Genomic DNA, 72,089 nt, shown 5'->3' on the forward strand with positions numbered 1-72,089 from the left:
ACTGGACAGACTGAATAAAGGAATTGTCTCCACAAAGAGGAGAAGGAAAAATCAGAAGAGTCGCCACCAAATTTTATTTATGTGCCTCTATCGAAGAGGCAAGGGGAAATAGTTGATAAAACCCTCAAAAATATATACGCACGGGAAGCTCTAAAAAGGGATAAAGAATCGGTCTCGCAACCGAGATTTGGGTCCGAAAGTCGATTACGCAAGGGGAAGGTATTAACACCCCTCAGGTCCATGGTACCCCATGGGAACCATTTAGGTTGTTTACGTACGCGAGGATTTATCTCGTTATTGCTTTATTTTCAAAAGAATGTGTTTGTGAAATAGAGGGATTTTGGGTCTTTTATTATGGTTCTCGCCATGGATTGTGGCCCTTGTGCCTACCTATCACTCATCGGGGATGAGGAATCAAAGCTCCGTAGTTCATAGTAGATAATGTTTATGTGTTAGTTGATTTTACCTTTGAGAAAAGGGTTTTCGGTGTGGGTGCCTTAAGGCACAAAAAATTAGGTTTGATGAGTTATGTTGATTTTACCTTAAACAAGGGTTTATGAAAAGAATGTTTGTGATTAGATTGCACTAAAGTCTAGGGGCGGAGGTGAATATTCTAGACAGCAAGTCAAGCGTCTTGCGTCCAAAATAATCAGAGTGAGGGTAGGAATGCTACATTCTCACTCATTCTCCACCACTTAAGGCTCGTGGCGCACAACACTAATCATAGTTACTAAGTGTTTTAAATTTGATTAAGAAAATGCCACTTGACGTTGGATCAAGGGTTTGTTTTTTTAATTGAGAAACTTGGCTTATGCAACATGAATGCAAAGTAACCAACAAGAAAATAAAGGGGCTCATTGTAAGGTAGCCCAAGAGAAAGCCTTGTGTGTGTGAAAAGTGATCTAAGCTAAACAAAGGATAATTGTCTTACAAAAATGTTCCCCTAAGGTGGTGCCATGATGCCATTCTTACAACATGTATGTAAATACAGATGAAATCGAAAGTTTGAAACAAAGCATCACAAAGAAGTAATGGGAAAGTGTAACACCTCAAAATTTGCCCTCCTCTTCTTGAGACTAGTTTGGGGAATTGCATTTCATGTTTTAGGGCATTAGGCATTGCATTTTGCATCTCATATCAAAATGAGAAGGTCATCCTCCAAAGTCTTTTCAAAATATGGGGAAGTTAGGTGATTCAAGCCTAAGGGTCTCTATGAATTGATCATCAACCATTTGAGGGTATGGGCTCCAATTAGGGTTTCTTGATTCTTCAAAGGTTTTGAGCATCATATTATCTGCAAGGATATATCACCACCATCATGGTTCGGTCATCATCAAGGGTTTCAAAGTTCATCTTCAAGTTCCTCTGGATTAGGGTTGTGACCTCTGGTCAACCCTAATCAATGCAGTTCTTCTAACTAGGGTTTCTCAAAGAGATGAGGTATTTTCTTGGGATGAGGATCATATGATTATTATAAGGAGCTTACATGAGCTAGGGTTTCATTCTGAAGCAATTTCACCAAGTGGTAGAGGCTCAAGTTGATCAAGACATTTCAAGGTCATCTGAGGACCAAAAGTCAACTGTGCAGTCAACTGAGGGCTATGAGGTGGGGAAATGAGTTGAGACACCTCAATCATGTTCAAATGGGGTCTATTCATCATTCTAAACATCCATCTTGAAGATTCAAGAGTCATGGCAAAAGTTACTAAAAATGGAAAATGACCTATAATTCAAAGTTTCCAAATTTGGCAAGTTTTTGGTCCACTTTCAACTTGACTTTTCAATATCAAAGATGTTTCAAATGGATTTTTTGTGAACATGAAAGTTGTATATCTTTGTCTCCCCTTTGCAAAAAGTCCTAATTCATGAACATATGATGAATGGTTGAGGAGTTATGGTCATTTGATCACAAGGGGTGCATGGAAATTCAAAATGACATAATTTTTGATATGATGCTTCAAATTGGTTCATTCTTTTTGCAAAGTGCTTCTCATGTTCAAGGCATCTTAAAATGACATCATTTGACTCAATTGTGCAAGCTAAGTCTCAAGGGATCATGGTCAAAAGTCATATTATTTCACATTTGTTCTAAGGATGATATCATGCTACAAATCAAAATTCACAAAGAACCAAAGCAAGGCTTCAGTTCAGCTTTCTTCATAGACCATATTTGAGTAAAAATGAACCCTTGCCATGCATGAAAGAGGCGTGTATGTTCCTTGTTTCACACATGTTCAAAATGAAGCAAATCTTCACCATTCATTCTTGGCTTGAGATGTAAGCAAAACAACCTTCAAATCCTGACCCTTGGTTGCTCTTGAGTGGATTAAGATCCTAGCATGGGGCTGAGCACGTGCATTATGGCCATGGGAACTCAATTTGCATTTTTTGCAATTTGCATAATAACTCACTAATCATGATTAGTAGATGGATAAAATGATTATCAGTGTCATTAGCAAGGAGTATAAGTAGTGAAACCCTAATCACAAGCCTCATAACTGCCATTTCAGATCTAGAATTCAAGAAACTCTCTCAAAATCTCTCTTCGAATTTGCATTTTCTCCACACAAACCTCAAAGATTATTGCAGATTCTTGATCCTCATACTTCACTGAGCAAGAATCATCCATCGTTTGGTGTAATTCCTCAAGAAATCAAGCAGTTCAAGTGCATTATCATGATGATCGGATTTGGAAATTGAGGCGCATTCAAGAGGTTTCAGCCATTTCTTTTTGCATAAAGCTTCAAAAGAAGTTTACAGGAGTTGATCTGGAGCAGCTGAGCTCATGAGATTGCGATTTCAGAGATCTCCATTTCCAGGTGACTCCATTTTCACTCTCTCCTTTTGCTGATGTTAGGTTATAGAATTGAAGATCTTGTTATGTAGGTCATGAATATATGATTAGAATTGAGATTGAGTGAGTATTAAGGATTTCATTGTGACTGGAAGTTTGGATCTGAAAACTTATTCTCTTCGAATTGCAAAACCTAGGAAGAATTAGGAGAATCTAAGGTGATATTTGGAATCAGAATGGAAAAATGAGTGGAATGGTGGTGGTCTGGTGAATTTCTGGAAATTTTTAGGGTGGCGCCGCCGTGGGAGCCATCGGGGACTCGCCGGGGAAGACGACCGGAGTGGAGCTCCGGCGTTTGTGTTGTAATTAGGGTTTGGCTGAGTGTGCGCCATGTGGCTCAACGCGTGGAAGAGTGATTGGAGGAGATTCGTTTGACCAAGGCCACGCGAGCGTTGAACGCTGACTGGGTGGATGACTAGATTAATGAAACGGTGTGTTTCATTAGTTTAAACGTGGACCGTTGATTTCAGATGCATGCCAGATCCAATGGTCTTTGTTTTTTCCTGATTAATTCAAATAATTCATTTCCCTCCTTTTTCTATTTGATATTTCCATTATTTTGGTCATTTTGTTTAATTCATAAAAAATCCAAAAATTGTCCAATTGAGTCCCAATTTTTTTTCCTAGTTTTGTATTCATGTCTACTTTTTTATGGTGTTAAATTCAAGAAATTTTTATGTCTAGATATTTATGTGGGAATTTTTGAATCAATTATGTGCCAAATTGACCTAGTGCATTCAATGTATTGTGAAATCCTCAACTTTGAACCTTTTGATCCAATCTTTTGCATACATGACATTCATACATGACATGAATTATTGGTCACTGGTTTGGATTTTTTCTCACATGTTATCATCATTTTTGACACATAGAGAAAAATGTGACAATTTGTGTCACATTTTTGACATTGAATTGGTGCATTTTTGTTCACATAGCATTTGCATCATTCTGGACTTGATCTTTTGCATTTTGAGCATTCATGGCATAAGGAACGTATACAAAAAATACCAAAGTCATTGCATGCATTTCTGATTTGATATGAATTTTCTAAGTTGGAAGTTCATTTTGTGCATATTTTTGGTCATTACATTACATAGGCAAGATGAGGCACTTGATCATGGATTTGATGTTGGTCATTTTGAGGGCATTAGAGGGAGTGCTTGAATGTGTGATGTGCAAAAGGATGGGTCCTGGATTGGTCATTTGGTTAGGTTTTGAAGCTTGTCTTTGTACTAGGGTTTTGACCCAATTTTAGGGTTTGCTCTTGGTCCATTCTTTGACTTGGTTTGGTGTCTTCTTTGTAGTTTGAGCCTTTGCCTCTTTTGCATTGGTTTGATCCCTGATTTGTGAGTCTTGAGTCATTTGATTGGTGTGTTCATTCAAATCATGCTTTATTTGGTACTTATTTGAAGGTTGGGAACACAGGTGAATTCTCAAGGAGACTTCTAAAGAATTGAGGGAGTGGAGGTTCTTATTGGTATGAGATGAATTGATGGGCTTATAAATTGGATTTGTGACTCATTAGAGATGATTTTAGAAGCATGATCCTACTGACTTATGAACTTTGGAATGGTTTGAGGCTTGTGGTGACTTGTTGAAGTGATTTAGGCTTAGTTTGGAGCTTTTAAAGTAATTGAATGGTATTAGAAGTATGGTGGATCTTTGGCCTTGGTGATTGATGTTTAGGGATTCATATGGTTCTGTTTGGGGCTTGTGATCATTGGTTGGAGTTTATTTGGGGTTCTCACATCTTTTGGAGGCTTTAAGAAGTGTTTGAAGAGGTATGAAACCATTGTGAGCAAGTTTTGAGTGCAAGTTTGTTCTACTTGAGTTTTCAGGGGGTTTATGGTTGATTTTGGATCATTGGAGTATGCATTATTGGATGGTCATTTGAAGGACCCTACTTCTGACTTGGAGTGATCTTGATTCAGTTCATCTCATGCCATTGTTTGCTTATGTTTTGTTGTGTTGATTGGATATACATAAACTAACTTTGTCTCTTGTTTCAGGTTTGGATACTCATCATTGATGATTGGGTTTGTTCTCACCTTGTGAGATACAAAATGCATTGAGTTCTGACCTATGGTATTTATGGATGTTTATTTCCGACACGCCGGAGTTCTATTCGTGGTATTTATTAGCGGATTCCGTTTATTTCGGATCCCCTGGGTTAGATTTGGGGTTACTTGTTCAGATGATCTTGTTGCTATCCGTTCAGTGACTTTCCTGTGATGATGGTGATGTATCCTCCGGTTCCGTTTATTTCGGAACCCCCGAGTTGGATTTGTGGTTACTTAATCCCTTAGATGGTTGTGATCAGTTCTGAGACCGGAATCCAGTACAATTGGTGTTCAGATGTCTTGGAGGATGGCACTATGAATTGTATTCATGCATCTGCATCATTCCTATTTTGCATTTATCCGCATCTAACTCATGTCTATCCATATGCAGGGTACATTCTTGATTGAGATTCTGGTTGAGAGACATCCTTGTTCCAGGTATGAGGACCGACTTAAAAGATGATGTTGTCTACAGTTTCTTTGATCCAGAGATTAGCGTGTTGAAGGGTATGATAGCATTGATCATGCCTGACCATGTGGGGATGTTCCGTGAGGCTTATGACAGTATTACGAAGATGGTTTTCAGGCTCACAGATGGGGATATGAGTGCCATCCATACTCTTCTCCAGTTTTATGATCCGGGTTTGAGATGTTTTGTCTTCCCAGACTATTTGTTGGGACCTTTGATGGAGGATTATGCCGGTATTTTGGGCATTCGGGTCAGAAACCAGATTCCTTTTTATGTTACTAAGTAAGAACCTGATATTGTTGAGATTTCTCGTGCTCTTTATTTGAGCCCGGAAGTGACTAAGAAAGGTTTGAAGGAGAAAGGAAAGTTGCCCGGTTTTCATCTGAGTTTCTTGGAGGCCAAAGCCAAGGAACATGTTGTTTTGGGTAATTGGAAGACTGTTTGTGCTTTGCTTGCCGTAAGCATTTATGGAATTATTCTGTTCCCTAACCAGAAGAATTTTGTGGATATTAATGCCATCCGGGTGTTTGCTCAGAAGAATCCCATTCCTACCTTGATTGGGGATGTTTATTATTCGGTCCATAATCGGAACGAGAAGTGGCGTGGAGGATTGGTCAGATGTTGTGCTCAATTGTTATATAAGTGGTTCATGGGATATTTGCCTTCCAAGGGTGCCTTCGTCTTTCTTGACCATGCTGTATATTGGGCAACCAAGTTGATGGGTTTGCGAGCCAAGGACATAGCTTGGACTCACATTGATGTGGTTGGACGAGATTTCATTTACAGCTGCGGGAGTTTCCCCAATGTGCCCCTTATAGGAGTTCAAGGGTGTATTAATTATAACCCGACGCTTCTTAAGAGACAAATGGGATTTGCTATGGAGGTTCCTCCCCTCGAGCGTGAGATTCAGGAGTCTTTCTACTTCCCGGTTGAGGGTAATCAGTCATTGTTGGAGCAAGTGTTTGATGCATGGCGCAACATTCAAAGGAAAGGCAAGATTCCTTTTGGTAGAGCTAATAACAGGTCTTTTCCTCCATTTGATGATTGGCTCAGAAAGAGGGTTGAGCTCACTCGTCTGCCATTTCCTGTGGGTGATCTTTGGTATCCGTTGATTGACGAGCCACGCTCTTCTGTTAGCATGGAAGAATTTCTTGAGATGAGGAGGTCAAGAGATCAACTGCAAGCAAAGAAGACTGAGTTAGAAATGAGTGTTTCTGGAATTCACCTGGCTAATCAGGAAGTCAAGGGGAAAGCAGAAGACCAGGCTAAGAGACATGCTCTGGAGGTGAAGCATTTTGAGAAAGACACCGCCTATTACTGCAAGATCAACCAAGATTTAGAGTCATCTACGAATGAGCACGACCGTACCAAAGAGCAGTTGGCTAGAGCTTTGAAGGTCATTGAAGATGAAAAGAAGAGACAAGTCCTTGTGAAGACTCAGAGGGAAGCTAGAGCCAAAGCCCTTACCATAGAGTGGGAAGCGAAGCTGAGGGTTAAGGAAGAAGAGAAAGCGAAGATTATGGCCGAGAGAGATCATTATCTTGCTGAGAGGGACCATTATTTCCGTCAGATGAAGACTCATCAGAAGGAGGTGGGAAGACTTCAGCAGGAGAACACTGAGCTCAGGTTCACTATGGAGTTTACCGGGATGGTTGATGATGCAGAGCCTTCTGTGGGACCTTCTTCGGATTAGACTTTTATTCCAGTTGTTATCATGTGTTGGATTACCGTCAGGCATGTTGATGGAATTCACTTGCTCGTAGTTCTTTCCGATTCTGGAAGATTGTAAGTATGATTTGTATTAGATATGATATATGATTCTCGCACGTGTTGCACACTTTTGCTATACAGTGGTTATTATCATTCAGTGATTGATCTCAAAGCTTTATTTTCTTTTCCGTGTTACACTTACTTAACACACACATGGTCGGGTGATATCTTTGCTAAAGCACAATTTTCTGTTCCGCACGGCAAAGCCAGATGATTGATGTCAGAATGTTGCTGTCGAATTATTATTCGTCTCAATGAAGCCAGGATCGAAGGACAAAATGTTCCTCATACGGATAGACATTGCATTCATGCACGAATCATAATAACTTGTCCTCTATTTTGCAGGTGTCGGTTCCTAACATGTTTGATTGTTACAGGAATCATTGCTCGTGCACGCAGAGTCATCCCTCTGCACGTAGCTCGTCCGCACAAATACTTTACCAGATGCAACAAACCCAGACTGATGGATCCATCCAACGCTGACATGCTCGAGCTGAAAGAGAAGATGAGTGAGTTGATCAACGCCATGCAAGGGTTCGCCCTGGGGCAGAAAGCACTCGCCGAGAAAGTGGAGAAGCTTGAGCTGGCTTCGATTTCCAATAATGGCAATAATCAAGAGGGTAACTCCAATAATGGTCCTGGGTGTTCTAGGGGTGGTGGCGATCCCAGAAAGAAGACAACTAATGGTGGTGTAGTCATCAACAATGGTGGTGGTCTTGGTTTTGCTGCAGGCAGTGGCCGAGGTCATGTTGGCAACACTCAGAAGGAAACTCAGTTTTCTCCTTTCTTTGGGGCTGTGGAGGATAAAGAAGAGGATCCGTTCTCTATGCTGAATGAGCAGTTCGGTCAGTATGGTGTTCAACCGCCGAACAAAGAGATTCAGGTACTAGCAGAAAAGATCAGGGCTCTGGAAAGCCATACCACTCCTGGGACTATTAACATGACAAATATGGGGCTGGTTGGGGGGATTGTGATCCCACAGAAGTTCAAGGTGCCCACGTTTGATAAGTACAATGGAAGTTCTTGCCCGGAAACTCATATTTAGGCCTTTGTTCGAAAGATATCTGCCTACACCATGGATCAGAAGCTCTGGATGTACTTTTTCCAGGATAGCTTATCTGGCGGGTCTCTTGAGTGGTACACCAAGCTGAGATCGTCAGATATAAAGAGCTGGCAGGATTTGGGGAGGCTTTCTTCAAACAATACCAATTTAACGCTGACATGGCACCAAGCCGTACCCAGTTGCAGGGTATGTCTCAAAAGCTGAACGAGGGATTTAAAGAGTATACACAAAGGTGGAGAGAGTTGGTTGCCAGGGTTCAACCCCCATTAGTGGATCGGGAGATGTCAGACTTGTTCATGGGTACTCTTCAGGGGACTTTTGCTGAGAGGATGGTGGGATGTCCAGTTACTGGTTTTGCAGATATAGTAGTGGCTGGTGAGAGGATTGAAAGCTGGTTGAAAATGGGAAAAATACAAGGAAATGCTCCGTCGTCTGGAGTGAAGAAACCCTTCGGAAATGGTCAGCGCAAGAAAGAGGGTGACTCGAGTGCTGTGTATGCCCAAAGAGGACACGGTAGGGATTATTACTACCAGCATACTGCTGCAGTAACAATTCCCGCTGGTAATCAACCCGCACAACAGCAACAGCAACAGCAGCCACCTCAGCAGAGAACACAAAGGGCGGGGTACCAAGTTAGGGGAAGGATGGCAGATCGCCAGTTTGATAGGCCACCCATAACGTATGCACTTCTGTTGAAGAAGTTGAAGGATCTCGGGTTGGTACAGTTGAGGACGTTAGCTCCGTTAAGACCAGATCAGAGGCCTGCAAGTTATGATGAGAACGTCAAGTGTGAGTTCCATTCTGGTGCTCCCGGGCACAATATTGAGGGTTGTAAAGCCTTTAAGCATGTTGTTCAATACTTGGTGGATTCCAAAGCCATCAATTTTGCACCAACGCCGAATGTTAATGCTAATCCCATACCGACGCATGGTCAGATGATGGTGAATGTAATTTCTGAGGATAAAAGTAAAATCGGGGTGACGGATGTGGATCAGTTGAGGACCCCAATGTCTGTGGTTAAGAGTCATTTGTTAAAGAATGGAGTTTTTCCTGGTTGTGATGATTACTGTGCTGCTTGTACTGTAACTGCAAATGGGTGTGTAATGTTGAGGGAGACGGTTCAGAAAATGGTGGATGAGGGAAGTCTCCGATTCGAGAAAGTTGCTTTGGAGAATGAGGATATTTCAACTATAACCATTTATTTCGATCCCGTCCACTTGTCAGTGCCGGTAGATGAGGTTCCAATTACCATCACGGTACCTGGACCTATTCCGTATGAAAGTGATGGTGCTGTGCCATGGGACTTTGGTGGTGATGTGTATTGCAATGGGAAAAAGAAGGAAGATCAGGCTGCGGTTGATACCACCGTTTCAAAGGTGGACAATGCCGGGCTTAGTGGTTTCACTCGCAGCGGGAGGTTGTTTGCGCCTAACACGTTGAGAGGTGGTGATGTAGAAAAAGAACAGAGAGATAAGGCCGAGGCTTTAGCCAGGGCAAAAGGAAAGCAGGTGGTGAATGAGGCTACTCCTAGATCGGCACAGGCGCCTGTTGAGCCGGAAAGTGAGTTTGACGCTGAAGCCGAGGAGTTTTTGAGAATTATTAAGAAGTCTGAGTACAAACTTATTGATCATTTGCAGCAGACTCCATCCAAAATTTCGATCTTATCTTTGCTGTTGAGTTCGGAAGGTCATAGAGATGCTTTGCTGAAGATCTTGAAGAGGGCCTACGTCCCGCAGGAGATTACAGTCAATCAATTAGAGACGGTGGTATCAAGTGTTAATGCCAGCCATGGGTTGGGTTTCACTGATCTCGATCTTACTATGGATGGGCGCAATCACAATAAGGCACTACACATTTCGAAGGAGTGTAAAGGAGCGGTGCTTTCACATGTTTTGGTTGATACGGGCTCGTCGCTCAATGTGTTGCCTAAGAAGGCCTTGGCTAAATTGGACTGCGAGGGATTGATTTTAAGGCCTACTGATCTGGTGGTTAGAGCGTTTGATGGCTCCAAGAGGGCTGTGTTCGGGGAAGTTGAGCTCCTCGTAAAGATTGGTCCTGAGGTGTTCAAATCTGTGTTTTGTGTCATGGATATTCAGTCGATGTACAACTGTTTGTTGGGCCGTCCATGGATACATGCTGTTGGGGCAGTAACATCTACTCTACATCAGAAGTTAAAGTATATCTTGGATGGGCAAGTCGTGACAGTTTGCGGTGAGGAGGATATTTTTATCAGCCAGTTGTCATCATTTAAGTATGTGGAAATGGACTGTGAAATATTCGAAACACCAAGCCAGGCGTTTGAAACCGTCAAGGTGGAGAATTCCGTTTTTGCCGAAAGAGAGAAGAAGTCGTCCATTGCTTCTTATAAACAGGCTGTGGAGGTGGTGAAAAGTGGAGAGGCCCCAAGTTCGGGAAGAGTGATAGATGTTGCGGTGAAGGAGGATAAGTTTGGGATTGGTTATCAGTCAGGCCAAGGCTCGTCTGGACAGAATAAAGGTCGTCGCCAACCATTCATATTCACCAGTGCTGGAATGCTAGATCCAGGCCATATCTGTGCTGTGGGTGAAGAGACTGATAGTGACTGCGAGCTCGACGCATGGATTAAACCGTGCATACCAGGAATGGAGATCCAGAACTGGAAAGCCGAAAAGATCATCACCGTCACTCTGCGTGAAGAGTAATATTTCTGTTTGTTAATTCTGTTTGCATGAAAGCCATACGTTTTGCCCGAAACGTAATGGTCCATTGTAAGGGCCACCTCATGTGTTTCATTTTGCAGTATTTGCATCATTAATAAACAGATGTTTTTCGCATTAAAAGCATTGTTCTCTGTTTTTCATTTATTTTTGCAGTTTAAAAAAAATAGTATGATAAAAATGGCAATGTTTATTTTCATCTTCCTTCCTTTTAATTTGTCTCGTTCCGACCCTAAAGCAATGCATGAATCAACATTCATGCAGATGCGATTATTCTCCGAATCTCATTGATGACAATTCTGTTACACCCGTATATGACTTCGACAACCCGATCTGTCATGCCGAAGAAGAAGGCAAAGAAGATTGTGAACTGCCAGAAGAGTTAGCCAGGTTGTTGAAACAAGAGGAGAAGGTGATTCAACCGCACGAGGAGCAAGTTGAGATTCTTAATCTGGGCACCGATGAGGTCAGAAAGGAAGTAAAAATTGGGGCCGCTTTGGAGATGAATGTCAAGAGCAGAATGGTAGCACTGTTGAAAGAGTATGTTGATATCTTCGCCTGGTCTTATCAAGATATGCCAGGGTTGGATACCAATATTGTTGTACACAGGTTGCCATTAAGAGAAGATTGTCCTCTAGTAAAGCAGAAGTTGCGCAGAACTCGACCCGAGATGGCCATGAAAATCAAAGAGGAGGTACAAAAGCAGTTGGATGCTGGTTTCCTAGCTGTCACTAATTATCCGCCTTGGGTCGCGAACATTGTGTCGGTACCGAAGAAGGATGGAAAGGTGAGGATGTGTGTGGACTATCGGGATTTGAACAGAGCTAACCCGAAAGATGATTTCCCATTGCCTCACATCGATGTGTTGATAGATAATACAACTCAATTCTCGGTGTTTTCCTTCATGGATGGCTTCTCTGGCTATAATCAAATTAAAATGTCGCCAGATGATATGGAGAAAACAACGTTCATCACACCGTGGGGCACTTTTTGTTATAAGGTGATGCCATTCGGTCTCAAGAACGCTGGTGCCACATATCAAAGAGCTATGGTGACTTTGTTTCATGATATGATTCATCATGAGATCGAATGCTATGTTGATGACATGATAGCGAAGTCACAAACAGAAGAGGGGCATCTGGTAGACTTGGCCAAGTTGTTTGACCGGTTGAGACAATTCAAATTGAGGTTGAATCTGAATAAGTGCACTTTTGGAGTGCGGTCCAGCAAGTTGCTGGGGTTTATTGTAAGTGAAAGAGGAATCGAGGTTGATCCTGCTAAAGCAAAAGCGATACAAGAAATGCCTGAACTGAGGACAGAAAAAGCGGTTCGTGGTTTCTTAGGTAGATTGAACTACATTTCACGGTTCATATCTCATCTAACAGCCACGTGTGAACCCATATTCAAGTTGTTGAGAAAAGATCAAACGGTCAGGTGGAATGATGATTGCCAGGCGGCATTTAAAAAAATAAAATAATATTTGCAGGAGCCTCCGATTCTGATGCCTCCTGTGGAGGGGCGACCGTTAATCATGTACTTGACAGTCCTTGAGGGGTCTATAGGGTGTGTACTGGGGCAGCATGACGAGTCTGGTCGAAAAGAGCATGCAATTTACTACCTTAGCAAAAAGTTTACCGACTGTGAAACAAGATATTTACTGCTCGAGAAAACTTGATGCGCTTTGGCATGGGCTGCTCGCCGACTGAGACAGTATATGCTGGTTCATACCACTTTGTTGATTTCCAAGATGGATCCGATCAAGTATATATTTGAGAAGCCAGCATTGACCGGACGGGTTGCGAGATGGAAAATGATTTTGACTGAATACGATATCCAGTACACTTCTCAAAAAGCAATAAAGGGGAGTGTATTGTCTAATTACCTCGCCCAGCAACCCATTGAGGATTATCAACCGATGAAGTTTGAGTTCCCCGATGAGGACATCATGTTTCTCAAATCGAAAGATTGTGAGGAACCTATCCCGGAGGAGGGGCCTGACCCTGAGTCCGAATGGATTCTGATGTTTGATGGGGCCGTTAACGTGAATGGTAGTGGAGTTGGTGCTGTTTTGGTCACGCCGAAAGGATCCCACATTCCTTTTACTGCCCGACTAACATTTGAATGCACCAATAATGTGGCTGAATACGAAGCTTGTATCTTGGGTGTCGAAGAGGCGATTGATCTGCAAATCAAGAACCTTGTTATTTATGGAGATTCAGCTTTGGTTGTGAACCAGGTTAACAGGAAATGGCATACGCATCAATCCCACTTAATTCCATACCGGGATTATACGAGGAGATTGTTGATGTTCTTCACCAAGGTGGAGTTACACCATGTGCCGAGGGAAGAAAATCCTTTAGCAGATGCCTTGGCTACTCTGGCCGCTTTGGTTAAAGTGCCGTGGTGGAGTCAAGTTCCTAGTGTTGAGGTGGGACGGCTGGATAGACCGGCTTATGTGTTTGTTGTCGAAGCAGTGCCTGATGATGAAAAGCCGTGGTATTATGACATCAAGCGTTATCTGGAGACCCATTAGTATCCCGAGGGAGCGTCTAAGAAGAACCGAAAGACTCTGAGGAGGTTGACCATGGCGTTCTATCTGAATAAAGATGGGGTTTTGTACAAGAGGAATTTTGATTGGGTTTTGCTCAGATGTGTCGATGACAAAGAAGCAAGCCAATTGATGAAAGAGGTGCACGAGGGATTGTTTGGTACCCACGCCAGCGGGAATGCGATGGTGAAAAGGTTACTAAGGGCTGGATATTACTGGATGACAATGGAGGCTCAGTGTTTCAACTTCGTGCGGAAATGTCATAAATGCCAGATTTATGCTGACAAAGTGCATGTGCCTCCAAATCCGTTGAGTTTGATATCGTCTCCGTGGTCGTCTACTATGTGGGGCATTGATATGATCGGAAAGATCGAGCCTACGACTTCGAATGGGCACCAGTTCATATTAGTGGCTATTGATTACTTCACCAAGTGGGTGGAAGCAGCGTCTTATGCAAATGTGACGAAACAGGTCGTGGCCAGGTTCCTGAAAAGAGACATCATTTGCAGATACGGGGTTCCCGAAAGAATCATCACTGATAATGGTTCTAATCTCAACAACAAGATGATGGTAGAACTGTGTCGGGAGTTCAAGATCGAGCATCACAATTCTTCTCCTTATCGTCCAAAGATGAATGGGGCGATCGAGGCGGCTAATAAGAATATTAAGAAGATTGTGCAAAAGATGGTCGTAACCTATAAGGATTGGCACGAGATGTTGTCGTTTGCATTGCATGGGTATCGAACCTCAGTGCGTACATCTACTGGGGCAACGCCTTTCTCGCTTGTGTATGGGATGAAAGCTGTGCTACCAGTTGAGGTCCAGATTCCGTCATTGAGAGTCCTGATGGATGTGAAATTGGAAGAGGCTGAATGGGTAAGGACTCGGTATGAAGAGTTGAGCCTGATTGAGGAAAAGAGGCTGGCGGCCATTTGTCATGGGCAGTTGTACCAACAGAGAATGAAGCGTGCTTTTGACCGTAGGGTGCGACCTCGTGTGTACCATGTGGGAGATATGGTGTTGAAAAGGATCCTTCCTCCTCAGAACGATCGTCGGGGAAAGTGGACACCCAATTATGAAGGTCCATTCGTGGTCAAGAAGGTTTTCTCTGGTGGAGCCTTGTTGTTGACGACCATGGATGGTGAGGATTTTCCATCCCCTGTAAATGCGGACGCAGTTAAAAAATACTTCGTATAAGAGACCCGTTGGACGGAAAGAATAAAATAGTCCAGGCAAAAATGGGCATCCCGGCGAACCAAAAAAATAAAAATAAAAAAATGATAAAAAATGAAAAGGGTTCGGGCAAAAATTAGGGATAAAAAGAAAAACTGTACACCCGGCAGGTCGAAAACCCCACAAGGGCGGCTTGGGCAAAAAAGGGTATCCCGGTGGACTGAAAACCCGAAAGGGCGGTCCAGGCAAAAGAGGGAGTGAAACGAACAACTGCGTCTAGCATGGTCGTTTGTACTTTGGATATGACACATGGATAATCTAAAAGCGGAGATCGGTCAAAGCGTCTTGTTTCGGAAGGCAGAAAGCGCGGAGAGTCTTGAGGACATATGGGTTGTAACCGGGTTGGGACTTGATGAGATCACGGGTTCACATTGCCATTAGGATAGATTTTCCTTTTGTGCGCAATTACCTCTTTTCAGGGATTGCTTCCTGTGTACTGCTCAGTTACGAGCCACCTTTTTCAGTCAATAAAATGCATATTCAGTCAAATAATTTTGTTTTTGTTTTCATTACCGCTCTGATTGCAAAAACATCCGTTTATTTTGATCAGAATCTTTGCATTTTGAGATGAAGGGGTCTCTTCCAATGCATGTTTAGAGGATTGAAACTTGAAATCTTATTCGGAAGGTTGAGTGACCTGGGTGTTGAAATTTTGGCGCGCCTGGGGCACGTTTTATCTGACGATCTCTTTTGCAGGTGCTGTTGGTTATTTTCACTCACTTGCAGGTTGTGGTGCAAAGCGTTTCTTTTTTACGAGAGATTCCTTTGAGGTCCAATCAGGGACGAGGAATTGAAGAATGGTGTAGAGACGAAAGAATTGTGGCGATCCTAGAGGGTTAATCAAGAAGACTCTTCAAAGTCTGAAGACTGGAGAGTTGGCACGAATCTAAGGAGGTCGATTTTCTTGAAGTAGGGAGAAGTCGAGAATACAAGGTGATGAATCAGAAAAGACCGGATGAGTCTGGGAGCTCTCAAAAGTGGAAAATTGACACTGTGGTTAGATGGTGAATACCAGTGTTCGACGAGTCGACGGATGTTTCGTGTCAAATATTCCGTATCTCCCCAGCGGGTTCGAGGTCGAGGTTTCCTCAGCAGCCAGGCCTGAAGGTTGCTGTTCCCCCGGCAGGGGTGTGCGTTGGTAGATTTTCTTCCCCCCAAGCAGATCGAGTTCAGTGGAGGTCATCCTCAGTGAGGGTTACTCTTTCCTCGGCATTAGTGTTATCCCAAGCAGGGTTGGAGATGGGAGCAATATCGAGTTCCTCAACAGAGTTGCTCGTGCCGTCCCCTGAGGGGGATACTGATTATGCATTCATCATTTAGAGAAGCATAGCATATTGCATAACTAATTGCGTGTCATTTCCATGGTTATGGAGCATTACGCTGTAAAACTCATGCATCGGCATTGCAAGCATAAGTTAGTCTCGAGCCGTGGTTACCGTTTGAGAGTTGGTTTAGCTGGTTGGTGAAGATGTTACTCTGAGGAGTTTGGCATCATGATTTTGAATCAACAGTATTCCCTAGTAGCGCGATATTGGAGGAAGAGATTCCGTCGTTCGGAGATGGAAAGGAAGATTGGAGCACGTTACGCGATCAGCGCGAAGATTGGGGTCCACCAGGAGAAAAGGAAGTGCTGGGCATTTTCTGAAGAACGGGGTTCAACTGGAGATGGAGATTGGAATTGAAGATTGTATCCGGGATGAGGTCCTCAGGATTGTCTTCTGATCATGTGTCACCTTAGACTTTGGCGAGGCCAAGAGAAGTCGTTATGGGTGTCTTCAAGGGAAGAAATGCACATGTTACCTTCCTTTTGTGAAGGTGTACCCTCTGGTATGTCGCCATCAGAGTGGTGGTTGGTGTTATTTCCGACGTTGCCAACGGAATTATCACAAGAGAATGGAGAACTGGGTTCAAATGGAGAAAAGGAGACACAGGGCGTCTTCTGGAGAATGGGGTTCACAACGATGATTGGTAGTTATCGTCAGGCGACTGGGGGTTCAAATGGAGAATGGGGTTCATTGTTTGGCAGCAAGAGTGACATGAAGTTGTCGGGGTTCAAATGCGGTGATCAGGGATCATCCGCGTGAAAGAAAAATATTTGTGTAGGGGTCCAAGAAAAAAATCAAAGAAGTTTTTTTGGGGTTCAAGAAAAGCAAAAAAATAATAACAAAAAGAAAATTTCCAGTGGAGCACAAATTGTTCGTTTGTTCTTGGTATTCAACCACTCTTCACCCTCATCATCTGAAAGCCGAGGTTGTTCATATCGACAGGTTCATAGTGAATTGAATAGGGGTAGCTGTAACACCTCAAAATTTGCCCTCCTCTTCTTGAGACTAGTTTGGGGAATTGCATTTCATGTTTTAGGGCATTAGGCATTGCATTTTGCATCTCATATGAAAATGAGAAGGTCATCCTCCAAAGTCTTTTCAAAAGATGGGGAAGTTAGGTGATTCAAGCCTGAGGGTCTCTATGAATTAATCATCAACCATCTGAGGGTATGGGCTCCAATTAGGGTTTCTTGATTCTTCAAAGGTTTTGAGCATCATCTTATCTGCAAGGATATATCACCATCATCATGGTTCTGTCATCATCAAGGGTTTCAGAGTTCATCCTCAAGTTCCTCTGGATTAGGGTTGTGACCTCTGGTCAACCCTAATCAATGCAGTTCTTCCAACTAGGGTTTCTCAAAGAGATGAGGTATTTTCTTGGGATGAGGATCATATGATTATTATAAGGATCTTACATGAGCTAGGGTTTCATTCTGAAGCAATTTCACCAAGTGGTAGAGGCTCAAGTTGATCAAGACATTTCAAGGTCATCTGAGGACCAAAAGTCAACTGTGCAGTCAACTGAGGGCTATGAGATGGGGAAATGAGTTGAGAAACCTCAATAATGTTCAAATGGGGTCTATTCATCATTATAAACATCCATCTTGAAGATTCAAGAGTCATGGCAAAAGTTACTAAAAATGGAAAATGACCTATAATTCAAAGTTTCCAAATTTGGCAAGTTTTTGGTCCACTTTCAACTTGACTTTTCAATATCAAAGAAGTTTCAAATGGATTTTGGGTGAACATGAAAGTTGTAGATATTTATCTCCCCTTTCCAAAAAGTCCTAATTCATGTCTATATGATGAATGGTTGAGGCGTTATGGTCATTTGATCACAAGGGGTGCATGGAAATTTGAAATGGCATAACTTTTGATATAATGCTTCAAATTGGTTCATTCTTTTTGCAAAGTGCTTCTCATGTTCAAGGCATCTTAAAATGACATCATTTGACTCAATTGTGCAAGCTAAGTCTCAAGGGATCATGGTCAAAAGTCACATTATTTCACATTTGTTCTAAGGATGATATCATGCTACAAATCAAAATTCACAAAGAAGCAAAGCAAGGCTTCAGTTCAGCTTTCTTCATAGACCATATTTGAGTAAAAATGAACCCTTGCCATGCATGAAAGAGGCGTGTATGTTCCTTGTTTCACACATGTTCAAAATGAAGCAAATCTTCACCATTCATTCTTGGCTTGAGATGTAAGCAAAACAACCTTCAAATCCTGACCCTTGGTTGCTCTTGAGTGGATTAAGATCCTAGCATGGGGCTAAGCACGTGCATTATGGCCATGGGAATTCAATTTGCATTTTTTGCAATTTGTATAATAACTCACTAATCATGATTAGTAGATGGTTAAAATGATTATCAATGTCATTAGCAAGGAGTATAAGTAGTGAAACCCTAATCACAAGCCTCATAACTGCCATTTCAGATCTAGAATTCAAGAAACTCTCTCAAAATCTCTCTCTTCAAATTTGCATTTTCTCCACACAAACCTCAAAGATTATTGTAGATTCTTGATCCTCATACTTCACTGAGCAAGAATCATCCATCGTTTGGTGTAATTCCTCAAGAAATCAAGCAGTTCAAGTGCATTATCATGATGATCAGATTTGGAAATTGAGGCGCATTCAAGAGGTTTCAGCCATTTCTTTTTGCATAAAGCTTCAAAAGAAGTTTACAGGAGTTGATCTGGAGCAGCTGAGCTCATGAGATCGCGATTTCAGAGATCTCCATTTCCAGGTGACTCCATTTTCACTCTCTCCTTTTGCTGATTTTAGGTTATAGAATTGAAGATCTTGTTGTGTAGGTCATGAATATATGATTAGAATTGAGATTGAGTGAGTATTAAGGATTTCATTGTGACTGGAAGTTTGGATCTGAAAACTTATTCTCTTCGAATTGCAAAACCTAGGAAGAATTAGGAGAATCTAAGGTGATATTTGGAATTAGCATGGAAAAATGAGTAGAATGGTGGTGGTCTGGTGAATTTCTGGAAATTTTTAGGGTGGCGCCGCCGTGGGAGCCACCGGGGACTCGCCGGGGAAGACGACCGAAGTGGAGCTCCGGCGTCTGTGTTGTAATTAGGGTTTGGCTGAGTGTGCGCCATGTGGCTCAACGCGTGGAAGAGTGATTGGAGGAGATTCGTTTGACCAAGGCCACGCGAGCGTTGAATGCTGACTGGGTGGATGACTAGATTAATGAAATAGTGCGTTTCATTAGTTTAAACGTGGACCGTTGATTTCAGATGCGCGCCAGAGCCAATGGTCTCTGTTTTTTCCTGATTAATTCAAATAATTCATTTCCCTCCTTTTTCTATTTGATATTTCCATTATTTTGGTCATTTTGTTTAATTCATAAAAAATCCAAAAATTGTCCAATTGAGTCCGAATTTTTTTTCGTAGTTTTGTATTCGTGTCTACTTTTTTATGGCGTTAAATTCAAGAATTTTTGATGTCTGGATATTTATGTGGGAATTTTTGAATCAATATTGTGCCAAATTGACCTAGTGCATTCAATGTATTGTGAAATCCTCAACTTTGAACCTTTTGATCCACTCTTTTGCATACATGACATTCATACATGACATGAATTATTGGTCACTAGTTTGGATTTTTTTCTCACATGTTACCATCATTTTTGACACATAGAGAAAAATGTGACGATTTGTGTCACATTTTTGACATTGAATTGGCACATTTTTGTTCACATAGCATTTGCATCATTCTGGAATTGATCTTTTGCATATTGAGCATTCATGGCATAAGGAACCTATACAAAAAATTCCAAAGTCATTGCATGCATTTCTGATTTGATATGAATTTTCTAAGTTGGAAGTTCATTTTGTGCATATTTTTGGTCATTACATTACATAGGCAAGGTGAGGCACTTGATCATGGATTTGATGTTGGTCCTTTTGAGGGCATTAGAGGGAGTGTTTGAATGTGTGATGTGCAAAAGGATGGGTCCTGGATTGGTCATTTGGTTAGGTTTTGAAGCTTATCTTTGTACTAGGGTTTGGACCCAATTTTAGGGTTTGCTCTTGGTCCATTCTTTGACTTGGTTTGGTGTCTTCTTTGTAGTGTGAGCCTTTGCCTCTTTTGCATTGGTTTGATCCCTGACTTGTGAGTCTTGAGTCATTTGATTGGTTTATTCATTCAAATCATGCTTTATTTGGTACTTATTTGAAGCTTGGGAACACAGGTGAATTCTCAAAGAGACTTCTAAGAATTGAGGGATTGGAGGTTCTTATTTGTATGAGATGAATTTATGGGCTTATAAATTGGATTTGTGACTCATTAGAGATGATTTTAGAAGCATGATCCTACTGACTTGTGAACTTTGGAATGGTTTGAGGCTTGTGGTGACTTGTTGAAGTGATTTAGGCTTAGTTTGGAGCTTTTGAAGTAATTGAATGGTATTAGAAGTATGGTGGATCTTTGGCCTTGGTGATTGATGTTAAGGGATTCATATGGTTCTGTTTGGGGCTTGTGATCATTGGTTGGAGTTTATTTGGGGTTCTCACATCTTTTGGAGGCTTTAAGAAGTGTTTGAAGAGGTATGAAACCATTGTGAGCAAGTTTTGAGTGCAAGTTTGTTCTACTTGAGTTTTCAGGGGGTTTATGGTTGATTTTGGATCATTGGAGTATGGATTATTGGGTGGTCATTTGAAGGATCCTACTTCTGACTTGGAGTGATCTTGATTCAATTCATCTCATGCCATTGTTTGCTTATGTTTTGTTGTGTTGATTGGATGTACATAAACTAACTTTTTCTCTTGTTTCAGGTTTGGATACTCATCATTGATGATTGGGTTTGTTCTCACCTTGTGAGATACAAAATGCATTGAGTTCTGACCTATTTTGTTTTGTAGGGTTTTAATTGATGTGGTGAGCTCATGAGCTCATTTGAGTGCTAGGGCACTTATGCATTGAATTGTGTAACTGTTAGAGGGTTTCACTGCTTGTCTTCTGGTTTTATGACTGAAGTATTAACTGCTTAGTCTTTGTACAGGTACCTTAGTTGCTTACTTGCTTTAGCTCTTGCTTGAGCATTGGATCATGGTTGACACACCACTCAGGTAGTTAGCTTCTTACTTCATGTAGTCTGGAGTCCTGTCACCTTTTTGGCAGGCATTTTGCTGGCAAATCCTCCTTCAGAGGCTCTGTTTGTGTTTGTTTAAAATTGTGCCCAAAGACCTCCAAGGAGAGGCATGTGTTATATTTGATAAGACCTCCAAGAGAAGAGGCAATTGACGGAAGGTAGGGATCTGTAACCGATTCCCCGTTATTCAGTGCGTCGTTCTTTATGCTCGCACTACGTGCTGATGCTTCTGAACATGTGCCCCATATCTTTTGTCCAGAGTTTGTCAAGTGGAAAAGGATCCCACTTTCTGGATCCCCACGCCTTCTGTGTCATGAGCTCACCCTGGCCAGGGTTAAGAGCATGAGGTCTCATCCTCATTTACACTTTGATCAGCTTCACCCTGACGTTCAATGTTAGTGGTTAAGAGCTACAGATTACCCCTTACAGTTTGGCTTGTTTGTCGAGGTTGATATGACCCCTCTTGACTAAAGCCCACCCATTGTTTGAGCCTCTTGTATGGATATAGTGTGTGATGTTTGTTTACTTGTGTTAGTGTGTTCCTCTTCTCATCTCCATTTTTGTAGGGGTCGTACGATTAACTTCTGAGGAAGTTGAACGTATGTAGAGTTTAGACTTGAGTTAACTCGCTTCCAGGATGAGTTAAGTTCTTGTTAGAGACCTCAACTTAGGGATATTGATCGCATGACAACTATTAGGCTCGAGTCTTAGTCTCCCTAGTAGTTTGTTGTTTCCCCGGTCTTTGGTTAGGAGAGTGTTTTACCCCTGGTAAGGGGAACTACGTCGCCCTGATTCTCATACCAGATGAGATACGTAGGCAGGAGGTTGGGGGCAATCTCTCAGGGCACCCTTTTCTTTGTTTTCGCGTGTGTTCTCCCTTATTCTCAACTTGTGTCTACCGTTTCGTGTTTTGGTTTCTGGCATTTGTTTTCTTTGGAGTAAGTACCCGTTTGTTCAGCGTGTGTGTGTTGCATGTTCATACCTTGGGGGATTTATTCTGGTATTATTCGGGGTTCACTAGTTGGGGTTCATCTTCGGGGTTCATTTGTGATGATAGTTATTCATATTGGGGTTCATATTGGGGTTCATCTTCGGGGTTCATTTATGATGATTGTTATTCACTTGGGGGTTCATCCTCGGGGTTCATTTGTGACGATTGTTATTCTTTGGGGTTCATCTCGGGGTTCACTTGTGATGATTGTTATCCATATTGGGGTCCATCTCGGGGTTCATTTGTGACGATTGTTATTCATATTGGGGTTCATCTTTGGTGTTCATTTGTGACGATTGTTATTCATATTGGGGTTCATCTTCGGGGTTCATTTGTGACGATTGTTATTCATATTGGGGTTCACCTTTGGGGTTCATTTGTGGTGACTGGATATTTGGTTACTTTGTTGGGGTTCGTTCTGATAACCTTTTTCTTTGGTGTTCGCTGGTTAGCGTTTGTTATTGTTGGGAGTCGGGTGTAAGTCCATGTATTGGCATTCTGTTTCCTTTTGGGTGTTTCCTTTGACGTCTCAGCGTCCCTTTTTGGTGGCTTGTTCACCGTGCGTTAGCCGAGCTACGAGTGCTCTGATTCTCCTCTGGATAGAGAAGATACGTAGGCATAAGATGCGATGTCTTAGCGAGCATGTCTCCCTTTCCCGAACTACATTGACTCTGATGTTTGTTTCTGACAAACTACGTAGGCCCAAGATGCAACATCTTGCCGAGTCCACTTCCTCCGTCTTCTTTCTCTCCCCCACCTTTTTATCGTTCCAATTTGTGCAGTTTCTTTGAGCAGTTTTTTTAGCAGCCCTTTCCTTTTCTTTGAGCTATCTTTTGAGCGTGGATCCCGTCGAGTACGGCGGACGTGAGGGGGTGATAATCCTTCTCCTTGCGTAACCGACTCCCGTACCTTGTAATCTCTGGTCGTAAGACCGTTCCCTTCCCTTTCTTAGGTGAGTCCTGCGCTCCCTTTCCGTCATAGGATGAATAGCGTCGGTGAAGGCTCTGTATTTTCCCCGCCGGTTGTTTTTCGCGTTACGACAGAAAGGCCTCCAAGCAAAGGTCCTAGGATGGGATCCTCTAAGTCCAAGTGGATTAAGTGAAATGGATTGTTTTTGGTCTTATAATTTTATAATGTTTTTGTTGTTTTTAAATATAATGATAACAATAAAGTAAAGACAAATGATAAAGTATGCATGATGAGTTTGTACAATGAATATGGTAATGATAAGTACTTAAATGTAAAGGAAATAAAAGTAAATAAAAAGGAAGTATAACAATGATAATAACAATAACAAGAGGTTAGTGATAATCAAAAGTTAGTAGAGTTAGGTCAAGTTAGGTCAAGTTAGGACTATGAGCAATGGACCAACACTTGAGGATTATATGTCCTTAGGTAAATAGATTCAAAATATGGCACGTCAAAGGAGAACTTATCAATTGATGCAAAGTTAGGAAGATGATCAACGAATCAACTTACCATATATTTGTAACAATGAAAGTTGTTCAACCTCAAGTCCATCTATCAATAGATTGACAAAAGGAAGACTATGCAACCCAAATTTAAAATATTATGATTGATTGAGTTGTTAAGTTAACAAGTTATGAGAACAAAGTATACTATTAACAAGTTAGTAAAGGTTTAGTGGGTTAGTATAAACCAAGAGGAATGATTGTGTATCAGATGAAACCACAAGTTAATATATGTATAAGTAAGGCTTAATCTACATGTAAATGACCCAAGTGGATTGATATAGGGGAAACCTATCCATGATCCAAAGTACCATAGATAATCACTTGATCACCCATTAGTAGGTTTGAAACAAGGACGATTCAAGCAACCCTAAACAAATCCATATCATGACCAAAGTAGATTTCATTAGGCCATGGATTAAAGACTTCATTAGTCCCTCAAAAAATATCTAAATGACTTGAAATAAAATAAAATCAAATAATAGAGACAAAAACAACATGGGTCTATGTTGAACATTTTTTTAGAATAATAAAAATAAATGGGTTGAAAAATAAATCAAAAAGGGAAATAAGATGATCAAATAAATGACTAAAAATAAAACAAGTAAAAAATAAATAAGGATTTGCACATGCCATGGGTTGAACCCCTTACCTTGGGGGTCATGAGGGGATCGAACCCCTCTCCCACTAGGCCAATGGCTCAGTGGTGTCAACAAACAAACCAAAGTGAATAAATAATAAAAATAAAGTTGATATGGGACGTGCACGCTGAATGTCTAATCAGAACACGATACGACTTGGTTTCAAATTCAAAATCTCGTGCGAAGCAACGACTTCAGTGTCGTCTTCAACCTTGGAATTTTTGAAAATAGAAACTTGGAAATACGCAATTTCAATCAGATTTTTATGTGGAATCACATTACATGATCATAAACAAACCATCCTCTACACTCATGAGCCGTTAATTGGCTCCGAGTGTGAAGTTTTTCACCACGAACCAAAAGAATGAATTTAATCTAATACAAAAATTAAATCCTAAACATTGGGTAATCATAGATGGAAACTTAGGGGAAATGATCAGAAGATCATTTAGAGGGGAATAGTAACTTGCTTGGAAAATGGTGGTAAAGGAACCTACCTGATCAGAAACAACTCAGGGAGGTTTTTCGATGACACAACTCAGGTCAGGTGGGGATTGAAGAAGATACATTAGGGCTTTGGAAATTTTGAATGGATGTTAGTGAAGGTTTCTGGGTGGTTACTTGGGATTGAAACACTTTGAAACTTAACACGATGTTCTATTTTTGAAGCTCTAGGTGGAAACTTCAGTAGAGGTTTGAGGGGATTTCAAGCTTGGAAAATGAAGGGTAAAACTTCCCCTATTTATAGGGAAGGTATGTGGATGGTTTTGGAGGGAGAACGTGAAGGTTTGCTCAAAAAAGGGAAGTGGCTCGAAGCATGGTTGAGGTTGGATCATGGGGGACAAATGTGGCTATTGGCTGAGCCTCTTTACACCTCACACAAATTTTCTTTGGTCCTTAGCATCGATTTGGAACAAACAAGAGCAAAGAGAAGGTCGGCTATGAATTTTGCTTTTTTCAATTTTAGGCAAAATCTGATTTTGCACATGGGATCGATTTTGGCATTGTGAGGAATTTTAGCACCCAAGCTGACTTGAATTTAGGCCTTGCAATGTTGTGTAACGTGTTAGAGATCAAAAGGAATCATATTAGAATGATTTGGAAGCTTGGTGAGTGCATTTTCAAAATGTGACTGGTGTGATCTAGTCTTGCACATCAGGATGAACCTCCATGTTTGAACCAAGGCCAAATAAAATTGGCTCGTGCATTTTGTCTTAATTTTGGGCTATTTGTTCCTTGCCATGAACTTGATTTAATGCAAAAGGAACCAGGTTAAAAGGGTTTGTGGTTTGTAAATGGAAATATGTCAAAATAATGGTCATGACATGATTTTAGGGCATGGTGGGCATGGTGGACCAGCTTGGCCAATAGCAAAATTGAACCCCTTCCTCAATGAATTAGGTCTTGGACCTTGAAACAAAGTTCGAGAGGAAGTTATTTAGGACATTTGGCTCAAAAAGGAATTTAGATATATTGAAAAATGAGAAAGTTATGGTCTTTGGAACTTCTCCTAGGCCGTTCTTGCCAAAATGCAACCAACTAACATGACCTAAAAATGCGATTTTGTGATTTCTTGATTTCCAAGGCATAATGGTGGTTTTTTTAAGCTCATATGATCATACCATGATGGGAAATAAGATTTGGACCTTTGTGGGATAATTTTAGGTCAAATTGAGGCGTGGATCAAAGCATTGAAAGTTGAAAAATCATGAGAAAATCAACTACTAGTAACATGGACTGTATGTATGTTTAAATGGTGGATTTTGATTTCAATGGACACGAAATGATGTTTAATTAATGGTAGGGTAATTGGGTGATCAAAATGAAGCAAGGTCAATGGTCAAGGAATCCTCAGATTAGGGTTTCTTGAGCTACAAGTTTCATCAAGAACTAAGGTCAGATGAATTAGGATTTGAGGTGAAAGGATCAAATTGAGATTTTAAAGGGTATGAGGCATGAAAAAACTTTGGATTTGAGGGATACTCAATGGCATGGTCAATATCCATGGTGAATCAATACTTGTACAAGCCAAATGAGGGTTAAGAACTAGGGTTTAGTCCTTTGGTGACCAGATGAATCTTGAAAATTCCTCAAAGGGGACTCACCACCCAAATTGGGTTTGGGGAATGAGTGAGATGTCTTGAGTGATCCTCCAAGATTTGTAGGATGCTTAAGGATGATATTAGGGTTAAGGTGGCTTGGGCATACCTCAACATGGCTTGAGGAACTTGATTCTTCATTGATGGATCCCATGCCTTGAGCTTGTGGATTATTGTGGTCATTAAGCAAAAATGCATATGAGATGATATGTATGAGATGTATGCTTAGGGTTTAGGGCTTAGGAAGATGATATGGGGTAGGGAAAATTTGAGGATATGACAACTGCCCCTATTTAATCTTCTTGGAGATGAAGGTATGGGTAGCAACAACTTCCAATACATTCATGGTAGGAAGGGATTAAATATTATTAGGAGTAACCGAAATTTTTCCCTGTAGGGGATAATGGTGATATGAATTGATTTGTTGGGGATTATGCAAGGTTATGATGATTATGCATGCAATGCAAGGTATGCTACATAAGTATCTTTTGATCTTAAATTATCAAGGAGATGGAGAGAAGGAACTCCGCTGGGGAATGAACATCTTAGTAAAAGAGAAAAGGCGACTGTCCATAGCAACGGCCGTGGAGAAAAAGAAGGTAATTCCTAACAACGGCTGAAAAGCCTAACTCTGATGGGAAAAAGAAAAGATTTAGTGATAATTCCTAGCAACGGCTGGAATACCTGACATCTATTGGGAGTCGACCAAGTGTATTCAACGATGATTATTAGCGATGGCTAGAATACCTGATTCAATGGGGAAAATAGACTAGTTTCAGTGACGATTCCTAGCAACGGCTAGAATACCCAATTTGCTAGAGACAAATAAGGCACAGTGACGATTCTTAGCGACGACTATAATACTCGACTTTGTGGGAAAAGAAGTCGTTCGGCGACGATTCTCGACGACGGCTAGAATACCTGACTCGACTAGGGATAAACTTCTCAAGAAGGTACAATGACGATTCTTAGCAACGGCTAGAATACATGACTCTGCTGATGAAAATACAAAAGTTCAGTGATGATTCCTAGCAACGGTTGGAATACCTGACATCTGTTGGGGAAGAGAGCATATCAGTGACGATTCCTTATTAAGATTAGAATGCCTGACTAATGGTGGGGGAGGAAATTCAAAGATGATTTCTAGCTACAACTATGAATATCAGCTTCGGGGAATGAACCCAAAATACCTCGTGTTTAATAAAAGGGGAAAGTTCAATGACTATTCTTAACAACGACTAATAATACCTAAATCTATGGGGATGAATGAAAATATGGTGATGACTCTCTAGGGATAGAAGAAGTACACTGACGATTCTTAACAACGACTAAGAATACCTGACTCTTCTAGGGAAACTTGAAACAAAAACAGTTCAGTGACGATTCCTAGCAACGACTGGAATACCTGACTCTACTTGGGGAAATATTTTGAGATTGAATGTTGCCTCTATTGGGGCAAATCCCTAACAACGGTTGGAAATTCTGGATTTCGGTGAATCAAATGAGTATAAGTTTTCAGAAGATACTTATGATGTGATGTCATGTATGCAAGATGTTGATGGTTGGACTTTTGTAGGGGAATGTAAGGCTTGTAAGTTGTGCCAAGTATGATCGGGCTTTGCGGGGGAATATATCTGAGGAGTGCCAATGGTGATTGGGCTTGAAAAGAAGATTAGGGAAGGTGTATTGACATTCCGGTAACGGAAAATTGGAATTTTTGATATCCAAGAAAACATTAGGTGCAATGGCTGAGGATTTTTGCCGGAGAAGAATTTGATTTGGCCAAGTCCACGGGACTGCATGGCGCTTTCAGGAAAGGGATACCAAACATGTTTTTGGTTACCTTTAGCAATTTTTGAAAGAGAAGTAAGTCGATGTTTTTGCCCTTTAAAGTTTCTTATTTGAAAAATGTTGTTTTTATCAAGAAATTTCCGATGTGATATCATTTTTTTAAGAAAAAGTCATATTTTACAGACAAAACGGGAAAAGTAAAATGTTGAGCATATATGAGGGAGCTGATTTTATTGATAAATAGTCCCAAAATGGGTGATTTTGTATAGAGGATGCAACTTCTAAAAGACACGATTGCGAAAAGAAATTGAAAAACTATAACGGCAATGAGATATCTCGGATTTCCACCAAATTCAAACTCTACTATAGTCTTTATGCCTTTGGTCTTCCTTTGATCTCGCTTAAAAAGGTGAGTGATTGGATTGACTTCCTGGGGAGCCTCATGGATTGACTCGCTGAGGAGTGAAGAAAGATTCTTTGCGGGATGTAGCCTCTCGCTTTCTTCAAATCCCTAATTTTTTCCTAGACCGCCCTTTCAGGTTTTCAGTTCTACCAGGATACCCATTTTTGCATAAGTCGCCCTTTCATGTTTTCAACTTATCATGCTCCTTTTTCTTCTTTTAAGCATAGTATTTTTTGACTACATCTGCATTCACAGGGGACAAAATATCTTCACCGTCCACGGATGCAAGGATTAAGGCTCCTCTAGATAAGACCTTTCTTACAACGTATGAACCTTCATAGTTTGGCATCCATTTTCCCCTTGGGTCGGTGTGAATGGGCAGAATCTTCTTCAATACAAGGTCTTCGGCCTTGAGGTTGCGAGGGAAGACTTTTTTGTTATGGTCTCTTTTGATGCGCTTTTGGTAAAGCTGGTTGTGGCAGATGGCTTCCAAGCGCTTCTCATCAATCAAGTTCAGCTGGTCAAATTGGGCTTGTACCCACCCGACTTCATCAAGCTTGACATTAGCGAAAATCCTTAAGGAAGGAATCTCTACAGGAAGGACCGCATCCATGACATACACTAGAGAGAAGGGAGTTGCCCCAATGGAAGTGCATACTAAGGTGATGTAGCGATGTAATGCGAACGAGAGCATTTTGTGAAAATATTTGTAGGTTTCTACCATCTTTTGCATGATCTTCTTAATGTTCTTGTTAGCTACCTCAACAACGTCATCCATCTTGGGCCTATAAGGTAATGAGTTATGGTTATCGATTTTGAAGCTTCAACATAGCTCTTTTATCATCTTGTTTTTGAGTTTAGATCCACTATCAGTAATGATCTTATTGGGGGATGTGAGCTTGATGAGGCACGGGTGGATGCACACACTACCTACAAAAGAAACAAAGCTACACATAGACATATTTTTGGTATTTTGGTTAGTGGACAAAGAAAAATAAAGTATGATACAATAAAAAATTCTTGGTAATCTCTTCCAACACAAACCCAATGAATGAGGGGTGAGGAGGATACCAAGGTGTGATCCCAAAGCCAATGCAATTGATGAGATGTCATGAGGGATGTTAGAGTCAAAATTGGGGTCTTACACTTATCTAACCAATCATAAAAATAGAAAAAAAACATGTTATTTTCCTTAACTTTATTGTCAAGGTAGGTCTTATCAATCAAGAGCATCTCAAAGTTTTGTTTCTTACTTCTCAAGGAAAGTCAAAGGTTCATGTGTTTATTTCCATGCCTTCTTCAACAAGCAACTTCAAGCTTTGAGTAATTTAATCAAGATTCAATCAAGTAATCCTTATTTTGAGTTCATATGATCACCCATGTGCTTTGAAATGCAAGGAAAATCCAAGTACACAAGCTTGTTCTAAGTTGTTTGACCAAAAAGTCAACATTTTGAAGTCAAAGTTCCAAGGATCACAATTCCTTCAATTCTCAACATTTTTGAATGCTTCTTTTTTCATATGACTCTTCTCAATATCCTTTACGACCTATCCTTACATGATAAGAGATAATTATGCTTGGAGAATCATCAAAAGTTTGAAGACTTTATAGGTCATTTGTGGACTTAGTGAAATTTGACCTATTCTCAAGTGATTTTTCCTCAACTTTCAAATATCACAACTTCTTTAATTTTCAACATTTGAGGCTGATTTATTTTGCACAATGTCATTTATGATGCCCTCTACAAGTTTGTGTAAGACCCCAATTTTGACCCTAAGATCCCTCATGCAATTCCATCATATGCATTAGCATTGGGATCATACCTTGGCATCCTCCTTACCCCTTTTTCATTGGGTTTATTTTGGGAGAGATCACCAAGCACTATGTGATTGTATCATACTTGTATTTTATCATTTCACTAACCAAAATACCATTCCTAACTCTTTTGTAGGTAGGGCATGATCTCCATTGATCTATCAAGTTCACATCTAGGGTTTGAGACCCTCATGAAAAAGAGCACAATCATGAATTGATACAATAATGGTTACAAACATCATATATGAATCCCAATGATCTTTACATGTTATATTGATCAAGTTTTTTTCAAGCGTTTGAGGGTGATTTGCCTTGGAAACCCTAGTTTGACTAAGTATCATGAGTAACTTCTCCAACAAGCTATCTCACCAATTGATAAAATTTCTCAAGGTACACTTCAAAATTCATCATCTTGTGCATATATGATCTGCCATGAGCCTATAAAGTCAATAGAATTGAATATTAGCAAGTTGGTTGATGGTAGTTGGCCAAATGAATTCATTTGATCAAAATTGGGTCTCCCTAGACCCTATCTCCTACAATTTTAACCATATGAAAATTATTCCAAGAAAAAACTTACTCTAGATTACATTCCAAACAACCTTCATGTTGAGACCTAGAGCTAGTTTTGCTTGGAAAATCATTTTCTATGTTGAAACATTATAGGTCATTTTGTCTAAACCCTAATTTGAAAGTCAACTTCCCTAGGCCATAACTTGCTCAATTTTTATGAGATGAAATATTTCCAAGTTTCATAATCAAATTCAAGAGGTATACTTCAACTTTGATGTTTGGAGTGAGAGCTAATTCAACTTTTATGAGCATGTGACATGAGGTTACATTATAGGTCACTTTTGACCTATACCATTGATCAAGTGATTTTTCCAAATTTCAAAAATGCATAACTCTATCATTTCAAATCCATATGACATGAAATCGATGACCATTTTGAAGGTCTTTGAAATAGTTACAACTTTGATGAAGACACTTTTCTGATTTGAAGCTCACATAAAAAGTTAAGCAAGGTGGAATATTGAGACATATGGCTTGACACTTAGAAAAAATTTCAATATGTTAAAATTTCCAAACTTCCACCTCAAAATTATTCAAGTTCCAAGCTCCAAATGGAAAAGTGTTGAACATGAAAGTTGTTCCTCTTGATCTAACCTTTCAAAAAAGCCTAAGTTCATTCATTTTGGACAAGAAATGAATAGGCTGCACATGGCTTGAACATGGTATCATCATTTGGAAAGATTGAACTTCAAACATCCATGCACAATTGCCTAGCATTCCAACATGACTTCAGCCTTGCTTACACTCAATTATGGATCAGATGGAGTGATTTCATGGGCCTGCACACGCCCATGCACTCATGCATCACACATTGCTAATTTTAGAAGTTCATTTCAAGTGTGCAAATATAAATTGAATTGGCTATAAATAGAGCTCCATATGCTCAGAATTTCACACACATTCGCGCCAGCTTTGATCCCAAACCTCTAACCCTCTCATTCCAAAGGATAATCCTGAGAATTTCACTTGAAATTGAGTTTGAATTCTCACTGTTTTGAGATTCAAAACTCCAGGGATCCAAGACCTTTTGAGCATTCCATTCTTCTTCTGCAAGCATTTGGAGTGAGATCAAGCACGAGCCAAGGTAAGAACAGCTGAATCCATACCTACATTGAAGGTATTTTCTAGAAATTTTAATCTCTTCGATTCTCTCTAAATCTTGCTCAATTCTCTTAATTCCTTGGTTGTCTGAAATCCTACCAATGTAGGCAAGAAGATTGAGTTGCTTTGAGGCCAAATCGAAGCAACTCAGTTCATGTACCTCAAATTTCAACTCCATGTATCTCTCAATATACTTGGAGTTAGGATAAATTGAGGTCAGATTCGTGCTTAGTGCCATTTTTACTTTGAAATCATGTCCTTCTTTTTAATTTTGGTGATGGTTATGACTGAACCAGTCCGGCGAGCTCGCCTGAGAAAGAGATCGGAGTTGTAGCTCCGATGGTGAGTTGGCATGTTCAGAGCCACATGATCTTTTTGAAATGAAATAATCTCGTGCGTTGGTTTGAATTACCCTGTGGCGCGTTGACTCAGGCGTATCGTGGATTGCGCGCTTGTGACCACTTGATCTGCCACCTCAATTAATGAGGGAGATCAAGTGGTCCACGTTTTTTATGATCATTTAATTTTCATTTTAATCCTTTTATTTTCATTAATTCATATTAATTTTAATATTGATCCAAAAAATATGACAGTTTCACCAAAAAAAAAATCAAATATTTTCCTGTTTCATATTTTGAATTAAAATTATTTTTTGGATCATTATTAATATTTTTCATGATTTAATTGATTTTTCATTTGTTTTAAATTGTTTAAAAATACTTTTAAATGTCCAAAAATTATGAATTTTTTTCTCCAAGGTCCTTTGGCCTTGTTTGATCTATGATAAATCTCATGGCCATTTCTTTGGTGATTTGATAAGGTTTTAGGAATTGGACAAACCATATTTAATTTAAATGTCTTATTTTAGTGTTTTTAATTTAAATAAATGCCAAATAAATTTGTTGACCAATTGTGATGACTTATTTGAGTTTGATTATTGTTGTTGGGCCTTGGTCAAGGTTGATTAGACTTTGTCAAATTAATATCATTGGATTTAGGGGATTGATGGAATATATATTCCATCTCCCAAAATGAATGAATGATATTAATTTGGTAAAGGTCCTCCTTTGACCAATTTGTGTTTTCACTTATTCCCCTCTCACTTCATCTCATTCTCATTATTCATTCATTCATTCCATTTAGTCTATGATACCTCAAAGTCCTAAAGCTAGTTGATTGAAAAATTAACATGAGTATGGATGAGATTAGGCCACACCTTTTGCATATTCTTTTTGTGTGTGTTATGTTTCATGAGCATTGTCTATTATACTATGTCTCTAACATGCATTAACACCAAAATTCTACTGCCCGACTTCAAATAGTTGTGACTTCTACATAAGTCCAATTACGATTGCTTAACATAGCGCTAAATTTTGTGACATAAAAGGCACAAGAATTCTAGTTAGTGAGATTGTAAGTCTCCCCTCTTTCATGGTATTGTGTGGAAACTTGACCTTTTTTCCTTCCTTTGGAAGATGTCTTGGTTCAAGGATTTATGCTTATGATAAGTGGGTTGAGTGTTCTCCAAAGAATGTCTTAAAATGAAAAGCAAAAGCAAAACAATACTAAATTCTAACCTATTAACTACTAACTTTTAATTTCAAGCCCTTTACTTGAATTCCATTTAATTTTAGCTTTTATACATTTTCCATTGTTCATATCATTCTAATTGTTTATGTTAATGCAATTTTCACTTTGTCCCCTTGGACCATATTGTGTGATATATTTTGTTTGTGTATACTTTGTTGGTTTGTGTGGTCTTTGACCATTAATGTACATAATAACAACAAAAACCCTAAAAAACTTTTGTGTGGACTGTTGGCTTGATCTTGGATAAATGGACTTAGAATCTAGGCAACCTTCCTATGCTAAAGGACTTGGCCAATGCCGACTCATTGTGAAGCCATTATTTTGAACCTGTGACTTGTGGAATTCATTTGTTACATGGGATACTTTGAGGAAGACCATGGAATGGATAAGCTTGGATGTGGTCATCTTTATTTGATGTCTTGCTCTTCAAGATAATATAATTGTGCATTCGTGTGTTGCTTGATTCTAAAAAGTCTAAGGGAATTTTGGGTTTCTATTGACATTCTTGTCTATTGGATTGCTACCCATTTGGTCAGATCTTTTCAACTCTAAACTTTTAATTTTGTACATAGGATAGTCTCTTCATCTTCTCCCCACTTTCTTTAATTTCAAAATCTCTCCCTCTCTTTTTCGAAACCTTCTTTGATTGAACTCATTTTGTTCTAAATTTTGACCTCTTTTGCAAAAAGATAGAAACTTTGGCCTTATGCCATTGCATTTTCAAACTTCTTTTCTTAAATCAAACTTGTAAATAAACTTAACTATTCTTGACTTAAACTTTCAAAAGGACAAAGAGAACTAACTCATTCAAAATATTTTTAAGCCTTTGTGCCTTTTAAATTTATTTTTTGTCAAAAGCAATGCATCCACTTTGAAATTTGTACCACGAACTATGAGGTTTTGATCCCTCATTTTTTATGTTGGTACGTAGGCACAAGAACGAAGGTCTTGTCAAACACAAAAATATAATTAAGGAATTATTTTCTCATCCCCCCATTCTATTTGTTTGTAAACATCACTTTATACCAAGTACATATGCACACAAAAAGGGCTCCCTAAGAGTACCTAGGACACTTTGGGTGCTAACACCTTCCCTCTGTGTAACCAACCCCCTTACTGTAATCTCTGACATTTTATTAGTTTTGATTTGAAAACTTCTTACTTTTGGGTTTTGTTCATACTTCTTTCCCTTGTCCCTTGGAAACAATAAAAACGCGGTGGCGACTCTTGTTATTTGATCTCTAGCTTATCTATAGCTTGATGATCATGAATTTACCGCTACAGAAATTAAGTGGCGACTCTGCTGGGGAGTAGTCTCCAGTGGGTTTAGCCTACTTTTTGTGTATATATTTGTATATATGTGATGTTTGTATATATGTATGTGTGATATAATCTGCTTGTTGTGCTTGGTAATCTCTGAGTGGTGAGATGAGTTCTAACCCAAACTTGAGTGCAATTAAGATAGGAGGATGGTATAGTCATGTTCGACTTGTGTGGAGTAGTCCTTAACAAGTTGGCTTGAGAACCATCTGCTCAGTGGAGACTCTTTTGGATTTGGAAATGTCACACAAGTATTTGTGGTTAGGCATTACTTTCTCTAATTTGGGTGTGAGAAGCTGAGGATCATAGAACATTTACCCCCTCTTGGCTTATTTAGGACGTAGTGCGGAGACTGTTCAAGTGAAGACTTGATAACAGTTATTACGCGATGCTACACTCAGACGAGTTTCTCTTGAGAATATTATGGGTCGATGACTCAGTCATCTTAACCTGTAATATCAGATAGATGGAATTAAGACTCTGGGAACTTTTTAGAACATGATCTACATGTTTTTATCCTTAGTTAACTCCTTTGGGATGGTTCTTACCCAGACTCCATGCTCGTGACTTATAACAAACCCTTGATTCTTGGTTGATCCAATCAAGTCTTGTCAATATCAATGGAACTTGGGTGTTGATAAGGTGTAAACCATAATCCACCAAAATGGATGATTGATCTTGACAAAGACTTGATTCATCCCTTGACCTTTGTTTGTTTGCCTTGTGTGTGATCCCTTATTTGTGATTTTTGCATTCATGCATTCATGCACATCATAACATTCATCACACGAAAATTTCAAGGAACTGAGGTATTAATTGCAAATATTTTCAGACCGTGGATTGTGGACGAAGGAACACTAAGAAGTACAGCTTCAGATGTGCCGACTTGAAAGAGTTAAGGAAGCTAGAATCTTTTGTATTAGATCCCTTGGACTTCAAACAACGTCATGGGGAGCTTCTATCCATCTTGTCTGTTGATGTGGTTGAAGGACTTTTGAGTCTACTAGTGCAGTTCTATGATCCTCTCTACCGTTGTTTCACTTTCCCAGATTATCAGCTTGTGCCTACCTTGAAGGAGTATTCTCATCTTTTGGGGATACCAGTTTCTAGTAGAGTGCCTTTTAGTGGATTGGAGGAGATTCCCCAATCTAATCTTATTGTTGAAGCTCTTCACTTGAAGAAATATGAGATAGAGGCTCATTGGGTGAAGAAAGGAGGATTATTTGGGTTGCCATCTGATTTCCTCATCAAGGAAGCTACTGCTTTTGCTCAAGCTGGTAGTGTGGATGCTTTTGAAGCTATCTTTGTGTTGCTCATTTATGGATTAGCTTTGTTCCCTAACATTGATGGTTTTGTTGATGTTAACGCCATTCGAATTTTCTTGATTGGGAATCCTATGCCTACTTTGTTGGATGATGTGTATTTCTATTTGCATCTAAGGAATTCTAAAGGTGGTGGATCGATTGTCTGTTGCATTCCTTTTCTGTACAAGTGGTTTATTTCGCACTCGCCTTAGACACCTGCTTTTGTAGAGAACAAACAATGTCTAATGTGGTCTCAGAGACTTATGTCTCTCACTGATGATGATATAGGTTGGTATGATCCGTCATTGAGCAGTTTGGATATTATTGATAGTTGTGGTGAATTCTCTAATGTGCCTCTCATTGGTACGCAAGGAGGAATTAACTACAATCATGCTTTGGCTCGTCGTAAACTTGGGTTCCCCTTGAGAGACAAACCTAATAACACTTTATTAGAAGGTCTTTTCTATCAAGAGGGTAAAGATCCCCAACATTTGAAGCAGAAGATTGTGCATGCTTGGCATAATGTGCATAGGAAATGAAGATCCGAGCTTGGTCCGTGCAATTGTGTAGCTTTGGAAGCTTACACTCTTTGGGTGAAGAAGAGAGCTATGGAGTTGAAGATGCCTTATCCTTGTGAAATACCTATGTATATGGTTGTGGTTGAGCCATTAACTCTCCCTAACCATGATGTAGAGGAGTTGGAAGATGCACTCGCCAAGATGAAGCAAGAGAAGGATATATGGGAAGAGAATTTTCGTGCTTTGAGCAAGAAGCATGAAGAGTTGCAGTTGGAGTCTAAGGACAAAGATGCACTTATTGAGTTACTTGAAGACCGAGTGACGAAGAGACAGAGAGAGCCCGAGGTTTCATCTTCTAGCAGGCCTCATCCTTTCGTTGCTTGGAAGAATATTGTTGATCAGCTTGTCCTCAAGAAGACTCAGATGAAGGCTTCTTTTGAGACCGAGATCTGTCGCATTCGAAGGAAGTACGCGCATACAGCCAGATCTTCTGACGTTGTTGTTAGGGATCCTTAGGATGACTAGTCTCCTTTTCTCTTGTATTTTTCATCTGGTTTCTGAAATTGTACTCAGTGTAATCCTTCCAATTTATATAAATAAAAAGAGATTTTTTCGTCATATCAAATTATTACAATTGCCATTTAAACATGTATATTCGCAAATGATATAGTAAGTTCCTTGAAAGCAAAAAAATAATCAAGCATTGTATTTCATGCATCATTTGCATAAGCAGGTTTTCGCCAGATGTCTGATTGGTGTTTCTTCTGTGCTTTAGCCAAGCTGACTCATCGGTACAATACTCGAGCCAATCATCTGAGAACTATGAAGAATTTGGAGCAAGAGAACAAAGAGCTGAAGGACGAGATCGCCCGCCTGACTGCCATGATGGAGTGGTTCTTGCTGCCCAAAGTCAAACTTCTCCAACGCTTGCAACTCCTCCCGCGAGGACTGTTATTTCAGAGGTGGCTACCTCTACCATGCCTGCTGCTGCCGCCCACTTCGCACCAACTATGCCTACCGAATTCCCATGGGGAATGTCGTCCAACTTTGTCCCAGAAGGCTTTGAGCCTACTTTTGCTTCCATGATGGCATCTAGCCCGATCATGTCCGTGCCACCTCCCGTTGTGCATACCTTGCCTCACGTAGAGGATACCATTTATCATTCTGAGTCGTCTGAGGGCCCGGGTGTTTATGAGAATATGGATGAAATGAAAGATCAGTTTCTTGAGTTGCGCAAGAAATTAAAGACGCTGAGAGGTAAAGACCTGTTTGGAAAAAGTACTGTTGAGTTGTGCTTAGTGCCCAACGTCAAGATCCCGGTGAAGTTCAAAGTGCCTGACTTTGAAAAGTATAAGGGGAACTCTTGTCCACTCAGTCATCTTGTGATGTATGCTCGCAAGATGTCTACTCAGACCGACAATGATCAATTGCTTATTCACTACTTCCAAGATTTCCTGACTGGCGCTGCGCTTTGTTGGTACATGGTGTTGGATAATGCAAGCATTCACACTTTCAACGACTTGGGAGAGGCTTTTGTCAAGCAGTATAAGTATAATGTAGACATGGCGCCAGATAGAGACCAGTTGAGGTCTATGTCTTAGAAGGACAAAGAGACATTTAAAGAGTATACGCAGCGATGGAGGGAATTGGCTGCCCAGATCACTCCTCCTTTGGAGGAAAAAGAGATGACAAAGATCTTCTTGAAAACTCTGAATTCATTTTACTATGAATGAATGATTGCTAGTGCCCCCAGTGACTTTACCAAAATGGTGAACATGGGGATGAGGCTTGAGGAAGGAGTCCGAGAAGGACGTTTGTCAAGAGATGATGCATCAACAAGCAAGAGGTATGACAGTAATTTCGGTAAGAAGAAAGACAATGATACGAATGCAATAAGCAGTGGGAGGCAGAGGAGGCCTCAGATCAGAAGGAACCCAACATCCCGTCAACATCATCATCATCAAGTATCCTCGGTAATTCCGGTATTTTCTAATCAACAAGCAACACCAGTTCAACAACAACAACGTCAACAACAACAACCGCAACAACGAACAAACACCTACAAAAACAACAATACCAACAACAATCATCATCAACAGAACTTTGAGAGGAAGAAGGTATCTTTCGACCCGATTCCTATGTCATATGCAGAGTTGTATCCCTCGTTAGTTCTCAAGAACTTAATTCAACTGAGGAACCCACCGCAGATTCCAGAACCACTTCCTTGGTGGTATAAACCTGAACTCCGTTGTGATTTTCATCAAGGAGCACCCAGACATGATATTGAAAACTGCTATCCATTGAAGTATGAGGTTCAGAAATTAATGAAGAGTGGTATGGTGTCCTTCAAGGACCGTGCGCCAAATGTGAAAGAAAACCCTTTGCCCGCTCATGGGAACTCTTCTGTGAATATGGTGGACGGTTGTCCTGGAGAATTCAAAATTTTTGATGTGAGTTTTATCCGAAGGTCCTTAGTGCAGATGCATAAGGATGTTTGTTTGGTGAGTGAATGTGAGCACGACCATGATGGTTGTGCTGTTTGTAGTGTTAACCCGAGGGGTTGTGAAGTTGTGAAAAGGGACATCCAATGTCTGATGGATGAAGGCATGACCCAAATTGTTCAATCCTGTCATGTAGATGACGATGTTAATGTCATAATGCCCATTTTCAAGCAACAAGAGCGGTTGGTAATCCAGTATGACTCCAGTAACAACAACAGTCAAAGGTCAATATCGCCGTTGGTAATACGGTTAGCGGGCCCAGTCCCGTATTCATCTAATAAACCTGTGCCGTATCAGTATAATGCTACAATGATGAAGGATGGTCAAGAGGTCCCGTTACCTACGACTAGTTCGGTAGTGAGCATTGTTGATGCTACAAAGGTGACCCGCAATGGTCGAGTGTTTGGGCCGGTGTTCCCAAAGGATAAAGAGGAAACAATTGTTGGTAAGAAAGTGGAAGTGCTTAGTGTGGATCCAGTTGGCTGTTCAAAAGATAAGTTTGGTGAATCCAGCAATTTGAAACCCAATGATGATGATGAGGTACTTCGTTTGATTAAAAGAAACGAGTTCAATGTGGTGGAGGAGCTACTCCAGACCCCCTCAAAAATCTCAGTGTTGTCTCTGCTGATGAATTCTGAAGCACACAGAGAAGCACTACATAGAGTTCTAGAATAAGCGTTCGTAGAGCATGATGTTATTGTGGATCAATTCGATCACATTGTGGATAACATCACCTCTTGCAATAATCTGAGCTTTTGCGACGAAGAACTCCCTGAGGAGGGCAGAAACCATAATTTGGCTTTGCATATTTCCATGAATTGTAAGGAAGATGCTTTGTCAAACGTGCTTGTTGACACCGGTTCATCACTGAATGTGCTTCTGAAGTCAACTTTGTCGAAGCTATCTTACCAAGGATCGCCCATGAGGTATAGCAGTGTAATCGTCAAAGCTTTTGATAGTTCGCGCAAAACGGTAATTGGTGAAGTGGACCTTCCAGTCAAGATAGGTCCGAGAGATTTTCATATTACTTTTCAAGTAATGGACATCCACCCGGCCTACAGTTTCTTATTGGGAAGGCCATGGATCCATGAGGCGGGAGCTGTTACTTCCACGTTGCACCAGAAATTGAAATTTGTCAAGAATGGCAAGCTGGTGATTGTTGGTGGAGAGAAGGCACTATTGGTTAGCCATTTGTCATCTTTCTCTTATGTTGAGGTTGAGGATGAGACTGAAACTCCGTTCCAAGCCTTATCTGTTGCTGCTGAAAAGAGAGTTGGGGCACCTATGTCCTCATTAAAAGATGCTCAGAAGATTGTTGAGGAAGGAACTGTTAATCAGTGGGGGCGCATGGTAGAGGTCTTTGACAACAAGGGCAGAACTGGTTTGGGGTTCCAGAAAGGATCATCAACTATTAGATCTGAAGATATGTAACTTAGCTTCCATAGCGGAGGGTTCTTTCATAGCAATGAATAACACTTAGCTGATGTGATAGAGGAGGACGAAGAGGAAGATTGCACCAACTTTATAACGCATGGAAAGACGTGCAACAATTGGATTGCTGTTGATATTCCTGTTATTTTGCATCGATCTAAGTAATTGCTTTTATATGTTTTAAAACCCTTCTCCTATGCATAAGGGAGAAGTGAACATGGTTTGGGCATTTCAATTTGATCATTACTGAAATTAATTCTATTCATCCAAATCTATGATGTTTGTTTTTACTTTTTGCTTTATTCTGAAAATGGTAATCACAAAAAACATAAATAAACAATATAATTGTCCATCTGCATAATATTTGGTCACAAATTCACTTCTCTAAAATCAAAATATCAAAACATTATGCAGGTTGGGTCCTAACCCCATTGAATACAATGATCCTTCTCCTTCTCAAAATTTTGAATTCCCTGTGTTTGAGGCCGAGGAGGAAAGTGATGTAGAAGTGAGTGATGAATTATCTCGTCTTCTTGAGCAAGATGAAAAGACCATTCAGCCGTTCGAATAGCAGATTGAGTTAGTCAACTTGGGTTCCGAGGATGATATGAAGGAAGTCAAGTTTGGGTCTCGCCTGTGTCCAGATGTTAAGAAGGGGTTGATTGATCTTCTTCGAGAATATTCAGATGTGTTTGCTTGGTCCTATCCAGACATGCTTGGGTTAGATTCTGAGATTGTGGAGCATAGATTGCCATTGAAACCAGAATGCCCGCCAGTCAAGTAGAAGTTGAGAAGAACGCATCCTGATATGGCTGTGAAGATCAAAGAAGAAGTGCAGAAGGAGATTGATGTCGGTTTCCTTGTGACAGCTGAGTATCCGCAATGGGTGGCCAATATTGTACCAGTGCCGAAGAAAGATGGAAAAGTCCACATGTGCGTTGACTATAGAGATTTGAATAAAGCCAGTCCAAAAGATGATTTCCCTCTGTCACACATTGATATATTGGTAGACAATACTGCTAAATTCAAAGTCTTTTCGTTTATGGATGGATTTTCCGGATATAATCATATCGAAAAGGCACCCGAAGATATGGAGAATACCACATTCATTACACCTTAGGGAACATTCTGTTATAGAGTGATGCCTTTCGGTTTAAAGAATGCTGGTGCAACTTACCAAAGAGCAATGACTACTCTTTTTCATGATATGATGCATAAAGAGGTAGAAGTTTATGTTGATGACATGATTGCTAAATCCATTGATGAAGAGGAACATGTTGAGCATTTAATGAAGCTATTCCAGCATTAGAGGAAATATAAACTTCGCTTGAATCCCAATAAGTGTACTTTTGGTGTTCGTTCTGGTAAGTTGTTGGGCTTTATTGTCAGCGAGAAGGGTATCGAGGTTGATCCTACCAAGGTCAAAGCAATAAAGAGATGCCTGCGCCTAAAACTGAGAAGCAAGTCAGAGATTTTCTCGGCCGCTTTAATTATATTTCTAGATTCATTTCCCACATGACTGCCATATGTGCGCCTATATTCAAGCTTCTTCAGAAAGATCAGTCTTGTGATTGGACCGAAGACTCCCAGAAAGCTTTTGACAGTATCAAGGAATATCTGCTAGAGCCTCCGAATTTGTCTCCACCTGTTGAAGGAAGACCGTTGGTCATGTATTTGACTGTGCTCGAAGATAGTATGGGTTGTGTTCTAGGTCAGCAAGATGAGACTGGAAAGAAAGAATTTGCAATCTACTACCTTAGTAAGAAGTTCACCGACTGTGAGACTCGGTATTCGATGCTTGAGAATACTTGTTGCGCATTGGCTTGGGCTGCTACGCGTCTGCGCCAGTATATGTTGAATCATACCAATTGGTTGATATCCAAAATGGATTCGGTCAAGTATATATTTAAGAAACCCGCTTTAACTGGAAGGATTTCCCGTTGGCAGATGTTGTTATCAAAGTATGATATCGAATACCGATCTCAGAAAGCGATCAAAGGTAGTATCTTGGTTGACCATTTGGCTCACCAACCAATTGAAGATTATCAATCACTGCAGTGTGATTTTCCTGATGAAGAGATTTTGTACTTAAAAATGAAGGATTGTGATGAACCATTGCTTGAAGAAGGGCCAGAACCTGGTTCCTGTTGGGGCATGGTATTTGATGGAGCTGTTAATCAATATGGAAATGGCATTGGGGCAGTGATTATTACTCCTCAAGGCACGCATTTACCATTTACAGCTAGATTAAATTTCAAGTGTACAAACAACATGGCAGAATATGAAGCTTGCATTATGGGGCTTGAAGAGGCCATGAATCTCAAAATCAAGTATTTGGATGTCTTCGGTGATTTGGCTTTGGTTGTGAATCAAACCAAAGGTGAATGGGAGACGAATCAACACGGCTTGATACCGTATAGAGATTATGAGAGGAGGATTTCAACTTTCTTTACAAAGGTTGAGTTTCATCATATCCCTCGAGATGAAAACAGGATGCCAAATGTTCTTTCAACTTTGGCATCAATGATTATGGTGAAGTATTGGAATAAAGTTCCCAATTTATCTGTAATGCGTCTTGATAGGCCAGTTCATGTGTTTGATGTTGAAGAGGTCAAAGATGAGAAGCTGCGGTATTATGACATCAAATGTTTCTTCTAAAGTCAGATTTACCTGTCTAGGGCATCATTGAAAGATAAGAAGACTTTGAGAAGATTAACCGGCAATTTCTACTAGAATGGTGACGTACTATACAAGAGAAACTTCAACATGGTTTTGCTCAGATGTGTGGATAGACACGAAGCAAACTTGTTGATGACCGAAGTGCATGAAGGTTCCTTTGGTACTCACTCTAATGGCGAAGAAGATGTTGCGAGCAGGCTACTATTGGCTGACAATGGAATCTGACTGTTGCAAGTTTGTGAAGAAATGCCACAAGTGTCAAATATATGCTGATAAGATTCATGTTCCTCCGACACTATTGAATGTTATCTCTTTCCCATGGCCCTTCTCCATGTGGGGAATATATATAATTGGGATGATTGAGCCCAAAGCTTCGTATGGACATCGTTTCATTTTGGTGGCAATTGACTACTTCATTTTGGTGATGTACTGTATCAAGAATCAGATTAGCAAAAATAGAAAAATAATTTTATTACTGTTCACGCGATTACTGTTCATGTCGTAAGTTTCCAGAAGAAAAAAAACTTTAGAAAGTAATATATTTAATCTTTTGATATGTTTTGAAACATAATACTCTAAAATTCAAAACTCAAAATTAAATCACAAAAAAATACCGAATATGGAAGAACCATTCGAAAATAAGGCATTAGAGACTCTGATACCAAATGTTAGATTAATATATATTGATCATATGTTCCTAATAACAAATTCGAAAATAAGGCAGTAGAGGCTCTGATACCAAATGTTAGATTAATATATATATATATATATATATATATATATATATATATATATATATATATATATATATATATATATATATATATATATATATATATATATATATATATATATATATATATATATATAGATAGAGGAGAGAAGAGAGAGAGAGAGAGAGAGAGAGAGAGAGAGAGAGAGAGAGAGAGAGAGAGAGAGAGAGAGAGAGAGAGAGAGAGAGAGAGAGAGAGAGAGAGAGAGAGAGAGAGAGAGAGAGATCATATGTTCCTGATAACAAAAGAACAATAAGATCAATAAAACAAAATGCGGAAATAGAATTAGAGGTTTGATCAGATTATATGTTGTTATGGTGTACCAAGCAAGATCATTACTGATAATGGATCGAACTTGAATAATAATATGGTGGAAGCTCTTTGTAAAGACTTTAAGATTGCACATCATAATTCTTATCCTTACAGACCTAAGATGAATGGGGTTGTTGAAGCTGCGAACAAGAACATCAAGAAGATCATTCAGAAGATGGTTGTCACGTATAAGGATTGGCATGAGATGCTCCCATTTGCTTTGCACGAGTATCATACATCCATCCTCACTTCAACAGGGGCAACCCCTTCCTCTCTTGTGTATGGTATGGAAGGAGTGCTCCCCGTAGAGGTTGAGATTCCTTCATTGTGTGTTCTTATGGAAGCCAACTTGACTGAGGCTGAATGGTGTCAGACCAGGTTTGATCAGTTGAATTTGTTTGAATAGAAGAGGTTAACTGCCATGTGTCATGGTCAGTTATATCAGCAAAGGATGAAGAAATCTTTTGATAAAAAGGTCAGACCTCGTGGGTTCAGAGAAGGTGACCTTGTGCTCAAGAAGATTCTATCTTTCAAGCCAGATTCTAGAGGGAAATGGACTCCTAATTATGAAGGCCCATATGTTGTTAAGAGAGCCTTTTCAGGCGGTGCTTTGATACTTACAACTATGGATGGTGAAGAGTTCACTCGTCCTGTGAACGCAGATGCAGTCAAGAAATACTTCTCCTAAAAAGAAAAGAACAGTTCGCTAAGTTTAAAACCCAAAAGGGAGGCTTATGCAAAAATGAGCGTCTCGGTGGATTGAAAACCTGAAAGGGTGGTCCAGGAAAAAATTAGAGACATAAAAATAGAAAAATTTTCCCGATAAGTTGAGTACCCCACCTTGGGGAAACTTATGCAAAAATTAGGGATTATGACAAGTAACTGCATTCTGCTGATCTTCAGTGTTTTTAAAATTTGATTGAGCACAAGGGTTGACATCGATTCATCACCCTAGTAACCCTTTTCCATTGTAAATTACCATTTTCAACTTTGTAAAATCTATGGGGTCTTGTCATTTACCAACTACCATTCTATCAAATAATGTTGAGCTTTTATCCAATTGTTTCTACTCTTATTTACTTCAGCCAATAGTTTTAAATTTTATTATGATCATTTTGAAAATTAAATTTTTAATCAAAATCAGTTTTTCGTAAATATATGAAAGCAAGAATTTTTCAAAGCAATTAAAAAGAAATATCAACAACATTTTGATGGATAGCAAGTCCTTAAGTGCGAAACATCGAAGGTTCCCCAAGCAGTTAACCCTTCGGGTATCCCTAGATGTTTGTGTTGATTAAGTTCCTCGACGGAGTGTTTGATCCCCAGTGGAGCTTTGTTCCTTATCCTTAGCTGAGTTGGTTTATTCAGATACCCTGTAACTTGTTGTTATCCCCGACGGAGTTTCGGCTTTCCCTAGTGGAGTTTGTATTTCCTCAGCAAGGTGGATCTTCAGCAAGGTGGATCTTCAACAAAGATGGTTGATCTTCCCCAGTAGATCGCATTGGTTTCCTCACCAATCGCCATTCAACTTGCTCCCAATCAGAGTTTTTTCCTGGTTTCTGAGCAACTTTTGATTATTCTCTATAGGGTTGTCTCCCATTTATATGGTGTTGACCTAAAATTCCCCACATATTTGATGTTCTTTCCTCAGCAGATCTCCTCCTTCCCCAGCTAGGGTTGAGCCTTTGGGATGTTGTTCTCTCTGTCTTCCAGCCATTATCTCCATATTTTGTGGATTGACCGAGGATTGTACCGATGATTCAAATTCTTTGCGACGCCTTGGTATCCTTTGTTATCATGTTGTCAGCATAATCATCATATATACATATAGATACACGTTCATATAATTTCATGATTTGCATTATCATATTTGATTGATTCATTCGAGATTATTCTTTGTTATGGCGGTACTCTATCGCCATACAAAATTTGGTGTCTGTCCTCCTTCAATTGTAGAGTGTCAGCCCCTTAAGCAGAAAGACTTTAACCTTTATCCTTTCCCCACCGAGTTTGTTTCCTCGTGGATGATTTTTATTTCAGTTTCCTCCCCAGTTAATTATCTGGATGGAATCACTCCCCTTGGGTTGTGTCCTCAATAGGTTGAGTCTTGATTGACCGTTTCTCTCTAGCTCTTACCTAGATAGATGCTTTGAGTCCCCTGAGAGTCTATTGCCCAGTAACTGGCAATAGTCTTCTTAGTTTTCAGTTTGTTACTTCTTGCCCAATACCCGACAAAAGTACCTCAACTTTCCCAACAATGGAGTCCCCAGTGGATCTGATTCCCTAGGAAGTATATCCTTGATATGTTCACCTTAACCAGTGACAGATATCTTTCTCTCCCCTGCTTGAGTCTATCCTTGATATTTTCATCCTAAACCGATGACGGATATTCTCTTTTTGGTATTCTACCCAGTAAAAAGGTAGTTGTAATCCCTATTTTTGTTCCCTAGAGAGTTAATCCTTGATATGTTCATCCTAACCGATGACGGGTTTCCTTCTCTTTGCGGTCTTCTACCCAGTAACCGGTAGTTGTAAATCTTGCTTTTATTCCCTCCGCGGATTTTATCCTTGATATGTTCACTTTAAACAGTGACGAATTCTCTCTCTTGGTATTCTATCTAGTAGTTGATAGATGTAATCCCTATTTTATCCCCTCGCAGAGTCTATCCTTGATATGTTCATCCTAATTGGTGACGGATTTTCTCTTTGACGGTATTCTATCCAGCATTCGATAGATGTAATTCTCTTTTGTTCAGTTGGTATATCCTTGATATGTTCATCCTAACCGATGACGGGTATCCTCCTTGACAATCCCAGGAAAGTCTATCCTTGATATGTTCATCCTAACCGATGACGAATTTTCTTCCCTGTTGAGTTTATCCTTGATATGTTCATCCTAATCTATGACGGATATTCTCACCCTTGGTCTCCTGCCCAGTAACTAGTAGTTGTAAATCCTATTTTCTACTGTCTTCCCCAACAAGGCTATTCTTACCCAGTAACCGGTAATGAATACTCCCTCTTGGAATCCTCAGCGAGTCATCCTTGATATGTTCATCCTAACCGATGACAAATGTCCTCTCTGTCAGATCTTTATTATCTCCTTACCCAGTAACAGGTAGTAGATAATAGATTTTTGCTCCTACTGTGTTGAAGTTTATCTTCCCCAGTTGAGTTGAGTGCGCATTTCCTTAGAGAAATCGTTTTCCCTGCATGATTCAAGTACTTCAGTTTTATCCTGACCTACTCGTATCCCCTGCAGATGTTTTTAGTTCCTCGGCTGAGTCTTTTCCATGTTTGTATGGAATCCCTCGAGTCCCACAGTTAGTTTTAAGTCGTAGCTTGGCCTATGCATAACTCCTTTTTATCCCCTTAGAGTCTTTGTCTCCCCAGTGAGTTTTCCTTACGGAATGCATTATAATCCTGCGGATTTCGGTCCCTCTGATTTCTTTTCCTTTGTGGCAGTATTTCCCCACAAAGCATTAACTTTTACATTCATATCACATGCATCATGAGGTCTCTTAGGGACCAAAATTTGTTTCTATATGTTGTTATTTAAGCCCATTCTACTGAGACGACATGGATATTTTAACCTTCGCCTCCTCAGTTAGAATGTCCTTAAATAGGGGCAAATGTAAGACCCCAATTTTGACCCTAACATCCCTCATGCAATTCCATCATATGCATTAGCATTGGGATCATACCTTGGCATCCTCCTTACCCCTTTTTCATTGGGGTTGTTTTGGGAGAGATCACCAAGCACTATGTGGTTGTATCATACTTGTGTTTTATCATTTCACTAACCAAAATACCAAAAATATGTCTTTGCATTTGCCTAACTCTTTTGTAGGTAAGGCATGATCTCCATTGATATATCAAGTTCACATCTAGGGTTTGAGACCCTCATGACAAAGAGCACAACCATGAATTGATACAAGAATGGTTACAAACATCATATATGAGTCCCAATGATCTTTACATGTTATATTGATCAAGTTTTCTTCAAGAGTTTGAGGGTGATTTGCCTTGGAAACCCTAGTTTGACTGGGTATCTTGAGTAACTTCTCCAACAAGCTATCTCACCAATTGATAAAATTACTCAAGGGACACTTAAAAACTCATCATCTTATGCATATATGATCTACCATGAGCCTATAAAGTCAAGAGAATTGAAGATTAGCAAGTTGGTTGATGGTGGTTGGCCAGATGAATTCATCTGATCAAAACTGGGTCTCCATAGACCCTATATCCTATAGTTTTCACCATATGAAAATGATTCCAAGAGAAAACTTACTCTAAATTACATTCCAAACAACTTTCATGTTTAGACCTAGATCTAGTTTTGCTTGGAAAATCAGTTTCTATGTTGAAACATTATGGGTCATTTTGTTTAAACCCTAATTTGAAAGTCAACTTCCCAAGGCCATAACTTGATCAATTTTTATGAGAAGAAATATTTCCAAGTTGCACAATCAAATTCAAGAGGTCTACTTCAACTTTTATGGTTGGACTGAGAGCTAATTCAACTTTTATGAGTATGTGATATGAGGTTACATTATAGGTCACTTTTGACCTATCACATTGATCAAGTGATTTTTCCAAATTTCAAAAATGCATAACTCTATCATTTCAAATCCAAATTACATGCAATTGGTGACCATTTTGAAGGTCTTTAAAATATATACAACTTTGATGCAGAACTTTTCTCATTTGAATCTCACATAAAAAGTTAAGCAAGGTGGAATATTAAGACATATGGCTTGACACTTAGAAAAAATTTCAATATGTTAAAATTTCCAAACTTCCACCTCAAAATTCTTCAAGTTCGGAGCTCCAAATGAAAAAGTGTTGAACATAAAAGTTGTTCCTCTTGATCTAACCTTTCCAAAAAGTCCAAGTTCATTCATTTTAGACAAGAAATGAATAGGATGTGCATGGCTTGAACATGGTATCATCATTTGGCTAGATTGAACTTCAAACATCCATGCACAATTGCCTAGCATTCCAACATGACTTCAGCCTTGCTTACACTCAATTATGGATCAGATGGAGTGATTTCATGGGCCTGCACACGCCCATGCACTCATGCATCACACAATGCTAATTTTAGAAGTTCATTTCAAGTGTGCAATCATCAATTGAATTGGCTATAAATAGAGCTCCATATGCTCAGAATTTCACACACATTTGCGCCAACTTTGATCCCAAACCTCTAACCCTCTCATTCCAAAGGATAATCCTGAGAACTTCACTTGAAATTGAGTTTGAATTCTCACTGTTTTGAGATTCAAAACTCCAGGGATCCAAGACCTTTTGAGCATTCCATTCTTCTTCTGCAAGCATTTGGAGTGAGATCAAGCACGAGCCAAGATAAGAACAGCTGAATCCATACCTACATTGAAGGTATTTTCTAGAAATTTTAATCTCTTCGATTCTCTCTAAATCTTGCTCAATTCTCTTAATTCCTTGGTTGTCTGAAATCCTACCAATGTAGGCAAGAAGATTGAGTTGCTTTGAGGCCAAATCGAAGCAACTCAGTTCATGTACCTCAAATTTCAACTCCATGTATCTCTCAATATACTTGGAGTTAGGATAAATTGAGGTCAGATTCGTGCTTAGTGCCATTTTTACTTTGAAATCATGTCCTTCTTTTTAATTTTGGTGATAGTTATGACTGAACCAGTCCGGCGAGGCTCGCCTGAGAAGGAGATCAGAGTTGTAGCTCCGGTGGTGAGTTGGCATGTTCAGAGCCACATGATCCTTTTGAAATGAAATAATCTCGTGCGTTGGTTTGAATTACCTTTCCTGTGGCGCGCTGACTCAGGCGTATCGTGGATTGCGCGCTTGTGACCACTTGATCTGCCACCTCAATTAATGAGAGAGATCAAGTCGTCCATGTTTTTTCTGATCATTTAATTTTGATTTTAATCCTTTTATTTTCATTAATTCATATTAATTTTAATATTGATCCAAAAAATATGACAGTTTCACCAAAAAAATTCAAATATTTTCCTGTTTCATATTTTGAATTAAAATTATTTTTTGGATCATTATTAATATTTTTCATGATTTAATTGATTTTTCATTTGTTTTAAATTGTTTAAAAATAATTTTAAATGTCCAAAAAATTATGAATTTTTTTCTCCAAGGTCCTTTGACCTTGTTTGATCTATGATAAATCTTATGGTCATTTCTTTGGTGTTTTGATGAGGTTTTAGGAATTGGACAAACCATATTTAATTTAAATGCGTTATTTTAGTATTTTTAATTTGAATAAATGCCAAATAAATTTGTTGACCAATTGTGATGACTTGCTTGAGTTTGATTATTGTTGTTGGGCCTTGGTCAAGGTTGATTTGACTTTGTCAAATTAATATCATTGGATTTAGGAGATTGATGGAATGTATATTCCATCTCCCAAAATGAATGAATGATATTAATTTGGTATAGGTCCTCCTTTGACCAATTTGTGTTTTCACCTATTCCCCTCCCACTTCATCTCATTCCCCTTTTTCATTCATTCATTCTATTTGGCCTATGATATCTCAAAGTCTTAAAGCTAGTTGATTGAAAAGTTAACATGAGTATGAATGAGATTATGCCATATCTTTTGCATATTCTTTTTGTGTGTGGTATGTTTCATGAGCATAGTCTATTATACTATGTCTCTAACATGCATTAAAACCAAAATTCTACTGCCCGGCCTCAAATAGTTGTGACTTCTACATAAGTCCAATTACGATTGCTTAACATAGCGCTAAATTTGTGACAGAAAAGGCATAAGCATTCTAGTTAGTGAGATTGTAAGTCTTCCCTCTTTCATGGTATTGTATGGAAACTTGGCCTTTTTTCCTTTCTTTGGAAGATGTCTTGGTTCAAGGATTCATGCTTGTGATAAGTGGGTTGAGTGTTCTCCAAAGAATGTCTTAAAATGAAAAGCAAAAGCAAAACAATACTAACTTCTAACCTATTAACTACTAACTTTTAATTTCAAGCTCTTTACTTTAATGCCATTTAATTTTAGCTTTTATATATTTGCCATTGTTCATATCGTTCTAATTGTTTATGTTAATGCAATTTTCACTTTGTCCACTTGGACCATATTGTGTGATATATTTTGTTTGTGTATACTTTGTTGGTTTGTGTGGTCTTTGACCATTAATGTACATAATAACAACAAAAACCCTAAAAAACTTTTGTGTGGATTGTTGGCTTGATCTTGGACAAATGGACTTAGAATCTAGGCAACCTTCCTATGCTAAAGGACTTGGTCAATGCCGACTTATTGAGAAACCATGTGCTTGCAATTTGAAACTTCATCTGATACATCATTCAAGATCCTTCCTAGTTCATCTGCAACATGATTATTGTGAAGCTGTTATTTTGAAACTGTGACTTGTGGAATTCATCTGTTACATGGGCTACTTTGAGGAAGATCATGTAATGGATAAGCTTGGATGTGGCCATCTTTATTTGATGCCTTTCTCTTCAAGATAATATAATTGTGCATTTGTGTATTGCTTGATTCTAAAAAGTCCAAGGGAATTCTGGGTTTCTATTGACATTCTTGTCTATTGGATTTCTACCCATTTGGTCAGATCTTTTCAACTCTAAACTTTTAATTGTGTACAGAGAATAGTATCTTCATCTTTTCCCCGCTTTCTTTAATTTCACAATATCTCCCTCTCTTTTTCAAAACCTTCTTTGATTGAACTTATTTTGTTCTAAACTTTGACCACTTTTGCAAAAAGATAGAAACTTTGGCCTTATGCCATTGCATTTTCAAACTTCTTTTCTTAATTCAAACATGTAAATAAACCTAATTATACTTGAGTTAAACTTTCAAAAGGCCAAAAAGAACTAACTCATTCAAAAAAATTTTATTCCTTTGTGCCTTTCAAATTTAATTTTTGTTAAAAGCAATGCATCCACTTTGAAATTTGTATCACGAACTACGAGGTTTTGATCCCTCATTTTTTATGTTGGTATGTAGGCACAAGACCGAAGGTCTTGTCAAACACAAAAATATAATTAATGACTTCTTTTCTCATGCCCCCATTTTATTTGTTTGTAAACATCACTTTATACCAAGTACATATGCACAGAAAAAGGGCTTCATAGGAGTACCTAGGACACTTTGGGTGCTAACACCTTCCCTCTGTGTAACTAACCCCCTTACCTGTAATCTCTTACATTTTATTAGTTTTGATTTGAAAACTTCTTACTTTTGGGTTTTGTTCGTACTTTTTCCCCTTTTCCCTTGGAAACAATAAAAGCGCGGTGGCGACTCTTGTTATTTGATCTCTAGCTTATCCATAGCTTGATGATCATGAATTTCCCGCTATAGTTTGCTTCAAAGATCAAGGTCAAAATATGTTTGGAAGGCCGTGGAGTTCATTGAGACATTACAGGTCATTTTCAGCCATGAAGCACTCAAATTTTTCTAAGTTATATGAATAGTCTTTCATGCCAACTTCAACATGACATAAATTTGTACTCAAGCATCCAAATGCAACCTTTCTTGGCACATTTTAATCTTGTCTGTGATGTTAACACATTGCAAAAAGAATGGGATTAAAAAGCCTCCTGAGTAGGATGCCCCGTTGGGTTGAACATGGTGACTTATAATTGAATAAATTACCCTTGCCCGAAATTTGAACTTCACTAAAAATGTTTTGGACCTAAAAATGTTTAAACAAGTTTCCAGAAGTTAATTGACCCTTAAAATGCATCATTTGGTTGAGTTTTGATTAGTTGTAAGTCACATTTTTCTCACATTCAGATCAAATTTCTTTTGCACGAATTCTGCATCATTCCACACGTATTTCGATCCAAACATATTCCCTATAAATAGAGGAAGCTATTGCATTAATTTCCAAGCTTTTGAGAGCCAAGAAATCCCTATCGTAACTGAAAATTTTCCAGAAAAATTCAAATATCGTGTTTTAAGTTTCAGCTTGTTTCAATCCAATTTCTTGATTCCATTAGCATCTTCGGCATCCTATGAAACTTTTGTAACAATTCTAAAGCTCTGAGACCTTCTGAAGTTATCTAACCAGATCGAGCTTCATCAACTTCTGATCACCATCTGGACAAGGTAGTTTTGAGCATCATTTAAACTCAAACAAGTTACCACAATGTAGTCCTTCACTCTCTGATGCTTTCCCCTAACTTATCTAGTGTTTATTGATCATGTTCATCATTTAGTTTTATTTTTTGTGGCTTGCTTGCTTCTTAAACTTCTCTAAAATTCCCTTTGCTCGATTTAGATAAATGAATTTGAAGTATAAGGTTGAATTTGGGATGAGAAGAAGATCACAATGGTGGTGGTCTCGTGTTATGAATTTACCAAACGATGAAGCTCCAATGAGTGCTCACCGGAGAAGATGACTCGAGTATTCCAGGTCGGTTGAGTTTGGCCAGACACGTTGGACATTTGAAATGTTCTGATTGGTTGGATTTGAATTGGATTTTGTGTGTTGCTTGCAACGCGTTCCATTGTGTTCTTTAACCTAAGGAGTGTTGGATATGCCACGTCAATCAATGAGGCGTGATCCAACGCTCCGTGTTTTTTCTGATTTTAATTAGTTTTCTTTTAAATTTCTTTTTCTTTTAAAAGTCATAGTAATTTCATTTTTTATCCATAAAATCCCAAAATAATTTTAAAATTTTCTTTTATTTTTCTTCATCTCATTTTTATTTTTCATATTTTATTCCACTAATTTTCTATTTTTCATGAATTTTCTCTTTTCTCCTTTGTTTTAATTGGTTTAAAAATACTTTTCTACATTTTCAAGTTCTAGAAAAATTATTACATGTTTTTTATTTTATTTTCAACCTTCCATAATTTTCTTGGCCATTTATTTGGTGTTTTTAAGGAATTTATGGATTTTTCATTTTATTTATATTTTAAAGTTTATTTAAAAAATACTTTTGGTGCATTTTATTTTATTTAATTGCATTTTATATTTGTGTGGCCTTATGAACTTCTGTTGGCATTGGATCATGATGGTTTGGACTTTTAGTCTCATCAAACTCAATGGATCTTGGGTGTTGATGAGGTGAAAACCCTAATCCATCAAAATGGATGATTTATTTTGATGATGACTTGATCCAATTTTTGATCCAATTTGGGTGTGACTTCTCTTGTCTCCTTCTTCTTCACCTCTTTCTTTTCCCTTTGATTAATTGGATGATTTGTGTCCATCTTGTTCATGATGTATGGATTGGTACTTAATTAACTTTCATCATTTCAAATATACCTTCTAAGTGATCATGGATCATTTAATGTACTTCGGATTGATGCATAAGTTTGTCTTAAGTGTCATGAAGTGTAGATTGAAGTAATGGACCATCCTCCTAGCCTTTGTGCTTGATCATCCCCTTTCTTTCTTTCTTTTTTGTGTGACATGACTTTAGGATAATGATTTACATATCATTTCTCTAGCACGTATTAACACATACATTATAATTGACCGGCCTCAGATAGTTGTGACTTCTACATATGTCTAATTACGATTACTTAACATAGCACTAAATTTGTCCCAAAAGAAAAGGCGTTTTTATAAGAGAGATTATAAGTCTCATATTCCTCATGGTATTGTGTGAAAATATTGCTCCTTTTCCATTTGTGAGAGCTAATGGCATACTTGTTGATTTCATCCAAGTTAGAGCCCTTCTCATAAATGATGTATAGGTTCATATTTTCATGCTTGTGGGTTAATAGTTGAGTGTTCTCCAAAAAATGACCAAATCATCCTTCATTATAATTTCTAACCTCATTTACTAACATTTTTACTTGTATTAACTTTTATTTCCAAGTTATTTACTTTATGCTCTTTTATTTTATGCCATTTACTTTATACTTTATATTTAGCATTTCATATCATATTGTTTATGATTATGTAATTTGTTCTTTGTCCATTTGGATTTTACTTTCGTATCCTTATAAAGAAAACACTAATAACAAAAACCTAAAAAAGAAACTCGGTTATCCTGATTCTTGCACTTGTGGTTACTATCCTTGGCATCATTGTGGAGTTATGAACTTAGAATTAGGATCTTGACCTTTTCTTTGGGGTTTGTCATTTGAGACCTTAGAATCCATATGGTACCTTTGACTTGGGATTTCCTTTTGAAGACTTGGTTGAGTTACTTTGGTTTCATCTGATACATGGATTTTATTTGCTTTTTTGGCTTGTTTGAGGCTTAATCCAAAAGACGGAATTATTGCTTGACTTATGTCATAAGGCTTGATATCTCTTTGTTAGATATTTCCTCCCTAGATTTTACTTTATGCTCTAGGATAGTCTCTTCTTTTCCTCCCCGTCTTTAATTTTCAAAATCTTCTCTCTTTTTTCAAACCCTTCTTGTGTTTTAAAACTTGAACTACTTTCTCAATAAACCTTGACTTTTGTCAAGATATTTTCAAAACCTTTTCCTAATAAATGCTCATTCATCTTAAGCATATTGAGGCCAATTTCAAAATACTTAAAAAATGCATAACTCACTCAAATCATTTTGTGCCCCTTGTGCACTTTTCCTTTTAAAACTTTTTTCGAGGTATTAGACATAAGTCATTTCCATAGTTGAGATATAATTATCCTATCTCCATAGTATTGATGATAATTCTTTTCCATCTAAGAGAGCTAGTGAAATACTTGTTGATCCTTATCCAAGTTGGACCCTTTCTCATGATGATGCAAAGTTCTTATACTTGTGGGTGACTAGTTGAGTATTCTGCTTAAAATGACAAAATGTATTTCCATTAAGAATGAATCAAAACAAACATGTTTTTTTTTACCATGAACTACGAGGTTTTGATCCTCCATTCCACTTTGTTGGTATGTAGGCATGAGACTCCAAAAAGTCTTGGCAAATCCAAAAATCATAAAAAATATTTCTTTTCCCATATGTCAAATCTTTTGCAAACAACACCCATCTTCAAACTAAAAGGCATAATTTCAAATAGGTTCCCATGAAGTACCATGGATGTTTAGGTTTCTAATACCTTCCCTTTGCATAACTAACCCTCAGACCTTTATCTCTTTTATTAGTTTCGTTTTAAAACTTCTTCGAGTTTTGTTTGTACTTTTTCCCTTTTCATTTGGAAACAATAAAAGTTTGGTGACAACTCTTGCTTTGTGAGTTAAGCTAATCGATATCTTAATCTCAAAAAAAATTCCGCTATAAAAAAGTGGCGACTCTACTAGGGAGTAGTCCCTAGTGGGTTAAGTCGATCTTTGTTTTTGTGCATATATTATATTTGTTATTTTTTGTTATTATTTGTTTTGTCTGGTGCTTGGTGATCTCTGTATGGTGAGATAAGTCATAAACCCGGACTTTAGAGCTCTTATGATAGGCGGGTGGTATAGTCATGTTTGGCTTATGTGGATTTAATCCTTAATAAGCTGACTTGAGATCCCCCGCTCAGTGGAGACCCCTTTGGGACTATTGATGTCACACGAGTAGTCGTAGTTGGCATGACTTTTTTCGACCTGGGAGACTAAGAAGCTAAGGACCTTCGAACCCTTAACCCATCTTGGTATTTTAGGATGTAGTGTGATGGATATTCAAGTGTGGACTTGAATTAGTTATTACGTGATACTACACTCGGGTGAGTTTCTCTTGACAATATTATTGGTTGACGAGTAGTCCGTTAAGCTGGTAATATCCAAAAGATGGAATTATGACTCTGGGAACTTTTTAGGACCTTGTCCTACAGGTTATTATACCCTTAGTACGTACATTATGGGTTTGTTCTTACCCTTGTCTCCATGCTCGTGACCCCAAACCTCTGGACCTTGTTTGTGTGCATTGTGTGATCTTGTTTGTGATTGTTGCATCATGCATTCATCGCATTCATAAGAATTTTTCTCAATTTTCAAGGAACTTAGAGACTCTTTTTTAAAACATCATAGATATTTTGATCATGGATATTGGAAGAAGGAATACTCGTAAATACAGTTTCAGATGTCCCAATCTCATGGAATTAAGGAAGCTAACATCTTTTATGGATAAACCTAAGGGTTTCAGAGACCGTTTTGGAAGATTTTTATCGGTTCTATCTACTAATATTGAGGATGGTCTTCTTTGTACTTTGGTTTAGTTCTACGATCATGTTTATCGGGTCTTCACTTTCCCTGATTATCAGTTGTTTCCCACCATGGAGGAGTATGCTTATATTTTGGGTATACCAGTTTCTGATAGAGTTCCTTTTAATGGGGTGGAAGGAATTATTGAATCTCGAGTTATTGCCGAAGCCATTCACCTGAGGAAGTTTGACATAGATGCTAATCTCACTGTCAAAGGAGGTATCAGAGGGTTGAGTACGAAATTTTTGATTGAGAAATCCTTTTCTTTTGCTAATGGTGGTAGCATGGTGGCATTTGAAACTATTCTTGCCTTACTCATCTATGGTTTGGTCTTGTTTCCCAACATTGACAATTTTGTTGATGTTGATGCTATGAGGATCTTCTTGATTAGGAATCTGGTTCCAACTTTGCCCGGTGACACTTATTTCTCCATTCATCATAGGACTTCTAAAGAAGGTGGATATATTGTCTGTTGTGCGCCTTTACTATACAAGTGGTTTATTTTTCATTTTTTCACAGTCAAACATCTTCAAAGAAAACAAGGGTTGTTTAAGGTGGTCTCAAAGACTTATGTCTCTCACCAATGATGACATAGCTTGGTATTCTTCTGTTTACGACGATGTTAAGATTATTTATAGCTCCGAGGAGTTCTCTAATGTGCCTCTTCTTGGTACACGAGAGGGAATCAAATACAATTCGGCTCTAGCAAGATGTCAACTTGGGTTTCCATGAAGGAAAAACCTAATAACACTTTGTTAGAAGGTTTATTTTTCCAGGAAGGGAAATACACTCAAGGGTTGAAAGCTAGGATGATACTTGCTTTGCACAATGTTCATAAGAAAGGAAAAAGTGAGCTTGGATTAAAGAATTATATAGCTTTGGAGTCTTATACTAGTTGGGTGAAGAATAGAGCAAAAGAATTCAAGATGACATATGCTTATGATAGACCTATGTCCCTAGTAATGGTCAAATCACCCACTATTAAAGGCATAGATAAGTTGCAAGAGGCTTTGGATAGGATGAAGTAAGAGAGGGGTGATTGGGAAGACAAATTTCACACTTCACACCTTGAGAAAGTAGAATTGAGGGAGCAGTTAAAGGAAAAGGAAGACTTGATAGAATTGCTTGAGCAATGTTCCCTGAAGAGATCAAGGGACCAAGAAGATTTATTTTCCTGGAAGAGTTCATCATTTACTCATCTTCCTACTTTTGGAATTTGGAAAGGCATTGTAGACCAACTCGTGATAGAGAAGGATGCTATGAAAAATAGCTATGAAAGAGATATCAAAAGGCTTCGCAAGAAGTACCAGCTTAGCATTGGGTCATCATTGGACTTGATTCCATAGATCTAGTTTCTTTCTGTTTATGATCATTGAAATTGTATTTTCCAATTGTAATCCTTTACGTTATTAATAAAATGAGATTTTCAGTACATCAAAATATGTTATTCCCATTATGATGTTTGCAATTTATGTCTTAAAGTTCCTTGGAAAATAACAATAATAACATTCATATTTGCATTTGCATATCATACATCATGTTGCATCTTGGTCTTGCTTTAAGTAAGTTCGTCAGGGGTCTTATTTCTTTCTTGGTCTCCATGAGACAAGAAGTCTCACCAATACAATACTCGAGCTAATTAATTGAAGAAGATGGACCGCCTAGAGCAATAGAATCGTGAACTCTGTGAAGAGGTGACAACCTTGAGAGATAACTATGAGAGGCTTATTGCTATGATGGAAGCTTTGGTGGCTGATCAGAATCATCCACATCCTCCTCCTTCTTAGACTCCACTTCAGAGGACTGTAATTTCCAAAATTATCTCCATGCTCACCTCTATGGCTCCCGTTAGTGCTCCGTAGCACCACATGCCTTCTTGTTTCCCTTGGAGCATGCCTTCTAACTTCGTGCTTGAGGGGTATCAACCTGCTGTTAAAGTTCCTATGGCTCAACATGTGATGTCAGTACCACCTCCCGTGGTTCATGATGTTCCTTATGTCGAAGAACCTGTTTTTCATGCTGACTAGAGCAAAACTATTGGCGTCTACGAAAGAATGGACGAGTTTCAAGATCAGTTTCAGGCTATGAAGAAAGAGATTCAAGCTTTGAGGGGGAAAGATCTGTTTGCGAAGAATGCTCATGATCCGTGTTTCTTTCCTAATGAGAAGATTACGCACAAGTTCAAGGTTCCAAATTTAGAAAAGTATAAAGGCAACTCTTGTCCTCTGAGTCATCTGGTGATGTACGCTCGTAAGATGTCGACTCAGACTAACAACCATCAATTGTTGATCCACTACTTTCAAGACAGTTTAATTGATGCTGCTCTGAAGTGGTAAATGGGACTCGATAGCACTCAGATTCAAATGTTCAATTACCTAGGTGAGGCTTTTGTTCATCAGTACAAATATAATGTCGGCATGGCACCATAAAGGGATCAACTTTGTGTTATGTCTTGAAAAGATAAAGAAACTTTCAAGGAGTACGCACAAATATGGCACAAGATCGCCGCATAGGTTAGTCCTTTGTTGGAAGAAAAGGAAATGATAAAGTTATTTTTGAAGATGTTGAGTCCATTCTATTATGACAGGATGGTTGCAAGAGCACCTAATGACTTTACTGCAATGGTAAATATGGGTTTGATATTAGAAGAAGGTTCAGGTGAAGGACGATTAAAAGAAGGAGGTTCGGTTGACAATTCCAGAAAGTATGGGAGTGGATTACTCAAGAAGAAGGAACATGATGCCAATGTTATCTTGCAAGAGAAACAAAATAGACTTCCAAGGAACAGTCAACGTCATTAGCATGTGGCATATGTAACTCTAGTTATTAATTCTGTTCTGGTCGTTCAAGTAGCACCGAGTTATCAACCGTATTTTCAACGAAAAATGAATCAACAGAATCAACATAATCGTGCCTAGAGGCCCATACAATTTGAAGAATTTGGTACAAACAAGAACTCCACCAGCTGTTCCGAAAGAGCTTCCGTGGTGGTATAAACCTGATCAACATTGTGCATTCCACCAAGGAGCACCCGACCGTGATATTGAGAATTGTTTCGCTTAGAAATCTGAGGTGAGAAGGTTAATGCAAAGTGGAATTTTGTCTTTTGAAGACTCTAGTCCTAACGTACAAGCTAATTTGTTTCCCAAACATGGCAGTGTAACTGTGAATATGGTTGAAGGATGTCCAAGAAAGTATCGAGTTTTTGACATCAATCTAATCAGAAGATCCTTGGTTGAAATGCACGTAACTTTATGAGAGTTGAGCTATTATGAGCATGAACATGCTTTTTGCCATGTTTGTTCCAAAAATCCCCAAGGATGTGTTGTTGTGAAAAAAGACTTACAATAAATGTTGGATGAAAACCTTATTCAGGTTACAATGGATAGAAATGTAGATGAGTATGAGGTGAATGTCATAGTTCCCCGTTTTAATTTCCCATAATCGGTTGTGATTGCATATGATGATCGAAAGACTGTTGTTTCTCTATTGGTTATTCATTTAGCGGGTCCTATGCCTTATGAGTCTGATAAAGTTGTGCCTTACAAGTATAATACTACTATGGCGAAAAACAGTAAAGATGTGCATATTTCTGCTTTCTCGTCTGTTGTGAACATCACCGATGTATGTGGTGTGACCCGAAGTGGTCGTATATTTGCTGCTGCCAGGGAAGGTGTATGATTTATCCCTGTAACAACTATGAGTCACTATTGCATCAACAAATATCAATTACTATCAGTTCTCATGGTTATTTTCTCCCAAGTCCTCGGTGAGAAAACCTTTAATCACTCTACCCTAATTTCTATGTCCATAGGCAACTAGGGCGAGGTTAAGCTTTATCATATCAAGAATTCTCTTATTCATACAGGGTATCCCTAGTCCTAGGTGATATCTACTGCAGAGTAATATTATGAAAACCTTACCTACCAATGGCGGTCCAACCTAATTAATAACCATACAACAATCTCGATTGGTTCGAAAGAGACAACATTAAACATATCAAAATATTACCGTAAACATAATATTACAAATGCAATCATAAACTCATTGTCATTACAATTCTAAATCAGGGACACCCCCTATCATTGGGGTGTTTAGCTACTCATATTGTTCAAAACAACTTCAGGATAAAAAATAGACATTACAAGTAATTGGATTACTCGGATCTTCAATCGCTTCCGCTCATGAAAACCTTCCACTCTCTGAATTCCTTGATCTCTATAATCCTTGCTCGTCTGACACTTATGTGTTTGCCTCATTCCAAGATGATCTTTTCTTTGGTAGAAACTATCCTAATATAGTGAAAAATCCCTAGGCAAAACGTGGAAATCTCCTAAACATCCCTGCAGCTCAAGCCCGATAAAAAGCCCAAAAATGGGAAAGATTTGCGTGTGGGCTGACACGGGTGGCCGTATCCACTTACTGCCCATCCTGACACGCCCATGGTGTTGTAACACGGCTTGTTGTTGGCCTGACACAGGCCGTGTCAGGCTTCTGCCTTCAGTCTTGGTTTGCCTTCTGCTTGACACGGCCCATGTCAGGTGACACGGGTGGCCGTGTCAGACCTCTTGTATGGAGTGCTTTTCCTTCCTTCGCTTGCCGGAACTCCTCACTGTCTTGCCTCGAATCCCTTGATTCTTCTACATGGACCCGTAGGACAAAAACAATTACAATCCACGCATAAAATCACGATAACATAAAATAAAAATGACAATTAATAGAAATGCTAAAATATGTTACGAGAATTAAAATTGACTTTAAAGGTACATAATGCTTGCATAGTGTCTCAAAATCCTTGGTTTCTTGTCGGATAAGTAACAAAAACACAATGAAAATGGTGACTGATCAGCGGGTCATATGCCTTACGAGTCTGATAAAGTTGTGCCTTACAAGTATAATGCTACTATGGTGCAAGACAGTAAAGAGGTGCATATTCCTGCTTTCTCGTCTGTTGTGAACATCACCGATGTATGTGGTATGACCCAAAGTGGTCGGATATTTGCTGCTGCAGCTCCTAAGAGACTGAAGATGTTGTGATACAAAAATCAACTCAAGAGAAAACTCCTATTATGAAAACCAGCCAATCCAACAGTGTGAATCAGAATACTGATCAAGATGAAGTGCTGAAATTGATTAAGAAGAGTGATTTCAATGTGGTAGATCAGTTGTTGCATACTTCGTCCAAGATATCCATATTATCTTTACTGGTGAGTTTAGAAGCTCATCGAAAGTCTTTGCAGAAGGTCCTAGAGCAAACCTATGTGAACCATGACGTGATGATCGATCAATTTGATGGCATTGTGGCCAATATTACCGCATGTAACAATCCGAGCTTCAGCGATGAAGAGTTTCCCGAGCAGGGGAGGAACCACAATTTGGCTCTGCATATCTCTTTGAATTGTCAGGAAGATGCCATGTTCAATGTGTTGGTGGATACCGGTTCTTCTCTAAATGTTCTGCCTAAGTCCACATTCTCTAAGCTTGCTTATCAAGGTGCTCTGATGAGGTTCAGTGGAGTTATTGTGAAGGCTTTTGATGGCTCAAGGAAGACTGTAATTGGGGAGGTTGATCTCCCAATAAAGATATGCATGTGCTTATTTCAGATCACTTTTTAAGTAATGGATATTCATCCCGCCTACATTTGTATCTTAGGACATCCGTGGATTCATGAGGTTGGGGCAGTAACATCAACTCTATGCTAGAAGCTAAAGTTTGTGAAGAATGGGAAGTTAGTGATCGTGGGTGGCGAGCAGGCCATGTTGGTGAGTCACCTCTCTTCATTTTCATACATTGATGCCGATGAAGTTGAGAGAACATCGCTTCAAGCTCTTTCTGTTAATAATATTGTTGTTAAGAAAAATGATGAATCCATGTCATCCTTGAAGGATGCCCAATTTATGGTGGAGAATGGTCAATCTGCTAGATGGGGACAAGCAGTTGAGCTTGCCGAGAACAAGAATCGAGTTGGTTTGGATTTTCTACCCAGTGCAACCCAAAGAGAGTTGAAGTGAATTCAAGAAGTGTTTCATAATGCTGGTTTTATTCATTCCATAGATCAGTTTGTTGCCGCAATTTTAAAAGACGGTGAAGAGAAAGGAATGCCAAACTTTGTGACACGTGGATCGATGTGCCAAAGTTGGATAGTTGTTGACGTTCCTTATGTTATTCACTTATCGAAGTAATATGTTTTTTTGTTATTTTCTAAATCCTTTCATTATGCCCAAGGTGAAAATGGATCTAAGTGGGCTTTGTTTCAGATTTTTCATTATCATTAATAAAATGTTATTTCGTTTATCCATATTATGTTTTTCCTTTTTGATTTTTCTAGAAAAAATGGTAACATAAAAAACAAGATAATAATCACTTTTATGTCTGCATCATACTGTGCGTTTATTTGTTCATATTCTAAAATCAAGCATAAAATCATTGTGCAGATTAATTGTTAAACCCATTGAAAATAATGACCCTATTGCCTCTCCCAACTCTGAATTTCCTGTGTTCAAAATGTAAGAAGAGGATGGTGAAGAGATTCCTGATGAGATTTCTCGATTACTTGAGAATAAAAAGAAGACCATTCAGCCTCATAAAGAGCCGTTAGAATTTGGGTTATGCGTAGAACAAGAAAGAAGTCACGATTGGGGCACTACTTTTTCCAGATGTTAAGAAGAGGATGGTGAAGCTTATTAGAGAATATGTTGATGTGTTTGCTTTGTATTATCAAGATATGCCAGGTCTTGATACTGATATTGTAAAGCATTAATTATCATTCAAGCCAGAGTGTCCGCCGATTCAGCAGAAGTTGAGAAGAACTCTCCCTAATATGGCTATCAAGATTAAAGAGGAGGTGCAAAAGAAGATTGATGTTGGGTTCCTTGTTACTGATGAGTATCCTCAATGGGTGGCTAACATTTTACCAGTTCTAAAGAAAGATGGTAAGGTTCAGATGTGTGTTGATTATAGAGACTTGAACAAAGCTAGTCCAAAAATTGATTTTCCTCTGCCACACATTGACATGTTGGTAGATAATACAGCTAAGTTCAATGTCTTCTCCTTTATGGATGGGTTCTCCGGTTATAATCAGATCCATATGGCACCCGAGGACATGGAAAAAACAACATTTATTACACCCTGGGGAACATTCTTCTATGGAGTGATTCCTTCCGGTTTAAAGAATGTTGGTGCAACGTATGAAAGAGCTATGGCTACTCTTTTCCATGACATGATGCACAAAGAGATAGAAGTCCATGTTAATGATATGATTGCTAAGTGGAAGACTGAAGAAGATCATGTTGAGTATTTATTGAAGCTATTTCAGTGGTTGAGAAAGTTTAAACTTCGGTTGAATCCTAATAAATGTACTTTTGTTGTCTGTTCAGGAAAGTTGTTGGGTTTCATTGTCATCCAGAAAGGTATTGAAGTGGATCCTGAAAATGTTAGAGCTATTCAAGAGATGCCGGCACCAGAGACAGAGAAGCAAGTCAGAGGGTTCCTCGGGCATTTGAATTACATATCCAGATTTATATCTCACATGACTGCCACATGTGGGCCAATATTCAAGCTTCTCTGCAAAGATCAAGGTTGTGTTTGGACAGAGGACTACTAGAAAGCTTTTGACAACATCAAGGAGTATCTGCTTGAACCTCCTATCTTGTCTCCTCCAATGGAAGAAAGACCTTTGATTATGTATTTGACTGTGTTAGAAGAGTCCATGGGTTGTACGCTTGGACAACAAGATGAAACTTGTAGAAAGGAGCATGCCATCTACTATCTGAGTAAGAAGTTTACCGACTGTGAGTCTTGGTATTCCATGCTTAATAAGACTTGTTGTGCTTTAACCTAGGCTACCAAACATTTATGCCAGTATATGATCAATCATACCACTTGGTTGATATCCAAAATGGATCCAATCAAGTATCTTTTTGGAAAGACTGCTTTGACTGGAAGGGTAGCTTGTTGGCAGATGCTATTGTCTGAATATGATATTGAGTACCATACTTAGAAATAAATTAAAGGAAGTATTCTTGTAGATCATTTTGCTGACCAGCCGATCGATAATTATCAATCCATCAGGTTTGACTTCCCTGATGAAGATATTATGTAATTGAAAGCTAAATATTGTGATGAATTGTTGCCTGAAGAAGGACCAGATCCTGGATCCTGTTGGGGATTAGTGTTTGATGGAGCCATTAATGCTTACGGAAATGGAATTGCGGAAATCATTATTACTCCTAAAGGTTCTCATATCCCTTTTACTTCAAGATTGATGTTTGATTGTACGAATAATATGGAGGAATATGAAGCTCGTATCATGGGTCTTGAAGAAGCCATTCATTTGAGAATTAAAATCCTTTATGTATATGGGGATTCAGCCCTGGTGGTTAATCAGATTTAAAGATAATGGGAGACTCGTCATCCTGGTTGGATTCCTTACAAAGATTATGCAAGGAGGTTTCCAAATTTCTTCAATAAAATAAAGTTTCAGCATATACCTCGCGAAGAGAATCAGATGGCTGACACTCTGGCTACTCTGTCTTCTATGTATAAAGTAAATTATTAGAATGATGTCCTAGTATCACGATTATGCGCCTTGGTTGACCTGCTCACGTGTTTGCGGCAGAAGAAGTTATAGATGATAAGCCTTGGTGTTATAATATTAAGTGTTTCCTTCAGAGTCAGGAATACCCGCTTGGGGCATCCAGCAAAGATAAGAAGACTTTGAGAAGACTGGTTGGAAATTTCTTTCTGAATAAAGATATGTTGTATAAGAGAAACTTTGACATGGTCTTGCTCAGATACGTGGATAGACACGAAGCAGACATGTTAATGTAATAAGTTCATGAAGGATGCTTTGGTACTTCTGCCAATGGACACACAATGGGTAAAAAGATGTTAAGGGCAGGTTACTATTGGGTGACAATGGAATCTGATTACTTTAAATATGTGAAGAAGTGCCATAAATGTCATAATTATGCTGATAAGATTCATGTGCCTCCGACACTTCTCAATGTCATCTCATCTCTATGGCATTTCTCTATGTGGGGAATTGATATGATTAGTATGATTGAACCCAAAGTTTCGAACGAACATTGTTTCATCCTAATGGCCATTGATTACTTCACCAAATGGTTTGAAGCAGCATCTTATGCTAATGTGACCAAACAGGTTGTGGTCCGATTTATCAAGAATCAGATTATTTGTTGATATGGTGTTCCAAGTAAGATCATCACTGTTAATGAGTCGAACTTGAATAATAAGATGATGAAAGAGATTTATGATGACTTCAAGATTGAACATCATAACTCTTCTCCTTATGAGACCCAAGATAAATGGGGTTGTTGAAGCCACGAATAATAACATTAAGAAGATTATCCAGAAGATGGTTGTGACATATAAAGATTGGCATGATATGCTCCTGTTTACTTTGCATGGATACCCTACAACCGTCCGCACTTCAACAGGGGAAACCCCTTTCTCTCTTGTGTATGGCATGGAAGTAGTGCTCCCTGTAGAGGTGGAAAATCCCATCAATGCGGGTCTTGATGGAAGCCAATTTTTCTGAGGCTGAATGGTGTCAAAGCAGATATGATCAGTTAAATTTGATTGAAGAGAAAATAATAAAGGCTTTGTGTCATGGCCAATTATATCAAAAGAGAATGAAGAAATCATTTGACGAGAAGGTTCGACCCTGCGTATTCAGAGAAGGTGACCTTGTGATCAAGAAGATCTTGTCTTTTAACATTGATTCTATGGGCAAGTGGACTCCTAATTATGAAGGCTCATATGTCATTAAGAGAGATTTCTCCGGTGGTGCATTAATTCTTATAACTATGGATGGTGAGGAGCTCCCTCGTCCTATGAATGTCGATGTAGTCAAGAAATACTTCGTCTAGAAAAATAAAATAAGAACTCGTTAAGTTGAAAACCCGAAAGGGTGGCTTAGGCAAAAATGAGCATCTCAGTGGATTGAAAACCCGAAAGGATGGTCCATGCAAAAATTATAGACATAAACAAAAAGTAATCATCCCGGTAGGTTGAGCCCAAAAGGGAAATCTAGGCAAAAGTTAGGGATTATGGAAAGTAATTGCATCAGGTCATACCGGATCATTTGAAGCAACATTGTTTGTCAAAGGTTCCTATTAAGTCATCCTCGACCGAAGTCCAGAGCATAGCGGAATTCAAAGTTGTTTGGGAGAATAGTGGTCATTGTATTTCAATGTATCCCTTTCCATGAATTTAGCATTTTCATACTTTGTAATGATCCATGGAGTCACGTCATTTGCGGACTACAATTCTATCAACAAAATTTGAGCCTTTTGCCCATTTGTTTGCTATTCTTATTTTGCTTTAGTTTACGAAATTTCATTTATTTTTTATGATAATTTTTTAAACAAAAATATCTAAACAATCATATTTTTGAAAATTTACCAAAAAAAGATATGTATTTTTCTCGACTTGTGAATACAAAAGAGGAATGTTAATAGTAATCTCAAGGATGGTAAGATCCTGAAAAATGGAATTTAGTGACTTCCCCGGGCCAGATTTTCTTTTGTTACATGTATAACAGTTTCCCCAACATCTGATTGCAAGAATGATAGGACCCCCTAACGAATCTCTTCCAGCATCTCCACCTTGTTGAGATTAGCCAAGTATTTGGTTGTATTGTGTTATCAGTCTCACACTCTTTGTGCTTGTTTTGTCAGCATAATCATATGCATGTGCATAGCATCCTGAGGTTTATTTGCGCATTTTGCATTTCTCGATGCTCCCCCCGCTCTCTAGAAACTTTTTCTCCCCATAGAGTGTGTGTGTCCTCTCTCCAATAGAGTGTCAACCTTAAGCATAAAGAGTTTATCCTTTCTAATTCCCCGCTGAGTCTGATCCTCGTGGAAGATTTTGCTTAAGTCTCCCTTTCCAGTTCATTATCTGGGTGATTTAATCCCCAATCGAGTTTCTTTCCTCATTTTGTGAAGTCCTCTTTGACCACTTCTCTCCAGTTCATTCTTGGTTACCTTTGTTAAGTTACCACTTGGCTGGTAGTTGGTAATCATTTTGTTTTAGCTTATTACCTTTGTTAAGCTATCACTCGACTGATAGTATGTAATAGTTCCTTTTACCTATGATTGGTTACCTTTGTTAAGTTACCACTTGGCTGGTGGCGCATTACGCGAAAAACCGGCGGGAAAACAAAACAACAGAGCCGCCACCGTGCGTTATTTATCCCAAAGAGGGAAAGGAAACGCTCGAAGTAAACCTGGAAAAGACATGGTCTCGCGACCAGAGAGAGATGGGATCGGGAGTCGGTTATGCGAAGGGAAGGTATTAGCACCCCTACGCATCCGTCGTACTCGACGGGATCCACGCACAAAAGGAAGGATAAAGGTTGCTAAAACTGCTCAAACTTCACACACTGGCTGAAAAGAGACACAGAAACGACAAAAGAAACTAACTCGGCAGGATATCGCATCCTGGGCCTACATAGTCTGTCAGGCACAGACATCAGAGTCGACGTAGTTCGGGACAAGGGGAAAACATGCTCGCTAGGATGTCGCATCCTATGCATACGTATCTTCTCGGACTGGAGAAGAATCAGAGCACTCGTAGCTCGGCTAACGCACGCCAAACAAAACACAAACAGGAAACCGACTGCCAATCGCTGGACTTACGTCAGACTCCACACAAATAGGAAAACATGAAAACCGAATGCCAATCGCTGGACTTACATCAGACTCCGAACCAACAAACACACACTGGAAACCAACGGCCAATCGCTGGACTTACGTCAGACTCCAACACACACAAGACACAGGAAACCAACTGCCAATCGCTGGACTTATGTCAGACTCCAAACACAACACAAAGGGGTTGAAAAAGAAAAAGGGCGCCCGGAGAGATCAGCTCATCTCCTGCCTACGTACCTCATCTGGTATGAGGATCAGGGCGACATAGTTCCCCTACGCAGGGAAAAAGGACTAGCCTAACCAGAGACTGGGAAATGACATACTAGAAGGGAGACTAACTCGAGCCTAATAGTTATCATGTAAATCCACAATGGTCCTAGGTTGAGGTTTCTATCTAACTTGCACAGGGAGCAATCTATCCTAAACAGCACAGGCAAAGCAAACATACACACAATTAGCACACATTATATACAAACAAAGTGCGCTCACACAAGGTTAGGCTGTGAAACACAAGCCAACTGGAATCGGGTGTAATTAGCTCTTAACCCTAACATTGAGAGTTAGGGTGAAGCAGATGAAATGGGAAGTGAGGGTAAGACCTCACAGCTCTTATCCCTGGCCTGGGAGAGCTTCAGACAAATGAAAGTGTGGGAGTTCAGAAAGTTGGAACTCTTCTATCCACATATGACTGACACAACAAAGATCTTGGGTTAATATCCACAATGCATCAACACAATGGTGTGAGCAAGGTGGATGACTCAACTGAATAGCAGGAGATGGATTGCACATCTCTTTTATCTGCCAATTGCCTTATCAAAGGTCTTTTCCTGCTTGGCACAAAGATAAACAAACACAAGCATTGCCTCTTAAGGAGGGCTTCAGACACGTGCCTGCCCAAGTAACAGGACAGGTCTTCCAGACTACATGAAGTCAGAGAAATTATACCTCAATGCTTAAGCAACCAAGCAAAAGCAAAAGCAAGTTCAAAAGAACTTAATCAACTTATGTACCTGAAAAAAATCTAACTCAATCAATATACAACTCAAAAAGTCAAACAGACAACCAATAGTCAACAGTCAATAGTGCACAATCAAATAAGCAATGCAACAAGGTGCAAGCCACAAACTCAACTCAAATGAGCTAAAATCCACCTACAAAACAACTCAAGGTTAACCAATATAAACCAATTAATCAATCCAAATGAGTGAGCATCATCAACTATGGCAAATGTGCTTCTTAACCTGAAAACAAAACTCAAACATAAGCACAAACCACTAGGACAAGGCCTAGGGTCAAAGAGGGAGAAAAAATTCAAAACAGAACATGAAATTCAACATGAATCAACCTCAATCAATTAAGAACACAATCCAAAAGGTATCATGTCAATAGCATCAACCAAGTTCATTTCATAAACCAATCATGGCAAAGTATGCAAGTTGAAAGCACATTGAGACAACAGAATGAACAAATGCACATTAATTCAAAAATGATTCAATTAATCTCAATAAAATTCATGGCTAAACAGAACATACAACATGATCAACACACCAAAAATTAGGGCAATTTGACAAGATTAAGCATGGTAATCAAATTGTATAAGGCAAGGTAAGCACAAACAAGCTCATGTGAGACACCTCTTGACACATCAACTTAGCACAAGCCTAAAACAGAAATGAAACAAGGTAAAAACCTCAAACCAAAGCCAAAACAATCTTTAACATGTCTAGAAAGAGTATGCAAAATTTCACATTCATAGGATAAAGCACAAGCATTTCACAAATGATTGAAATTCAAGACACTTCAAAAGCTCATAAATGATCATCCAGCAAGAAAAATCTCAATCAAATCAGAAATCAATCCAAAAATTCCACAAACAATCATGAGCATTCACAACATTCATATCAAACCTCATACAAAACATCAGAGCATTTGGAATTCATTTGGCATGTCAAACAAATTAATCAAGTTAGACAAGCAAAGGTGTGACACACATTGTCACACCTACATTCACATGATCATATCTCAGCAACCACAAATGATAAAAATGCAAACTCAACACCAAAATGTCCATCATGAAGTCTAGTTTAAGCGTGTAAAATATCATGAGCATTGGATACACAACCATCATTTCACAAATGAAATAGTAAAGCAAGGTTCAAAATGGACATGCATACACAAACCCTAGAGCAAAATATTTTTCAGCCAGGCACATTTTCTGAAAAATAACCAAAACAAACTAGACACAAAATGTGATCTAGTGCAAAAACTCCCATATTTTTTGGATCATTTTATCAATTAGTTATGAATTTATGAAGTGAAAGAAAAAATAAAAATAAAACATGAAAAGCATAGTATGAATAACATGGAGGGAAAAGGAAATAATGAAATGCAATTTGAAAAATGTCATAGGCCAGTATCGAACAGAGGTGAGATTCAAATGAGCGCGCCAACTGGATGAAACGCTGCGTTTCATTAATCCAGTTGGCAGGGTCAACGATGATATGGCCTGGTCAAAGCGCTCTGAGCGAATTGTTTTGCCATGCAAGCGCATACGTGGTCCAGTCACATTCAAACCCTAATCAAAACACCCTAAGGCAACGGAAAAGCGCTTCCATGCATCAAAACCGTTCCCCAAACATGAAGGTTGCAAGGAAATCCGCAGGAAATGAAGAACATCATATGAACACGATGAAGATCATGAAGATCTTCATCCATTTTTCCAGAAAAAATTCAAACATTCCAGAACTCAAAAACAAGCATAGCATTGTAAAGATCATCCATCAGGCATCAAGAATCCACAATTATTTCATCAAAAACACATCATACATGCACGGATCGAATGAAACAAGAATCATCATCAAAAGTTCAAACTAA

At 39.0% G+C, this 72,089-nt stretch overlaps 1 protein-coding gene across 1 annotated transcript; it reads left to right on the forward strand.

Moving 5' to 3' along the window:
• Positions 1–9,223: 9,223 nt before the first annotated feature.
• LOC127129883 (uncharacterized) lies at positions 9,224–20,723 on the forward strand. The gene is made up of 2 exons (XM_051058993.1): positions 9,224–10,824; positions 20,642–20,723. Exons 1-2 carry the CDS (start codon positions 9,224–9,226, stop codon positions 20,721–20,723), a joined length of 1,683 nt encoding a protein of 560 aa, XP_050914950.1.
• Positions 20,724–72,089: the final 51,366 nt, after the last annotated feature.

The sequence above is a fragment of the Lathyrus oleraceus genome, chromosome 3 (genome assembly GCF_024323335.1).
Source record: "Lathyrus oleraceus cultivar Zhongwan6 chromosome 3, CAAS_Psat_ZW6_1.0, whole genome shotgun sequence".
Taxonomy (NCBI): Eukaryota; Viridiplantae; Streptophyta; class Magnoliopsida; order Fabales; family Fabaceae; genus Lathyrus; species Lathyrus oleraceus.

Excerpts from the sequence above, each read along its gene's own strand:
- LOC127129883 (XM_051058993.1), top strand. The coding sequence starts at position 9,224 with ATGTCTGTGGTTAAGAGTCATTTGTTAAAGAATGGAGTTTTTCCTGGT. Across the intron at positions 10,825-20,641 it reads CTCGACGCATGGATTAAACC|GGGGTTTATGGTTGATTTTG; the intron begins GTGCATACCAGG and ends TTGAGTTTTCAG.